The sequence below is a fragment of the Muntiacus reevesi genome, chromosome 10, assembly GCF_963930625.1.
Source record: "Muntiacus reevesi chromosome 10, mMunRee1.1, whole genome shotgun sequence".
In the NCBI taxonomy this organism is placed as follows: Eukaryota; Metazoa; Chordata; class Mammalia; order Artiodactyla; family Cervidae; genus Muntiacus; species Muntiacus reevesi.
Window position 1 is genome coordinate 43,015,597 of NC_089258.1, and position 72,089 is coordinate 43,087,685.

The 72,089-nt window shown below is 46.6% G+C and overlaps 1 long non-coding RNA gene and 1 pseudogene across 1 annotated transcript; one reads left to right on the forward strand and one right to left on the reverse strand.

Annotated features, from left to right (window-relative positions):
- Positions 1-19,286: 19,286 nt before the first annotated feature.
- LOC136176342 (histone-lysine N-methyltransferase PRDM9-like) lies at positions 19,287-42,256 on the reverse strand (annotated as a pseudogene).
- Positions 42,257-43,982: 1,726 nt separating this feature from the next.
- On the forward strand, positions 43,983-53,372 carry LOC136176843 (uncharacterized). Its single transcript, XR_010664638.1, has 3 exons — positions 43,983-44,011; positions 50,016-50,075; positions 53,204-53,372. It is a non-coding gene; the product is annotated as an uncharacterized lncRNA (long non-coding RNA).
- The last annotated feature ends 18,717 nt before the right edge of the window (positions 53,373-72,089 follow it).

Consider the following 72,089-nt stretch of genomic DNA (forward strand, 5'->3'; position numbering starts at 1 on the left):
GCCCCACAGACCCCGTGAATTCTGAGCCCGGCGGCCCTGGTTTTGAAGTTGTTGTTATGGAAAATGGCCACAAGAGGGCAGCACTTCTTCATGCCCATCTCTGGTTTCTAGGGCGAGCAGAGCCTTAGGGAAAATCCTGTTCATCCAAGTTTCTTGGGCTCAGGTTGGCCCTGCCCTGGAGCCCTTTTGGTCAATTACCGGGCCGATTGCATCTTTACTCTTTAAAATTAAGCAACTGTCCGGGTGGATGGCATCACGACTCAATGGACAGGAGTTTGAGTAAGCCCCTGGAGATGGTGAAGGAGAGAAGCCTGGCGTGCTGCAGTCCATGGGGTCGCAAAGAGCCGGACACGCTGAGCGACTGAACAACAACAAACTGTCCAGGTGTGTGAGAAGCTGATCTGTGTATTTGGGCTTCCCTGGTGGTTCAGCTGGTAAAGAATCCGCCTACAATGTGGAAGACCTGGGTTCAATCCCTGGGTTGGGAAGATCCCCTGGAGAAGGCAATGGCTGTGTATTTAGTCCCTGCTTTTCCAATGTTTAGTGACAGCATGTTACCTTGGTCACCTCTTTAAAAACCCCATCTCCAAATTCAGCCATATCCTGGTGTCCTGGGGGTTCAGAATGTGAATTTAGGGGGACATGACTGAGCCCGTAATGTCCTGCTTCGGAACGAGCTGACACGTTCCTCAGCCCCTCCTTCCCTCAAGTCCCTCGGGGGTGATGTGATGGCCAAGGGAGGGGCCGTGCCTGCCACAATTGTGTCCCAGCTGGGCAGCCTTCTCAGCTCTCCTTGACCAGGTAGCAGCAGTGCCAGCCCTCTTGAGGAGCGGTTCTGGGGTGCGGTGCTGTGACCCTTGTCCTGTTGGGGTGAGTGGTTCGGGGTGCTGTGTTTCTCAGTGCTTAGTGAGAAAGGGGTGCTCAGTGTCCAGGAAGCCAGGAGCCAGCAGCCCAGTGGGGATGCTGGGAATGCTCAGGGTCCTGGCGAATGCCTCTCCCACCAGACACCCCAGCCAAAGGGGGAAGCCTTGGGGGATCACGGGGGAGCCATGATCTCATTTTTGCTGCAGGAAGGCAACATGAGTTGAGGTGTGAGAAGCCCCCTGGGGTCAGGGAGCTTGGTTGGGGCCTGTTGGAGGGATTGGGCTTGGGCCAGGGCTGTGGGGGTAAAAGGGAATTAGTGTGGGGACTGGCCATAGTCTCTGCAGGAGGAGCTGACAGTCCCTGGAGCACAAGGAAGTGGGAGCCTGGGAGGGCCTGGGTGGGGCTCAGCAACTGGGGAGGGTGGGACCCCCTTCTGGGGGTGGGAGCAGCAGGATCTCAGCCCTCTGAGGGGCCTGATAGCCCCCAAGATGAGATGCGGGTGCAGTGGTTGGGCCAGTGCATCTGGCCTGGGAGAGGGGTCCAGGCTGGAAATGTCGCTGGAATCATCACAGGGAAAGGAAAGGCCAGGAGAGGCCAGGGGTTACAGCAGAACATGTGCAGTGACTGCGGTCCTGCTGGAACCAACTCAGAGCCCAAAGGGGTGGTTGTCAGAAGCTCGACTTCACTCTCTTATTCCTTTGTAAAACCACTGTGTCAGAATTAGGGACACCATCAGGAGACTTCAGAACCCCGTGGTGGTGTGGCTTCATCGAAGGGTCCCAGGTGGAAACAGAACCACTGCAGGCCCTGCCCGCATCCCTACTGGGGAGGAGCCCCATCAGGGCACCGGGGCTCACAGACTTCAGGAGCTCCTGCCCTTAGGACTGGTTTCCTTCTTCCCACCAGCTGCTGGTCCGAGGCCAGGCACCCCCATCCTGGTTCCAGCCTCCCAGACCTGGCTTCTGGGACAGCTTAGGGATAAGTAAGACCCTCACACTCCTGTGCCTGCCTGGGGGTAAGAATGTCTAAAAATCTGCACCTCGCAGACCATGGAGGGCTGAGTGTTTCCAGCAGGTATAGGGGAAAGATGGGGCGTGAGGTTCCTACGTGTGCAGGGCCTTCCCAGTGCAGAGATCTGTGCATTTCCCTGGCCAGCCAGCTCCCCACGTCATCCTCCCAGGAGGCCCAGATCAAGGGTTGCGAGGACAGAGGCTGTCCCCCTGCTTGTCTGTAACTTCTCACCCCCACGGCGAGGAGCCTGGCTCCCACCATCTGCTGTTTATCTGTGCGTTGCTCCTTTCCAGATGACACGTGCAGAAGTTTCAGCTTTCTTAGCTACTGCAGCCTGGAAAGAACCCCATACAATAAGCCCACTGGTTATGAAAGGTCCATTTTGCTTTTAGTCTACAGATTCTGTTAATTTCCAAAGTTGAGTCAGCACCTTTTGCCCCATCCCTTAACTGAGGCTTCTCTATTTCGTTTCTGTTATTCCGAGTCCAAGTTCACTCTGCTGGCTGCACAGTAGGCCAATGAATCCGAGAGATGAGGTGTTGAGGCAAAGAAGAGACTTTAATTGGGGAGCCATCAGACCAAGAAGATGGCAAGCTAGCATATGATAACTGCCTTATTGGGGTCTGGATGCCAGGTTCTTTTATAGATCAGAGAGAAAGAAGCAATGAGGAACTAAAGTCAAAATGCAGAATAGAGAGGGAGAGGCAGTGGGGAAGTAAAGTGAAGGGGCCTTCAGCCTTGCAAAGTATCTCCCAGGAAATGTCCAGCCTTGGAAGGGGTGTGGGCAGGGAAAAACTATCCCTCCATGAGCTGAACAAAGGCACTTTAGTTTACAGTCAAGCAGAGGGGTAGGGTCCTCCAGGCAAGCCACTGAGCATGATCATAATAATAAAAACAACAAAAAGCAAGTCACAAGTCACAGAAATAGCTTCCAACATGGAGTCGGAGTTGGCTTTCTCCCTGCAACACTACTGCAGCTAGATGCAACGTCACAGTGTGTATTCCTCTGCTACATCCAAAATAGCTAAATCTGAGTAGATTATGTTTACCCCTTGGGCCATACAAATCTGTGGGCTCAGACAAAAACATAGGGACAGGCTTTCCATCCTACAGTTGAAGAGGAAAAGTTAAAATTTTACATAACCTGCTCCTTCTGCCTCTGTAACTCAGCTTGCTTCTTGCAAAGTCTGGATCATGTAGGTCACGTAGTCTCAGAAAGTGGGGACCTACAATACTAGGAACCGGAGCTTATCTCATTCACCCTTGTACTGCTGTTTGCAATTGCCTAGCCCCTGCAAACCTGCTTAATCATGCCTGTCCAGGTCAGGCATCCCCCTCCCCATCTTGACTGTTGTTCCCACCCACAAGAAACCCCTTAGTTTAAGCCAGCCTATTAACAGCTAGTGTTGCCCACTATAGTCTGTCTATAAAAACTCTGTAACCCTTTTGTTCCAGGCTCAGAGCTTGGAATGTTAACTCCTTGGGGCCTGCCAGTGTAAAAAACCTGAGTTCTGCAACTCTCTAAGTGTGGTGCTTGGTTTTTTGAGTACTGGTTTCTGCAACAATATGTCAGATAAGATTTATTCTTTTCTTCCCATGGGTTGATGACTCATTCCTTTCTATTGCTGAGCACTATTCATTGCATGTGTATGGGAGGAAAAACAATTTTCCTCTAACCTAGGTGGTTAGTTGAGACTTTCACTGTAAAAAACAAACAAACAAAAGACAGATTACCAGGAGAAAAACAGAAGTTTAATAGCATGGATACTTCCTGTATATATGGAAGTTAACAAGAAAAGTGAGTCATTAAATGTCCAAAGCCATCACCTTAAATGCCATCTTCAGACACAAACAAAAGACCTGGGGGGGGGGGGGCGGGGGGAGAGGGAAGCCAGTTATGGCAGGCTATCATGCAAAACACAGCAAAGAAGGGTATGGTTGTTCACAGATTGAAGTCAGGGCTTGTCCATTGATAAGAGTTACTTGAGATTTAATCATCTGCCTATTTCTGGTGGGAAAAGGGACAGCCCTTAAATATGGAGATTTCTCTATTGTAAATGTCCTTCACAAAAGGACAGTTACTGTTTAGCTTTCCAAGATTCCTTTTTAAAAAAATATTAGACTGAAATAATCTTTATGGCAGAGAGTCGTATTTTGGAGTGGCATATTCTGCTTACCTTAACATAGATGTACCCCACTTTGCTTGTGTATTCATCTATTGAAGGATATCCTGACTTGTTCAGGTTTTCAGCTATTATCAATACTGCTGCTGTGCATAATTGTATCCTTGCTTGAATTTGGAAATAGATTTTCAAAAGCAGTTGACTAAATAACGAAAGCGTGATTGCTGGATCCCATAGTTTAGCTGTAGGAAAAACTGCCCAGCTGTCTTACAAGGCGGCTGTGCGTGCACACCACCAGCAGTGAGGGGTTCCTGTCATTTCCCACCCTCCAGCAGTTGGCGCTGCCCCACACCTGGAGGTCTGGAGTCCTAGGAGGCGTGGTGTGACATCGCATGCTTTCAATTTGCAATTCCCTAGTAGGGTTGAAGAGGAAAAGTTAGAATTTTGCATAACCTCCTTCTCCTTTTGCCTCTGGAACTCACCTTTCCCCTTGCAAAGTCTATCTAGATCATATAGGTCATTTAGTCTCAGAAAGTGGGGACTTGCAATGCTAGTAACCCTGCGTTCCAGGAAACAAACTCACTCAGAAGGATAGTGCAGGTAGTGCAGTGCAGTTTGTACAGCGGCCAATACGGCGTCTCCTCTAAGCCAAGGACCCTGAACAGTTTTCGTGAAAACCTTGTATACCCTAAGCATATGCGCTCAAACCCACCTCCCCAAGTTCTCTGAAACTAGTCTGGACAAAGGAAAAGAAGGATACAATCAAAGCTAACCCATGATTCATATGCCTTAAGCCTAGGTAGTTAACAGTGGACAATTATCAATAGGCCTGTGGTCACACCCTAATAAACATAATAGAATGTATGATTCTATTTGGTTACACAGATAATTAGGGTATTCTTTTAAGCAATGGAGAGTCTAGGTGTGAGCCCTGGGGCTCTTCCATGGGGTGTGTGTGTGTGTCTGGTTTTCTGTTGGTATGCCGTTTCCATAGATACTGGGCCTATAGCTCAAAGTCCACAGTACGGCCCAAGATGGAGTCCTGCTTTCAGGATGGAGCCTGTTCTGTCTGTTTCCTCCTTCATTCCCCCAACTTGTTGCTCTTAACTCATAGTATGAGCATTAATCACAGGGATATATTGCATCCTGGCTCTCCAACTGCCAATTTAGGAGAACGACACCAACCTTTGGGTTACAAAGTTCATAATACATTGTAAAATGCAGGGTCCACAAAGCAGAACTATCAAAGCAACTGTAACAATGGTAAATATAGTTTTCTGCCAATCACCCTTCACCCAAGATAGGACCGAAGTCCAGAAAGGAATGTTTTCATTTGACATTGCTTTTACCTGGTTTTCATGTCATCTAATGCAGCTGATACATTGCCAGATAAATCAGGAATATATATACAACATTCAACCTTGATTATAGCACAGGTCTCTCCTTGAGCAGCTGTGAGCATGTCCAAAGGGATTCTATTTTGAATTACTGCTTCCAGCCTGACGATTCCAAGGGGTCAAGCATTTCTCAGCAGACGGGACCCCTCCCGGGGGGGGGGGGGGGCAGAGTGCAAGCACACAAGGACCCAGTTTCTCCTAAAACCCTGGCAATCACTCGGGAATAATTTTCCCCAAGAGGGCGTGGACACATCTCCTAATGATCTCCACAGATTTCCTTCCTAAGCCCTAACACGCTCGTCGACCTGTGTACCAAGCAATCGCTGCCACCTGCCTATTCCAGGCTCCTGTGAGTCCGAGCCCCTTCCAGTCCCTCCCAGGGCGGTGATCAGGCCCCCTCTTCCACCCTGCCAGGGGGATTCCTCCTTACCCGAGTGCTCAGTTTCCCTGCTGCTGAACACTACCTGCTAACAGGAAAGGTCCAGGCATTGAGAAGCAGAATCCTTCCAGAAGGGCAAGGCACCTTCTCCCCTCTAGAAGATTCAAACTGCAAGGACTCGGAGTAGTCCCCAATGGGACTTGGCTCCTCAAAGTGAGTTTCCTGGCCAATGTACCAAATGTTGTAGCCACACGTTCTGGGAAACAAGCTCACTCAGAAGGACAATGCAGATAGTGGAGTGCAGTTTATTACACTGGCAGGCCCAAGGCAGAGTCTCCTCTTAGCCAAGGACCCCAACCAGTTTTTTGTGGAAACCTTATATACCCTAAGTGTACATGGTCAAACCCACCTCCCCAAATTCTCTGAAACTAGTGTGAACAAAGGAAAAGAAAGATACAGTCAAAGTTAACTCATGATTCATATGCCGTAAACCTGTGATTCGTATGCCTTAAGCCTAGGTAGTTAACAGTGAACAATTATCAATAGGCCTGTGGTCATACCCCAATAAGCATTATAGAATTTGTGATTCTATTCGGTTATACAGATAATTACGGTATTCTTTTAGGCAACGGAGAGTCTAGGTATGAGCCCTGGGGCTCTTCCTTTTGGGGAGGGTGTCTGGTTTTCCAGTTGGTATGTTGTTTCCATAGATACTGGGCATAGAGCTCAAAGGCCACAGCCCAAGATGGAGTCCTGCTTTCAAGATGAAGCCTGTTCTGTCTGTTTCCTCCTTCAATGCAAGAGATTCAGACTTGATCCCTGAGTTAGGAAGATGCCCCGGAGAAGGAAATGGCAACCCACTCCAGTATTCTTTCCTGGAAAATTCCATGGACAGCAGAGACTAGCAGGCTACAGTCCATGGAGTCGCAAAAAGTCGGACACGACGGAGCGACTGAGCACAGTGATGAGTGAGGGGGTGTCCTCCCAGGTGTGAGTCATGCATAGCTGGATACATCATGTTCTTATTCAGGCTCTCTTCCCATGTAAATCATTACGGAGTGTTGAGGAGGGTTCCTTGTGCTATTCAGTGGGTCCTTGTGGATTGTTTTATAAAGAGTAGTGTGTGTATGTTAATCTGAACCAGCTCATTTCTCCCTGCCTTCCACTTTTCCTCCTTGGGAACTGTAATCTTCTTTTGGGAACCATGTCAGTGAGGCCGTTTCTCTTTGGTAAAGAAGTTCATGTGTCTCCATTTTTAGATTCCACCTAGAAATGATACCGTATGATTCTTGTCTTGCTCTGTCTTCCTTACTTCACTTAGAATGATCACCTCTACTTTCCTCCCTGTGACTGGAAATGTCATTATTTGATCCTTTTTAATGGCTGAATAATACTGTATTATGTCTAGGTACCCCATCTTCTTTATCTGTTCATCTGTGTTCTGCTCTTAGATTGCTGCTGTGTCCTGTTTATGGTCCTTGTGCAGCTGTAATCTTCAGTTCAGTTCAGTCACTCAGTCGTGTCCGACTCTTTGCATCCCCATGAATCACAGCACGCCAGGCCTCCCTGTCCATCACCAACTCCCGAAGTTTACTCAAACTCATGTCCATCGAGTCGGTGATACCATCCAGCCATCTCATCCTCTGTTGTCCCCTTCTCCTCCTGCGCCCAATCCCTCTCAGCATCACGGTCTTTTCCAATGAGTCAACTCTTTGCATGAGGTGGCCAAAGTATTGGAGTTTCAGTCTCAGCATCAGTACTTCCAATGAACACCCAGGACTGATGTCCTTTAGGATGGACTGGTTGGATCTCCTTGCAGTCCAAGGGACTCTCAAGAGTCTTCTCCAACACCACAGTTCAAAAGCATCAATTTTTCGGCACTCAGCTTTCTTCACAGTTCAACACTCACATCCACACATGACCACTGGAAAAACCATAGCCTTGACTAGACGGATCTTTGTTGGCAAAGTTATGTCTCTGCTTTTTAATATGCTATCTAGGTTGGTCATAACTTTCCTTCCAAGGGGTAAGCGTCTTTTAACTTCATGGCTGAAATCACCATCTGCAGTGATTTTGGAGCCCCCCCAAAATAAAGTCTGACACTGCTTCCACTGTTTCCCCATCTATTTCCCATGAAGTGATGGGACCAGATGCCATCATCTTAGTTTTCTGAATGTTAAGCTTTAAGCCAACTTTTTCACTCTCCTCTTTCAATTTCATCAAGAGGCTTTTTAGTTCCTCTACACTTTCTGCTATAAGGGTGGTGTCATCTGCATATCTGAGGTTATTGATATTTCTCCCGGCAATCTTGATTCCAGCTTGTGTTTCTTCCAGCCCAGTGTTTCTCATGATGTACTCTGCATATAAGTTAAATGAGCAGGGTGACAATATACAGCCACAAAGAAGGATAAAGCAATGTCATTTCCAGTCACAGGAAAGAAAGTAGAGCTGATCAAATGAAGTAAAATAAGGAAGACAGTGAAAGACTAGTATCATATGATATCACTTTCAGATAGAATCTAATAATGGATACAAAATGAATGTCTTTACCCAACAGAGACAGACTCACAGACCTAGGAAGAACCTTATGATTACCAAAAGAGAAAGGTGAGAGGCCAGAGGAAATAACATGGCTCATATTAACACATGCATCTGCTATTTATATAATAATCCACAGACAGACTGTGTGGCACAAGGAAGCTACTCGATCCTCTGTAATAAGCTATGTGGGAAAAGGACAGGTAAAGGAGCGTACGTCTGTCTTTGTATAACTGAATCAAGTTGCTGGATATAGAAAAGAAAAGAAAAAAACAAAACAAAACACAACATTGTAATTCACCTACAAACTCCAATTCACATACTTGAAAACAAAAAAAAAAAAGAAAAAAAAATGTCTACTCCAGTCCCCTTCGGCACTGATGACCTGAGCTGATGTCAGATCTCTGGAGCCCAAGCAGCCTGGGGCCGAGGCTCGGAAGCCCTGTGTCCGAGGGAGCGGAGGAGAGTATCCCGGCCCAGGTGGCCAGCCATCCGCTCATGGACCGGAGCGCCTGCGACCTCTTCACCGGCCCGCGGCCTCCAGGTCCTGCAGAGGAAGCGAACCCACTGCGCCCGAGGACCGGGCAGCCTCCGGGCTGGGAGAGCTCTAGGAGTCCCCGGGGCTTCCACCTCCGCCTCCATTCTTAGGGTGCCCACACCTACGGTGACAGCACACTGCGCAGAGGATGGTTTCAAGAACTGAGATGTGTCCCAGGAATAAACTGTAACGAGGAAGAAGTCATGAGACACAAACAAGCTTTTGGTGATTCCTCCCGCACTTTCCGCTCTGACAATCCGGGAACAGCGTTTTCCCTAAGGCTCCAGTTGCCTGAGTGAACCAGAGCCAGACATGAAGAAATTCTGCCACCTTGTGGCGGCTTCCTGAACAACAACTTTAAAACCAGAGCTGATAGGCTCTTGGCTGTTCAGTTGCTTAGTCATGTCCGACTCTTTGTGACCCCATGGACTGCAGTACGCCAGGCTTCCTGGCCCTTCATTGTCTCCCAGAGTTTGCTCAACTTATGTCCATGGTGATGCCATGAAGCCATCTTTTCCTCCGTCACCCTCTTCTCCTCCCACTTTCAATCTGTCCCAGCACTGGGATATTTTCCAATGAGTCAATTCTTCATATCAAGTGGCCAAAGAGCTTCAGCAACAGTCCTTCTAATGAATATTCAGGACTGATTTCCTTTAGGATGAACTGGTTGGATCTCCTTGCAGTCCAAGGGATTCTCAAGAGTCTTCTTCAACACCACAGTTCAAAAGCATCAGTTCTTCAGCGCTCAGTCTTCTTTATGGTCTAACTCTCACATCCATACATGGCTACTGGAAAAACCATAGCGCTGACTATATGCACCTTTGTTGACAAAGTGATATCTCTATTTTCCAACACGCTGTCTAGGTTTGTCACAGCCTTCCTTCCTGGGAACAAGTGTCTTTTCATTTTGTGACTGCAGTCACCGTGTACCCTCCCCGATTACTACACCTTGCGTTAGCCTGGTGGGTTAGCCTGGCTACGGTCCATGGGGTCACAAAGAGTTGGACATGACTGAGCAACTAAGCACACAGCACAAGTTAGACACGTGCAACGGAGTTTCCTTTTGACTCGATTGTATGGTTCTGAAAGCTCTCTGATAAACCAGAATACAGGTATGGTACTTAACAGTACAAGAGTACCTGGTATAAAGACGGAAAACTAATCTAGTTGGAAAATACTTTGATTTGGCTAAATTCCTGTTGATAGTGACCAGTTATGTCACAGAAGGTGACACACTGCTCGGGTTTGCCCAAGACTGTCCCAAATATTTGGGATTTTGGCCATCCAGAAGGGCACAATCATTCTCAGAGCACAGTGTAATTAGTTGAAATGTCTTTTATGTCTATATAATCAATTTGATTTAGGTCATACCTGAATGGTCTAGTGGTTTTCCCTACTTTCTTCAATTTAAGTCTGAGTTTGGCAATAAGGAGTTCATGATCTAAGCCACAGTCAGCTCCCGGTCTTGTTTTTGCTGACCGTATAGAGCTTCTCCATCTTTGGCTGCAGATAATATAATCAATCTGATTTCAGTGTTGACCATCTGGTGATGTCCATGTGTAGAGTCTTCTCTTGTGTTGTTGGAAGAGGGTGTTTGCTATGACCAGTGCATTCTCTTGGCAAAACTCTATTAGCCTTTGCCCTGCTTCATTCTGTACTCCAAGGCCAAATTTGCCTGTTACTCCAGGTGTTTCTTGATTTCCTACTTTTGTATTCCAGTCTCCTGTAATGAAAAGGACATCTTTTTTGGGTGCTAGTTCTAAAAGGTCTTATAGGTCTTCATAGAACCGTTCAACTTCAGCTTCTTCAATGTTACTGGTTGGGGCATAGGCTTGGATTTCTGTGTTATTGAATGGTTTGCCTTGGAAATGAACAGAGATCATTCTATTTTTGAGATTGCATCCAAGCACTGCATTTCGGACTCTTTTGTTGACCATGATGGCTACTCCATTTCTTTTAAGGGATTCCTGCCCACAGTAGTAGATATAATGGTCATCTGAATTAAATTCACCCATTCCAGTCCATTTTAGTTCACTGATTCCTAGAATGTCGACGTTCACTCTTGTCATCTCCTGTTTGACCACTTCCAATTTGCCTTGATTCATGGACCTAACATTCCAGGTTCCTATGCAATATTGCTCTTTACAGCATGGGACCTTGCTTGTATCACCAGTCACATCCACAACTGGGTATTGTCTTTGCTTTGGCTCCATCCGTTCATTCTTTCTGGAGTTATTTCTCTACTGATCTCCAGTAGCATATTGGGTGCCTACCAACCTGGGGAGTTCCTCTTTCAGTATCCTATCATTTTGCCTTTTCATACTGTTCTTGGGGTTCTCAAGGCAAGAATAATGAAGTGGTTTGCCATTCCCTTCTCCAGTGGACCACATTCTGTCAGACCTCTTCACCATGACCCACCCGTCTTGGGTGGCTCCATACAGCATGGCTTAGTTTCACTGAGTTAGACAAGGCTGTGGTCTGTGTGATCAGATTGGTTAGTTTTCTGTGATTATGGTTTCAGTGTGTCTGCCCTCTGATGCCCTTCGCAACACCTACCATCTTACTTAGGTTTCTCCAGAGGTTCGTGACATTGTACAGGAGACAGGGATCAAGACCATCCCCATGGAAAAGAAATGCAAAAAAGCAAAATGGCTGCCTCAGGAGGCCTCACAAATAGCTGTGAAAAGAAGAGAAGCAAAAGGCAAAGGAGAAAAGGAAAGATACACCCATTTGAATGCAGAGTTCCAAAGAATAGCAAGGAGAGATAAGAAAACCTTTTTCCATGATCAATGCAAAGAAGTAGAAGAAAACAACAGAATGGGAAAGACTAGAGATCTCTTCAAGAAAATTGGAGATACCAAGGGAACATTTCATGCAAAGATGGGCTCGATAAAGGACAGAAATGGTATGGACCTAAAAGAAGCAGAAGATATTAAGAAGAGGTGTTAAGAATACATAGACGAACTGTACAAAAAAGATCTTCATGACCCAGATAATCACGATGGTGTGATCACTCACCTAGAGCCAGACATCCTGGAATCTGAAGTCAAGTGGGCCTTAAAAAGCACCACTACAAACAAAGCTAATGGAGGTGATGGAATTCCAGTTGAGCTATTTCAAATCCTGAAAGATGAAGCTGTGAAAGTGCTGCACTCAATACGCCAGTAAATTTGGAAAACTCAGCAGTGGCCACAGGACTGGAAAAAGTCAGTTTTCATTCCAATCACAAAGAAAGGGAATGCCAAAGAATGCTCAAATGATCGCACAATTGCACTCATCTCACAAGCTAGTAAAGTAATGCTCAAAATTCTCCAAGCCAGGCTTCAGCAATACATGAACCATGAACTTCCAGATGTTCAAGCTGGTTTTAGAAAAGGCAGAAGAACCAGAGATCAAATTGCCAACATCTGCTGGATCATGGAAAAAGCAATAGAGTTCCAGAAGAAACATCTATTTCTGCTGTGATGATAGTCTTTTCAAATTTTGGTTTTCTCCCTATCTATAACCAGGTGTGGGATCACTGGATCCTATAGTACTTCTATGTTTGGTTTTTAAAAAGAAACTTCATACTCTTTGCCTATTGGATGGACCAATTTATATTCCCACCAAGAGTGCAGGGGAGTTCCCTTCTCTCCGCATCCTCTGCAACATGTATTGTTGGAGGTTCTCTGAGATGGCCATTCTGACCTGGGTGAGGTGATAGCTCACTGGACTTTTGATTGGCCTTCCTCTAACCATTAGTGGTGCTGAGCACCTTTTCAAGTGCTTAATGGCCATCTGTATGCCTTCTTCATGAAATGTCCATTGAGATCTTTGGCCCATTTCTTATTGGGTATTTTTGTTTTTTGATATTGATCTGCTTGAGCTGTCTGTATGTTTTGGAGATGAATTCTTTGTGGGGATCTTTGAAATATTTTTCCTCTTCTGAGTGTTGTCTTTTTCTTTTATTTAGGGTTTCCTTAGTTGTGAAAATTCTGCTAAGGTTAATTACATCCCTTTGGCCTATTTTTATTTATTTTTATTTATCCACACTCTTAAGATGTGGATCCAAAAAGAGCTTGCTGCTGTGATTTACAGCAAAGCATTTTCTGCCTATGTTTTCCTCAAGGGTTTAGAGTGTCCTCACATTGAGATCTGTAAATTATTTAGTTTATATGTGTGTATGGTGTTAGGGAGTGAGAAGTGGACTGTTTCCTGCTGTGTCAGTAAGCAAGGACGTCAGAGTCACCAGCAATTGCAGCCCTCCAGCGAGCCCTCAGGGGACTCAGGAAGGAGAGGCGTGTCTGCTCTCTAGCAGCCCTCAGACTGCAGACGCTCTGAGGAGAGCCCTGAGGGAAGGAAGCCCAGGACGTGAAAACAGGACGCTGGCCCCAGACAGCTGAGGTGCCCATGAAAGGAGTGATTTTAGGGAGCCCTCAGGGGACTCAGGAAGGAGAAGTGTATCTGCTCTCTAGCAGCCCTCAGACTGCAGACGCTCCGAGGCGAGCCCTAAGGGAAGGAAGCCCAGGACGTGAAAACAGGACGCTGGCCCCAGACAGCTGAGGTGCCCCTGAAAGGAGTGATTTCAGGGAGCGCGGACTCCGGCATCTTCCCATACACAGAAAAGCACTAAATCCCTTGACTCAGGATATCTGGCTTTCTTTAGCAATAGTCTTTCGATGTTCAGACCACCTGCCCTTCGTTACAGAGTTCTGTTAACCTGGCTCCTCCCTTCACCTCCTGGGAGCAGTTTCCTCAGGGTTACCTGAGATGGTGTCTCCTGGGCTTGAAATCCTAAAAGTTCCCAATGAATAAAACATAACTCAAGTTTTAGGTTGTGACTATTTCTTAAGTTGACAGGAATACTGTAATTTTGTTCCCATTTTCATTGCTTAAGGAACCTCCACACTGTCTCCATGGGTTTCCCAGGCGGCGCTAGTGGTAAAAAGCCCGCCTGCCACCACAGGAAACGTAAAGAGGCATGGGTTCAGTCTCCGGTTGGGGAAGATCCCCTGGAGGGGGGCGTGGCAGCCCATTCCGGTATTCCTGCCTGGAGAAGCCCATGGACAGAGGAGCCTGGCGGGCTGCAGTCCACAGGGCCGGAAAGAGTTAGACACGCCTGAAGTGACAGCGCGCGCGGGTTCCGTAGAGGCTGCTTCCGGTTTACATTCCAGCATCGATGGAGGCGGGTTCTCAGTCTCCATGCCCGCTCCAGCCTTGGTTCTTTGCGTGTTTGACTAAGGCCATTCTGACCAGTGTGAGGTGATACCTCGTTGTAGTTTGGATTTGGATTTCTCTAATATTTAGCAAGATTGACATCATTTCCTGTGATTTTTTTTAAAGGGTATGAATGAAACCTCTTGCAATTGACCCTTGAACGTTTTGATAAACGTTTTGATAAATGCTCCTAGAACATTCCTTGAAAGCGGGTGTTGTTTAGTCACAACCCCATGGGCCTTCTGAATATTAAGTGCCCATCTGCACAGCTTTCGACGTTGTCGTTATGGAAAACGGCCACAAGAAGGCAGCATTTTTCACGCACCCTCTCTCCCCTTTTTGCTTTCTGTGCAATTTCATTTTGATCTCACATTGTAACAGAGCTGATGTCCAGTGTTGTGTTTGTATAAGGTGTACAGGCACTTAATTCAGCCACGCATAAACGCATATCTATTCTTTTCCAGGTTTTCCTTCCCATATACAGCAGATCCTAAAAAGTAGTGAGAAGCAAGAGTCAGAGAAGAGAATTAAAATGCAGCAAGAGGTGGTGGAGGTGTTGGAAACAATTGGAAAACCCAAGAAATGTAATCCTGTAGAAGCAGGGCTCTACAAATTTAAAACATGGAAACTGGATTCTGGAATTCTTTACAGTGGGCACATTTTTCCTAAGAAACTGTCAGAGAAGCCACCCACTGTGCCTATTGGCTTCGATTTTGAATGGAGAAAAGAATCAAACAGTGAGAAGCGAAGAGAGTACTGCAGGACAAACACTTTAAATTTATGCAAAGTCTTGCCCTTACCATATCTTGTTAGGTGTTGTGGGTGTTGCTGGTAAGAAAGAAATTCCACTCACTGTCCCCAGGACTCCTGCCTTTGTTTGGAAGAAAAGAACCCAAACTCACCCAAGAGGATGAGGGTGAAGAGCAGACAGGAGTCATAAGAGCCCAACAATCGCCCCAAGACGGGTACCTTTGAAACCCAAAATCCCAGTGAGAACTGTGGAAATGCGCCCTTTCTGTTTTGTTACAAAAAAGTCACTTACAGAAGGAGAAGAAAATAAAACAGCTGCAGAAAGGGGAGGTGCCCAACTTCTAGGCCCTTCCTTTGCCTCATTTTACCACCATTAACCTGCAGGAGAAGAACATGAAGAACAAGGCTCAGGTTGAGCCTTCTGCATGGTGCCTGGCAGAAGAAGCGCCTGACGGCACAGACTTGGGTTCTCTCCACACCCCAGTGACAAAGGAGCATCCTCCCGGTGTGATGGGCTGAGCGGCTCTGGTTCCCGGCCAGTGTCTGCAGCCAAGTTTGGTGGCAGAGTCGACTGGAGAACCCAAGTGGTACCCACCAGTCAAGGGCTGCTCACTCATGGTAGTTTGTGTGGCTTCCATCCTCCTCCGGAGAAGGCAATGGCACCCCACTCCAGTACTCTTGCCTGGAAAATCCCATGGAAGGAGGAGCCTGGTGGGCTGCAGTCCATGGGGTCGCTAAGAGTGGGACATGGCTGAGCGACTTCACTTTCACTTTTCACTTTCATGCATTGGAGAAGGAAATGGCAACTCACTCCAGTGTTCTTGTCTGGAGAATCCCAGGGACAGGGGAGCCTGGTGGGCTGCTGTCTATGGGATCGCACAGAGTTGGACACGACTGAAGCGACTTAGCAGCAGCAGCAGCAGCAGCAGCAGCAGCATCCTCCTCCTCCTCCTCTGTTTTATATATGTCAGAATACATAGTTGACTTGGTTTGTAATTTATTCACTTGAAGTGTAATTTTTACTGTTTTTATTCGTCACTTTTTATATTTAAAAATAAAGATACTTGATTTAGTTTATAGTTTATGTCTGATACTTTCCTCTTCTCTGTGCAAAATGAATTTGGGGTTAAGGAGCCCTTTGCTGTGATGGGGGAGCCTCGTTAACTGCCCGACGAGGCAGAGACTTGACTGATGCGCCCCTCACCGAGGCTGTCTGCTGCTTCAGGCTGGGCAGCTGTTCAGGCACCTTCTACCCTTGTTGGTGCTGAGATGAGGGAACCCTGAGCAGGACATGTTTTAAGTCCCCCTGTGACCTGGGCTGGAATCAGTATGTTTGTCTTACTAAAAATTAACAAAGGCAGCTCCATACTCCTCTCCACAGTGATTCTCAGCAGTCACATCTCATCAGCACCGTGCATGCTCTCTTTCCTCTGCGTCTTCTCCACCATTTTCCTTTGTAGACTGAGGGTGGCCTTTCAAACAGCTGCAGTGCTCCCGCACTGTGGTTTTATCTGCACGTCTCTAACAATTCCTGGTGTGCAGCATGTTTTTATGGGCTTTGATTTTAACCAGTGTGTGCGGAATTGACTGGAAATTTTCATCTTCACAGTCTACCAAGTTTTTGTTTTCAGTTAGTTACCCATGGAAACTTATAAAGTGCCAGTATCATTTAGAGCCCAGCAGTCCTTGTGACTATGAAGTGTTTTTAAGTGTGGCAGTGAAATAAGAAATAGTTTTTTCTCTTTTGCCTTTTGAGTCCTTCTCTACTTTAGCTGTTCTGATCTACAGCCAGCATTGATAGTTAAGTCTCCTTCTTTTCAGAAGACTAACCTGTTATGTAAGCTAATCCTGCACCTGTGTGTGTGTGTGCGTGTATTAGTCACTCAGTCGTATCTGACTCTTTGTGATCCCATGGACTGTAGCTCACCAGCCTCTTCTGTCCATGAAATTTTCCAAGCAAGAATATTGGAGTGGGTTTCCATGTTCTTCTCCAGGGGTATCCCACACCCATCACCCTCTAACTCTGCATAAGCCATATTTCACATCTATTATCTTTTAATTTTATGCTAGTCACATCCTGATGCTTAACTTTATGGTACTCTCTCTGCAAACCTCCCCTTAAAATTTGTTTTCTCTTTTTGCATTACGGAAAGAAAGCTTCAATGCAATCTACAAAAGACAATGGCCTCAACTCCAGCAACTGCCTGCTGGACCCAAGTTACTGGGCTCCCTGATGCCAGCCTATTGGCTATTTTGAAGCAATGCAAAAAGAAAAATATAGGATCCTTATATGTTTGCTCTTTATCTCCAACCTCTGACTATCAGCCCCAACTGTGTGATCCCCTCGATTCCCTATCAGGGGAGACAGAGTTCTTGAGGCACAAGTCTACTGTGTTCTCTCCTCTTCCAGCTTGGGGATTAAAGCCATCTATTTCCTTAAAAAACATTTCCACAAAGGTATAAGTTTCCTATGTTCTTGTTCCTTTTTGCATTGTTTCAAAACAGTCAATAGGTTAATCTTCTGAAAAGAAGGAAACAGTTATCAAGGCAGACTGTAGATCAGGAACAGCAAATGTAGAGAAGGAATCAAAAGGCCAAAGAGAAAAACTTCTTTCTTATTTCACTGCAGCATAAGCAATAACTTTCAAGTTTCTGTAGTGGGAAATGGCCACAAGGAGGCAGGATTTCTTCATGCCCTAGTCCTGTTACTACAGTAACCAGAGCCTTAGGGTGACTCCTAGTCCATGGTTTCTTCTGGCACATGCTGGCAGCCTGTGGCTCATTAATCCTTGTTTTTCTTTTTTAAAGTTAGTGTTTACTTATTTTGGAGGATAGCTGACTTACAGTGCTGTGTTTGTTGGTGGAGAGATTCTTCATCAGTTATCCCCATACACATTCTGATTAATCTTTGTTTTTTTCACATACACGTTATTATAGAGTGTGTAGTACACCACCCTTTCTAAAGTAGGTCCGTGCCGATTCTATATTCTATATGTATTTGTGAGGATAAATGAATCCAACCTCCTAATTTATCACTTCCACCCACCACTCTCCTTCTGTAACCATGTTTGTTTCCTGACTGTGTGTGTATTTCACTTTTATAAAATAGCTCATTGGTATCAGTTTCTCCTTCTGAAGTACTTCACTTACTATGATTGTTCTAGTTCTAGATTACCCCTGCAAATGGCATTAATTTTTCATGGTTGAATCATATTCCATTCTATACATACATGATTTCTTTATTCATTCATCTGTCCATGTACATTTTGGTCACTTCCATGTCTCAGCTGTTGTAAATGCTGCTGCAGTGCATGCTTGTGTGCGGTGTTGTTCAGTCACTACTTCTATCTTGCAAAACCCAGACAGTCCCATGAGACACTCAGTCCCCTTTCCCCTCCCTCAGCCCCTGGCACCCACCATCTTACTTTCTGTGTCTATGGAGCTGATTGCTCTCGGTGCCTTGTATGAGTGGACTCAAATATCATTTGTTCTTCCGTGTCTGCCTTATGTCGTTGAGCATAATGTCTTCAGGGTCCATCCACGCTGTAGCCTGTGTCAGAACTGCCTTCCTTTCAGGCTGGACAACATTCATTGTGTTGCTGGACCACGTTCTGCTTGTCCATTCTTCTGTTGAGGGACAAACGGAATATCTTCATTCATCTCTCACCTCTTGTAGTATTTGTGGAATAACTTCAGAAAGTCCCATGATCTAAAAGTCATTCACCATTAACTACTTTATAAACTTTTTTATTTTGGAAACCATCAAAGCTCAGAAGAAGGGAAGAATGCATGTGAGATTCACTTGTGTTTAGAAACGAGCACTTTAGGGTAATCATTTTATTCCCTGTGTGTGCTATGCGTGTGTGCGCGCCTGTTGGCGGACACGTGCTGTGTGTGTGCATGGTGTAGGTGCACAGCGCTTATGTGTGCGGCGTGGGAGTGTGTGTGTGTGCTATGTGTGTGTGTGTGTGTGCTATATGTGTGTGTGCTATGTGTGTGTGTGTGTGATATGTGTGTGTGCTGTGTGTATGTGTGTGTGTGTGTGCTATATGTGTGTGTGCTATGTGTGTGTGTGTGTGATATGTGTGTGTGCTGTGTGTATGTGTGTGTGTGTGTGTGCTGTGTGTATGTGTGTGTGCTATATGTGTTTGTGTGTGTGTGTGTGCTATGTGTGTGTGTGTGCTGTGTGTATGTGTGTGTGTGTGCTATATGTGTTTGTGTGTGTGTGTGCTATGTGTGTGTGTGTGTGCTGTGTGTATGTGTGTGTGTGTGCTATGTGTGTGTGTGTGTGTGTGTGCGCTATGTGTGTGTGTGCGCGCCTGTTGGCAGACACGTGCTGTTTGTGTGCATGGTGTAGGTGCACAGCGCTTATGTGTGCGGCGTGGGAGTGTGTGTGTGTGCTATATGTGTGTGTGTTGTGTGTATGTGTGTGTGTGTGCTATATGTGTGTGTGCTGTGTGTGTGTGTGTGTGTGTGTGTGTGGTAATGGGTCATGGGGTGGGCTTGGGGCCCGAGGTGGGCAGGCGGGCGCAGGTGGGAGCTCCCCGCAGGCGCTCTGCTCGGATGGCGTCTGTGCCCCGCCTCTGCCCGCGTTCTCCGCTTGGATGCAGCACGGTGCCCTGTGGGCATCAACCCCGGCACGAAGTCACTTGACCAGGAGCCTAGGAGGTGTCAGGCCCACCCTCTACCCCCGCCCCTGCAGGGAAGCAGTGCCTGAGCGCACTCCCTCCCTAACTGACCAGCAGGATGGACGGACCGGCTCTCCCCGTGCACGCTGCAGGACTGTCCTGCCTGGGCGACCCGGGCAGCGCCTCCTGCTGGGAGCCCGGAACGCTGCCGTCGGGCCACTCCCGGTCTGTCCTCACAGGACGCTGGGCTGCGCTCCACCAGGTTCCTGGCTCTCCCCGGGCCCTGACCACCACGTGGCCGCAGAACCTGCTCACAGTTTTGTTTTGCCTGCCGAAATGTATAGTGACAAAGCTTTTGTTCCGTTTCCTGATGTGGGTGAAGTGTGGAGCCAGTGATGATTTCTGCTTCAAGAAAGGTACGTCCCAGTTCTCACAGGTGGGCGAGCCCCTGTCCAACGATGAGAGACCCGGCGGTGTGACCTGTGCCTCCTGGGAGCGCAGCCCTAGGCGACTTTGAACCTGGCCAAGTTCTGTCTACACGGTGGATTCAGACCTCTGCAAGTCCTGTCTACACTGATTATGTTTAGGTGAGACTTCTACAGTGAGGACATTCACGCCTGGCGGGGTTCTCTGTGCAGTAGGACGTGGAGACCTGCCTAGAGACCTGGCCTGGCCTCTGTCCTGGAAAACTCCGTGCCTGTGTCTGCATGTCAGTGCTCAGAGGTCTGGGGTCTGGAGCTGAGGTGGGTTTCCCTGGGTAACCGTGGGGTTCCATGGCCCTCCCGGGGGTCGGTGCTGAGGCAGGGCTCTCAGTCTTTCCCTCTGACACGTTCACCTCCCTGGGGCTCATCGAGACACAGATAGGCTACGTGGTTGTTGTCGTTCAGTCTCCAAGTCGTGTCCAACTGTTGTGACCACATGAACTGCAGCACGCCAAGCTTCCCTGTCCTCCACTATCTCCTGGTGTTTGCTCAAACTCACAGCCATTGAGTCGGCGATGCAATCCAACCATCTCATCCTCTATCGTCCCCTTCTCCTCCTGCCTTCAATCTTTCCCAGCATCAGGGTCTTTTCCAATGAGTCAGCTTTTCCCATTAGGTGGTCAAAGTATTGGAGCTTCAGCTTCAGCGTCAGTCCGTCCAATGAATATTCACAGTTGATTTCCTTTCGGATTGATTGGTTTGATCTCCTTGCAGTCCAAGGGACTCTCAAGAGTCTTTGCCAACATCACAGTTCGAAAGCATCAGTTCTTCAGTGCTCAGCCTTCTTTATGGTCCAGCCGTTACATCCGTACATGCCTACAGGACAAACCACAGCTTTGCCCATATGGACCTGTCTTGTTTACGTATTAGGGGCCTGCCGACCACAGCCATGGTGCCCTGACCAAGGGAATGTGTGACCCCAGGTAGGGGGTCTGAGAATTGAGTCTCACCCCATCTGCGTGGGCCAGAATCATGTGCAGAGGGAGACCAGCTAAGAAAAAGAGGGAGACCAGCTAAGAAAAAGGGAAGAATACATGTGAGCTTCACTTGACTTGTGTGTAGGAATCAGTGCTTTACAGTATCATTTTATACAAGCCTGTGCCTATTCCCTCTTTACCCCTAAGTGGTTCCCTATCTCTGGGGTTCCTGGAGATTCCTCAGGTGAGCTACCTGGTAATTATTCCATTCACCAGCACAAGCATGGGGAGAAGGGAGCAGGCTTATCTGGGCAATTGATTGCAGGGCACATGGACCAGCAAAAAGCCAATAAGCAGCAGGTGAGGTTGCAACTGTGATCTCCTTCCAGTAGACGTCCATACTCAGTAGAGACCAGACCTGCCTCTCCTCTTCCAGCCCAGCATCTGGTGTGTTTTCATGGAATCTCAGTGGGACAACAAAAGACCGAGACTGCCAGCATGAAGGTAATGTGTTCAACATTATTATGACATCTGTAAAAACAGTTAATGTCATACAGATCCAAAGGGAATGTGGGAGAGCAGGAGGGGGAACCTGGGTCCCCAGTGAGACCCTCTCAGCGAAGCTGGGCCTGGGTCAGGCTTGGAGGGTGTGACTGAGAGTTTGCTGGATAGGATGCCACATTTAGAGGGCCTCCTGCAGTGCAGGTTTCAGGGCTACATAGCAGCTAAGTGCAGAGCATGGTGGCTGAGCTGATGGCTGTGGATCCTGCAGGCTGAACTCTGAACCCTGAATGTTGGAAGCTTGTCTGGAGTCACAGGACGTGCTTGCTCTCTCTGCTGAGACGATCACAGTGGGGACCCAGGTTCCCCTCCTACTCTCTAGCAGCCATCAGACTGTAGCCACTCCCCACAGGGGTCCCTGAGGAAACTCGGGAAGGAAAAGACAGGATACTGGCCCCAGATGATTAGGTGTGTATCAAAAGGAATAATTTCAATGAGATGACTCTCGAATCTTCCCATACATAAAAAGTGCTAAATTCCTTACCTTTAGATGCTGCCTGCATTTTTGAAATCCTAAAACATTCTTGCTGAAAAAACTTAACTCTCAACGCCTAGGTTATAAATATTTTTATGTGTACACATATGAAGTAGACACTTTCCAAAGAGCAACAAAAGAAGACAAATCTCAACATTTGGAACACTGGCACCAATGGTGGGCACTCCTCAAAAGATGCAACTGATAGAGCAATTAGAACAATCATCACCCCCTTTCCCCATAAAATTGTGGAATGGACACTGAGAGTGAGGAATTGTTACAGGGAAGAACAAAATCTGACTCCATGTTTAAAAAAATTTTTTTTTCAAGTTAAATCTTTTATTTTAACCTTTGCTTCCTGTTGGTTTGTTTGCTATAGGATTATTGTCCATACATAATGGCCTGCCCCAGGAAATCCCGCCCCTCTGCCTTTGTCCAGAACCTGTCCACCTGTGGATGGCTACAGGAAGGGAGAAATTAACACATCTCCTCTCGAGACTAGCCATTCCAGGAGATATTTGCCAGATTAATGGCCTTTTTACTTTACTTCCTCACCTCCCAGCTCTGTGTTGTATAAAAGACACTGGCATCCAGACCCTGACAAGATGGTTTCTTCGAGATGTTAGTCTGCTATCTTCTCCGTCTGCCAGCTTTCCAAGTAAAGTCGTATTCCTTGCTTCAGCACCTCGCCTCTGATTTATTGGCCTGTCGTGAGGCATGCAGAGCGAACTTGGACTTGGTAACAATCCTACATGCCTTGCAGTCAAAAAATCAAAACATAAAATGGAAGCAATATTGTAATAAATTCAATAAAGATTCTGAAAATGGACAATATAAAAAGATCTGAAACCAACAACCAAAAGGAACTCAGTGGTTGTCTGAAATATTTAAAAAGGAGTTAGTACCCCTCTTGCCCATACCCCTGAAGCCACACTGGACAGTTAGGCCCTGTCCATTCAGGACACCCTCTCCAGACCCCAGGTGGAAATGCTCTGCCCCCAGTGCCCACCTGGGTCTCAGGAGTAGAAGAGACACAGCCTAGGGGGTCTCTTCTCTGGTCCAGGGGAGCGTCACACCAGCCACCCTGTCTCGCTGCTCATAATAAATGAGGAGGGTTGTTGGCACCTGGGTGAGTGATGTTGTGGGCACCTGGACTGCCTCGTCCTTGTGATTTGATGTGAAGACAACACAGAAGGAGAACCAGCCAAGAGGGATCCAGGCAGCAGTAAACCCCTCTTCACAGGGACCCTGTGAGACCCAAGACTCTGCCCACTCTGCTCCGACTTTTGGGAACTGGCCTTTGTCATTCTCTGGGCAGGAGGTGGGAAGGACAACCCGGTCTCTCTCCCACCTCCTGAGACCCAGGTGGGCACTGGGGGCAGCAGCACCTCCACCTGGGATCTGGAGAGGGTGTCCTGAATGCACAGGGCCTAACCGTTCAGTGAGGCCGGCCCTCATCCACAGTGCACTGACCTGCTGCAGGATCTTGGGTTCCCTGGCATTCAGCTCACCCATCACTAACCCCAGCTGGGTGTCTTGGGAGCCCCTCACCGCAGGCACCTAGGAGGTGAAAACTGCATGCCCAGCGAGAAGGAGGAGAAGCTGGTGGGGCAGGGGTCCAGTATGCAGTATCCAAGGCCCCTCTGCTCCCCCTGGAACACCCAGCCCCGCCTCCCGTGGACTTTCTCCTCTTTAGGATGTGTCTTTGTGGCTGATGTTGCCAAACACCTTCCTCTGGACAAGAAGGCTCCATCACTGTGGAAGGGGTGGAGGTGAGGAGGCGCTGTAGCCCTAAACCCAGGGAGCTTGAGAACTAACTTCCCTGAGCCCTGAACGTACTGCCTGTTACATCTGTACCAACAGAGGCTGAGATCCAGAGAGATCCTCTGTGGAAACACTTCATGTTCGACAAGAGAACCAAACTAGGCCTAGATCTGGGCAGATTTTCTGTGGAAACACATTTCATGTCCAACAAGAAGACCAGCTGAGGCCTAGATCTGGGCAGATTTTCTGTGGAAACACATTTCATGTCCAACAAGAAGACCAGCTGAGGCCAAGATCTGGGCAGATTCTCTGTGGACACACTTTTCCGTCCAACAGGAGAGGATTTGTTAACTCACAGCTGAACCCCGAGAAGTGGGACATGCTGTAATTGTGCAGACTGCAGGGAAGGCATTTGAGAGGCTTCTTCCCGGGAGGATCCCCTGAGGCCCCTGAAGTTACTGGACCCAGAGGCGGAGCACTCACGTTTCTCTCCTCACTGCAGGCCAGATGGTGCCCCCAGCCACACAGCCCTGCTCCTCCACTTCCCTGAATTCAACAGAAACCCCCCGGTCAGGAGGCCAAAGCACAATATTCTTGGTGAGCAGAGGAGAGGCCGGTGGGAAGTGGGGTGGAGGCTGAAAGCTTTTGTAGAAGAAGATGCACATGTGTTCCTGTGTGTGGTGGCCAGATGCTGCAGCAATTGGTGTTCCCTACACATTTATGGGTGGGTTTTAGTTTCTGTATTTTCTAAATTTTTTTTTTAAACAGCTGAATATTATGAGAAAATTTTTGCAATCAACCATGAGAACTTGCAATTAAGATCTTTTTTTTTTCTTTCACTAGATTGTTGCAGTTTCTGTTGATGACAGATGAACAGCTTCCTACCTTTAAGTATTCATTTAATCAGCTGTACTGGGTCTTAGCTGTGGCATGCAGGGTCTTCAGTTGCAGCATATGGGATCTAGTGCCCTGACCAGGGATTGAATGTGGTCTCCTGTGTTGGGAGCTCAGAGTCTTAGCCTCTGGACCAGCAGGGAATGCTGCAACCTCCTACTTTAAAAAAGATTATTTATTTATTTTTGGCTGTGCTGGGTCTTTGCTGCTGTGTGGACTTTTCTCTGGTTGTAGGGCGTGGAGGCTGCTCTCTCATCTCTGTGCTGAACTTCTCCCTGTGGTGGCTGCTCTGGTTGGGAAGCACGGGCTCTAGGCTCCTGGGCTACAGTAGTTGTGCATGGACTTAGTTGCTCCATGGCACGTGGGATCTTCCCAGATCAGGGATTGAACCCGTGTCTCCTGCATTGGCAGGTGGATTCTTAACCACTGCACTACCAAGGAAGTCATTCCCCTCCCTGCTTCCTGCCAACATCCCCCTTTATAAAAAGACTAAAAATAATCTGTTTAGGAAGTTTTCAGGAGTCTGAGCTCTGAGGTCAGCGTCTGTGGTGTCATTCTCCCAAAAGCTTCAGAAACCAGTTGGGCTTATGAGTCTGGCAACCAGGGTGGGTCTGGCGGCTGAAGACAGGCTGGCCTCTGGAGCTCTGCCCTCACCTACTCACCCAGGGTCCCTGAGCCCTAGCAGCCAAGCAGAGCCGCGTGCAGGCAGGGCTGGTACAGCCATGGGGCCACCGTGGTCAGGGTGGAGCATGCGGCAGAGGCAGCTGGCTGTCCATCTCCATGACTGCTGGTGTCCTGTGTGCCCATGCAGGGCAGTCACGGTGTCAGGTGAGGCCTGGCCGCTGTCGTGGGGACAGGATGGGACTTCAGACAGCTCGCATTCCCACTCCCCAACCCCAGCTCCGCTTCAGATTGTGGCTTGTGGCTGCTGGCAGCTCCCAGGGCTGGAAGGCTGTGTAAAGCACCAACCCCCTTGCTCAAGGTCAGCTGAGACCCCCAGCTCTGGGGTCACACACCATCTATGCCACCATCCAGGTCGTCCAACTTCTGTGAGGGAGGGCCTGTTCAGGGCTGTGGGTGATGGGGAGTTTGGGGGTATTGTGGGCTGGCCCAAGAGTCAGATTTTTGAGGGAAGGGGAGGGGAGGTAGAAGCTTTGACCTGCTCAGGGTTCCAGGGGATTCCAGGCTCAGCTCTGGTGGGAGGTGCAGGTGAGAATCCCCTGCAAGTTTCTGGGTCCCCACCGTTTTTCAGTTGAAGCCCCTCTGCCTGCACCACCCCTAACTCTCCCTCCCGTGGCCCTTGCCACAAGCCACAGAAGATGGGGAGTTTATGTGGCTTCCCTTCCTGTAGGGAAACCAAGCTACAGACAAACATGTTCCTTTAAGAAAGCATGACAGAAACAGGAAAGTAATAGTAGGTGGTTATTACTGACACGGCTCATGTAGAGACGCTTCACAAGCCTGGCACATGGAGGGAACTGAGAGCCGTTGCCCCGAGTCCTGGAGTCCGCACCCTCCGCCCCCCGCCCCGTGGCCCACTTTCCCCTTGTTGTCTTCTGGTGACCGGGTGGGTTTCAGCCTCCTGAACCCCTTCTGGAAGGATCAGGCCAGGGCAGAGGTCATTCACAGAGGGGAGGGTGTGGTCGACCTTAAGAACCCCATTGCCTCCACTCTGTGTTGGAGCTCAGTTCTGGGTCTGAGCAAGCGTGGCTTCCTGGGGCGATCACCACCTTCACTCACCCAGGGTGGGGGGCTTTGTGTCCACCTTGTCCCCTCGTGCAGCCTGGTTCACCCCAGGATCCATGCTGTGTGTGCATCTGCTCTGCTCACAGCTCACCCCGTGGCCCATCAGACTTCACTCATGAAAGGGAAGTGTAAGGATGAACTATTCCATGGTTGAGAATTTCAAGGTCGTGACAGCGTTGACCAGAGCACACGGGCACAGGTGTGAGGCCCATGCATAGGGAAGCCGCAGTGTGGGCTTCGAGGACCCTCCATGTCGGGGTGGGATGGGGGCCGGACAGGGATTTCCTGCAAACGCGGCTCCAGGCTGTTCTCGGCAGGGGTGACGACTGTGGGCACTGCCTGTCTGTGGACAGGTCATGGGGCTGCCCAGCTCAGCATGAATGGCAGGGGTGCGAAGGGAGGTCACCCTCCCTTCGCACCCCTGACTTCACACCCCCTCATCAGGGCAGCCCAGTGCCTAAACGGCCCCTTCCTCGTCTAGCTCTGAAGACCTGGAAGGTGTGGGGGCTGAAGGACATGCAAAAAACAAATTCTGTAAAGCAATTATCCTTCTATTAAAAAATTAAAAAAGATTAAAGAAAAAAACACAAAGGACAGCAATGGTGGGGCTTGCGTTCTCAGCCAGCCTCTGCCAGGTCCCGCCTGTGCTTACGCATCAGACCAAAATGTTGGTGCTCCCACCCTGTATCACAGACGAGAATAGAGACACAGAGAGGTTGAGCATCTTACCCCAGCTCACACAGTTATTGAGGGCAGGGCTGAGAACTGGACCCCTGTGGTCAAATCTGGAGCCCAGATGCTGTGATGACCCTGAGGGAGCGGCAGAGACCAGACGGTCCATGCTGAGCCAGGCACGCGCGCACACCAACACACGTGCACGTGGCCTTCACCTTTGGGGCTACAGAAGTCGGAGGAAACCAGAGGGCCACCAGGAGAGGCCAAAGGACAGTCGAAGTCTATAAGGAGGAGAAGCCACACTTCCCAGGAGGCCAGGGAATCCCTTTCCCCAGTGAGTCTGTCTCAAACCCTAGATTCCTTTCTCTGGACCCAGGAACTGACTGTCCAGTGACCTAACTGAGTTGGCTCCAGAAATTATGCCTTCCGAAGGGTTCATCTACCACTGGACCCCACTGCTGTCAGTAATAAGGGTGGAATGGGTACATAGTCTGAGCTTCAGATTTGTTTGGAGACAAAATTTATTAGAAGAGGAGTACAAAACCCATGAAGGCAATTGGCACGAACATCTCCAGAACACTTAAGAAATCCTCTGCTGTATATCTACCTCCTCTCCTGTCACGAAAGTGGAAGGTCTATTTAGCAAGTAATTCTGTGCTTATCACACTCTATCTTTAAAATATTTATTATATATTTATTTATTCGGTTGTGCTGTGTCTTAGTTGCAGCATGTGGGAGCTAGTTCCCCAATCAGGTATTGAACGTGGGTCTCTGCATTGGAGTCTTGACCCCTGGACCACCTGGGTCTCTCCTCATACTCTTGGGGACAGTAACGGGTCACAGACCTCCTCTGAGGCCCCCTTAGAGCTGAGGTATGGGGTGGCTGCAGTAATCCTCCTGTGGCTAAGGTGTGGTTTGTTAGTCATGACTCACTCACACTCCCTGCAAACATAGGGCTTCTCCTCTGTGTGTGTCCTCTGGTGTGAGATGAGATGGGACTTCTGACTGAAGCTTCGCCCACACTCCCTGCAAACGTAGGTCTTCTCCCCTGTGTGTGTCCTCTGGTGTCTGATGAGGACGACTTCTGACTGAAGCTTCGCCAACACTCCCCGCAAACATAGGGCTTCTCCCCTGTGTGTGTCCTCTGGTGTCTGATGAAATTTGACTTCTGATTGAAGCTTCGCCCACAGTCCCCACAAGCATACGGCTTCTCCCCTGTGTGTGTCCTCTGGTGTCTGATGAGGGCTGACTTCTGAAGGAAGCTTCGCCCACACTCCCCACAAACTAGGGCTTCTCCCCTGTGTGTGTCCTCTCGTGTGTGATGAGGACTGTCTTATCGCTGTAGCTTCGCCCACACTCCCCACAAACATAGGGCTTCTCCCCTGTGTGTGTCCTCTCGTGTATGATGAGGACTGTCTTATCGCTGTAGCTTCGCCCACACTCCCTGCAAACATAGGGCTTCTCCCCTGTGTGTGTCCTTTGGTGTCTGATGAAATCTGACTTCTGAATGAAGCTTCGCCCACACTCCCCACAAACATACGGCTTCTCCCCTGTGTGTGTCCTCTGGTGTCTGATGAGGGCTGATTTCTGACAGAAGCTTCGCCCACACTCCCCGCAAACATAGGGCTTCTCCCCTGTGTGTGTCCTCTTGTGTGAGATGAGATGGGTCTTCTGACTGAAGCTTCGCCCACACTCCCCGCAAACATAGGGCTTCTCCCCTGTGTGTGTCCTCTCATGTGTGATGAGGACTGACTTATCGCTGAAGCTTCGCCCACACTCCCCGCAAACATAGGGCTTCTCCCCTGTGTGTGTCCTTTGGTGTGTGATGAGATGAGCCTTCTGACTGAAGCTTCGCCCACACTCCCCACAAACATAGGGCTTCTCCCCTGTGTGTGTCCTCTGGTGTCTGATGAGGACTGACTTCTGACTGAAGCTTCGCCCACACTCCCCGCAAACATAGGGTTTCTCCCCTGTGTGTGTCCTCTGGTGTCTGATGAGGACTGACCCGTGATGGAAGCTTTGCCCACACTCCCCGCAAACATAGGGCTTCTCCCCTGTGTGTGTCCTCTCATGTGTGGTGAGACTTGACCTGTCCTTGGAGCCTTTCCAACACTCTCCATACGTGACTCTCATAATCCCTGAGACCCCCGCCCCCGTGAGCAATGTCCCTGTGTCCTCTGGATTCAGTTTCTGGCTTGTGCTGGGCTCTTCTGTCATTCTCTCATGCACCCCAGAACCCCCCATTTGTCCTCCGGGTGAGTAGGAAGAGGCCCTTGAAATCCTCTTCAGCCTTATGCTTTTCAGCAATTGTTGGGGCCTGTCCTTGGCCTCCTGACCCTCAGGTTTGTCGCTCGGGCTGTGTGGATCTGAATATCGCTGATTTTGACTGCCTGGGCAGGGATCCTCTGGTTGGAGGAGGTCTCTTTCAGATGGTCTCAGGAGGGTCTGAGAGGGGTGACTGCGTTGGATGTGTTGGCTGAGGAATTTCTGACTGGAGAAGGCCAGAGAGCAGGAGGCACATGGGTGGATCTTGGGCTTCGGTTCTGCTGAAAGAGAAAGCTTTTGGTCAGGTAGCTGGTTTGCCATGGTCAGGCCCTCCCCACTAATCATTTAAGTGTTGACAGTGCACGATCTGTCTCCCATCGAGTGTGTCTTTATCATCCACTCTTCCACTCCACTCGTATTCTCTACATCTACAGAAATCCAGGAAGCGGGTGTCAAGGGCCTTTTCTACATATCACCCAGATAGGGACCTTCCAGCAGCATCAGAGGCAGCGTCTCTCCTGATAGAGATGGATCTGCAGGGACTTTCCCTGCGGGTAAGTGTCTGAAAAGTCACGTCACAGTGGCCACAGGTATTTACCCTACTGAGAGATAAGAGTTGATGACTTAGGTGGAATCTCCTAAATGGCTCCCTGTGAGGGGAAAGGGTCTATTAAGTTAGGGGGCCTGGGCTGGAGCTCTCTGCATATGGGAGGCAGCACAGGGGGTAGTTACAGAAATGTGAGTAAATCAGACTTTGTGACTTCTTGTTCAAAGAGCAGCCTTTGTGCCGATCTCTGCAGAAAGTGGGTTTGAGACTAGATGAGACCGAGCAGCCCAGGTCCCACTGACTACAGGTCTGGCTCCTGCTGCCCCAACTGGTTCACAAATTGCTCCTCTCTCGGTTTCCCATAAATCATAAAATAAAGGCATATCCTTTCTCAAGCCTCACCAGTACTCATACCTCATTTATTTCATTCAGGCTTAGTCCATTTAACATGCACTAGGAAGCCCTGTTTAAAAATACATGTCCAGCCAGACATTTCACACCCTCACTCCCAAGCATCTTCAGCCAGCCCACTCTCCCCTCATGTCTGGCAATGAACTGACCTCTGAGGGGACTCCCCGCTGCTGTCTCTTCCCAAAAATGAACCAAAGCATCGTCACAGAACAGAGAATATGCTGCTTGCAGCTGAAAGCCTCGCGGTTGTCCTGTGTCACCCAGGAGGACCCCTGGGGCCTGCACGTGGACACAGGCCCTGAGGCTTCCGTGTCCCGTCCAGCCTCCTTCCTCTCCCTCTGTGCTTCCTCCCGCGACCCCTGGCATGGCCTCTCTTCCCGGCCCTGGGGCTGCGGCACTGGCTGCTCCCCTGCCTGGAGTCCTTCCCTGCACGTGTTATCTCTGCAGAGACCCCGCCGCACCGTCCTGCACCACACCCCACCCTCTGCTCACACTGACCCCAGGCACGTTACCTGCGCTGGTTCTCCTCAGAGCACCAGCCCCTGTCTGGTATGAAGCCCCTGCTGCCCCAGGGCAGTGGTTCTGTCTGTTTCGGTGCGTGGAGCCCCGTCTGGCACAGAGTATGAACTCACATGACAACAGACTGGAACAGTAACTGAATGCGCATCACTGTACACGTGTCGCTTAGAAATGGGAGGAAATGAGGAAGAAACAGGTAAAGGGCAGAGAGCTGGGAGGTGCTAGAAAACTTGCTTTTTGCTTCTAAGCCTTTCAGCAGAAGGTGATGTTACATACTTTTTTGCATGAAATATTAAAAATTAGAACTAACATTTTTAATATAAAAATTTTTCCTAACAATCATATGAAAAGAATCAAATTCTGAGGCATTTAAATTGCAACTCAACTGACTTTGGACTGGATTGTCCTCTGCTTCGAAATCGGACCTCGGAGGCTCCCAGGATGGGGTGGGGTGCTGGAAGAGGGGAGACACTCACCTCTCCCGGTCGCGAGCTCACTCTTCCCCCTGCTGTTCCGCTTGATGCCAAGGTCCTGACCATACTCGTCCCCGTACCAGACCAGCAGCTCACAGCCTGGCCTGATCACCTGGCAGGTTCGGTAGAAGATCTGCCCGTGATACTGGAAGGCCACCAGGTTCTGCTCCTCGTCGTCCCGGGCACAGTTCACATACCTGGGGTCGAGGCCGGGAAAGGGAAAGAAACCTCAGGTGATGAGTGCCCTCCACTCTCCGACCATGCCCAGCTCCTTGCCTTCTGCCTCTGAGGCCGCCCCTCATGTGGACCTTCTGTTCACACCTTCAACCAGGCAATGTGAATTCCCATGCTTTTCTCTCCTTACCTAATTAGCCATTTTCCAGAGCCCAGTTCCAGACTTGTCTCCACCTTGACTGTCCGTGAGGCTGGTGACCTCCAGCTCCTCTAACTCTGAATTAAGTTCTCTTTCATCCGCAGGACTTGGTGCTCCTTGGCTAGCACGCAGCCCTCAGCACTCAGCCCAGCCTGCCTTCTCTCCAGAGGCTTTCTCCCATCTATCTCCTCACGTGTATCCAGGGTCCTATTCGCTTGCCCACCCCCTCCCATGGAAACTTGGAGAGAGCGCTGATATAGTTTGAGACATGGAACAGTAATTGTTCACTGTCTGCCTGCCCTGATGAAAGGAGAGGCCCTCAGAGAATGGCCCTGCTCAGGGCCATGCTGCTCCCCATTCCTTCTGAGGCCTCAGGACCCACTTCTCACTGGAACCAAGCCTGCGGAGGTTGTTGCCCACATAGAGTCAAGGTCTCCTGTGTTAGGTCATCCTGGCATGTGCAGTTACTCAAAGATAGAAAAAATAAGGTCACTGTTCCTAAAATCAATTGGCTAATGTCTGTTTGCAGTATGTTCTCCAAAAGGACATGGGTTGTGTGATCTGCTTCGGTAACGAAGTTCACTGTTTAAACTGAAACATAAAGTGCATGGTAAGTGTCCATTAAGTGAGTTAAAGTGTCCCTGGTGAATCTAGACTCCTCAAGTTGTTTTCAAGTCCACCAGTTTTGTTCAGCATATACACTTGTATCTTGACGGCACATGCCATATTTTTATTTCCTTCTTTCTAGTGTCTTTTGAAATGAAAGAGCATGATATGGAGGGAAAAGAGGAAAGAAGATGTGAGAGCTGTTGAGGGAGCCAGGTTGAGAAGGAAAGGGGCGTGGGATTGAGGGAGTATCGACGTCTACACACTGCAGACTCACTGCACTCACCTCATCCAGTTGGCCCAAGACGTGTCCTTTCCATCCACATACTGGTAGCAGTTCCTCCCTTTGGTGATCTGAGTGTCAGAAAAAGAGATACAAACTTTCCTCTTTCTTTTCTTTCTTTTTTTTTTTTTGTAGGAAGGAATAAGGAATAGAAGAGCTATTTCCCTCTGTAGTCATTGGTGATTTTCAGCCTGCATGGATTCAACTGCCAGTCGGACCACACGGTAAGTTCCTTACTCATCATTCCAAGTCTGAGTCTCTTGGTTCATTGAAGGCAAGGGCTCCACAAGGGAGGAGTCACTTCTGTGTGTCTGTACACTGTGTCCCCACCTGTCCTCTGACCTTTAGATAGAAGTCTTGTGTGTCTGTACACTGTGTTCCCACCTCTCCTCTGATCTTTAGATAGAGGTCCTGTGAGTGTGTACCAAGGTGTTCCCACCTCTCCTCTGACCTTTAGATGGAAGTCCTGTGAGTGTGTACCAAGGTTTTCCCACCTCTCCTCTGATCTTTAGATAGAGGTCCTGAGTGTCTGTACACGGTGTTCCCACCTCTCCTCTGACCTTTAGATAGAAGTCCTGAGTGTCTGTACATGGTGTTCCCACCTCTCCTCTGACCTTTAGATAGAAGTCCTGAGTGTCTGTGCACTGTGTTCCCACCTCTCCTCTGACCTTTAGATAGAAGTCTTGTGTGTCTGCACACTGTGGTCCCACCTCTCCTCTGACCTTTAGATAGAGGCCCTGAGTGTCTGTACACGGTATTCCCACCTCTCCTCTGACCTTTAGATAGAGGACCTGAGTGTCTGTACACTGTGGTCCCACCTCTCCTCTGACCTTTAGATAGAGGTCCTGAGTGTCTGTACACTGTGGTCCCACCTCTCCTCTGACCCTTAGATGGAAGTTCTGTGTTCACGCCCAGTGCACACAGTACACACGGCTGACTGTGTCATTGCTGACCATGTTATCACCATCAGCGTCCTCGCATGTAGACATGAAGTACCCCCCACCACACACAAGCGGTTAGAGGCCAGAGGACAGTGAAACGCGTGCTTCTCACCAGCCAGGCATATCCACTGTTGGCAGCCTCCTCATCGTCTGTGATCTGGCCCTCATAGGGGCCAAAGTGCAGGCCCAGCAGCAGATCGGATGTCTCGTTCCACACTCCAAGCCCAGCGTCAGGGATGCCCGACAGTCTGATGCTTAACCCAGGGGGCAGAGTGAGGGCTGAGCGGTTGGCATGCCCCTTTTCCACTGCACAGTCCTTTACAAAGGTTGGGGGCCCATGGGCAGCACAGCTGTCGATGAAGAAGTTCTGACACTCCTCACAATCTGGAGGTGAGAACAGGGATGAGAAGAGGTATAGTGATGTTGCTGGTCGTAACGACCTTCAGAAAGAACTGGGGCATTCATTGCATTTGGCCTCGATCCTGCACCCTAAGTCATAGAGGAAGGGGATGACCGGGGGACCAAATGGTGAGGTGAGGTTAGTGGACCAAGGCCTTGTAGCCCCTTCTCCGTAAGTGGGCCAGCGGGGTCACTCACAGAGGTAGTCGTTATCCTGGGGCTTGCTGACCTCTTGGTATACGTGGCCCTTTCTTTCTCGTAGACTGTACCTCTTCACTCCAGTCTCCTTTCTTCTGAGTTCTACGATGGAGAACAGAAGCTAAGCAAGGCTGGTGGGGTCTGGGGAGTTAGTCCCTGTTTTATTGGAGAGTGTGAGATCTCCTCCCTGTCCATCTATACACTTTGTTAAATCTTTCTTACATGTATTTTGCAAACTTTTACTTTTGTAATTTTATTTTTAATGTTCCATTATTTATTTCTTGGCCACACTGCATGGCTTGTGGGATCTTAGTTCCCGGAACAGGAATGGAACCCCCACCTCCTGCAGTGGAAGCGTGGAGTCTTAACCACTTCACCCCCAGGAAGTCCTGTCTCTATAGTTTGTTACTTCTCCCTTTAACTACAGGTTCAGGAGACTGAGGCTCCACTGACCAGAGATACCCAGTTCAGTGATAGCTTCCTGCACTTCCCGTTAGTAGGTTTAACTTCCAAATGTTCCTACTTAGGAAATAGTTCACCGACGCATCTACTCAGAAAATATATGTTAAAGGCACATGACACGTAAGGCATTGAGCAGAGGTCACTAACAAAGCACGGTTCCCATTATCACAGCTGGATTTATTGAACTACTTGTAGGTGTCAGACTTTTGCATTTAATGTAAGGCTTTCAAGCACTGTATGAGTCATGTATCCTTATCCTCACTTTACAGATAGCAATCAGGACCTCAGAAAATGTATAAGATTTTCCCAAGGCCCCAGTGCTAACTTCATGTCTCAGATCAGTCCAGCTTAAACCCCGCCTACCCAAAGTCCATGCCACACACCTAGGCCATACTTATTAGTTTTTCTACAGGGATTAGAGGAACTAATTAGAGGAACTCCCCAAATTTCTCTTACCGACTTTTTGTCTGGGGAGCTGTCCAGGGGTCCTTGCTTTTCTGTGATGGGGCACTGGATTCTGAGCCTGCTTGGAGCCACTTGTCTTCAGCGGTTTTGCTGCTCCCGGCAATTCCTTCAAACCAGATTCATTACTTAATGGTGCCCTGGACATTCTCTTCCATGTGAGTAAAAGACAGCATGCATTTCTTTAGTTCCTTAGGACTTTATGAAGTGTTTTCACATGCATGACTTTAGTTAATACTTTGACAATTCTTGGAAATACCTGGTGGAGTTGGGGTCTGAACACTGGAGTGTAAAATAAGAACCTACGTGGGTAATGAATCAAAACTAGAATTCATATCTTAAGGTTCTTTCCCTGCAATTTTCTGCATAAAAGTGAGAGCAAGGCAGGGATAATAGCTGGAGTTCAGGGAAAGAAGAGGGTAAGGGCTCATAGAGAAATCCAGGGGGTTTTCTATTAAATAGTGGCCCTTTGATGGATGAGGAAGTATTGAAAATTACAGAGGGGACAAAACACATGTGGAAAATAAGGTGGCAAAGCAGTGAGATTGAGAAGAGAAAAGACAGAACACATTTAGACAATAAAAAATCGGCAGAAACACATTTAGACAATAAAGAAAATGAGCTGAAAGTTGCAGGTTGCCATGTCCTCCTAGAGACAATGTGTGGACTTAAAGTGGCCGCTTTCATCAATTCTGCTAGAACAAGGCTGCATGACTAGCTGGTTCTCCTCAGTTCCTGATCCATAAACTGGTATACATGCTAATTCTTAATGTTACAGTGGACATGAAATTTAATAACCTTCAACAAATTTTGTGTGAGCTCTTTAATACAGTAAGAACGTACGCGTACATCCCTGGTATCAATTTATTCCCTAAACTGTCACTATATTTCAGGTGTGGCTCACACATCCTATCTTCAGCATTCTTTGACCTTCCTACTCCTAGATGAATGTTTAAATGTGGAGTCACTCATTCACAAAACATTCAGGGGGCCCTCAGGGGCTTTGAGCTGGGTCTGGACTTCTGAAAATTAATGGGTACAGGCTAGGCTCTCAAAGCTCACAACACAGGGGTAGGCTAAACACATGATTCCAAACAGGAGAGTTGCCTAATCAGAGCTCAGGAGAAGGACTTGTTACTCCCTCCTGCAAGAATGAGCATTTGAAATGATGCCCAGATGATGAGTTTCTACTCAAAAGTGGGTAATCTATGTAGAGTCCTTCAGTTATTTTCTTATTTGTTGCTTTTCAGTCATAAACCTGAGGCTTGTCAGGGTTGCGAGTTGCTTCCTCTTATTAGAGTGGGAGGCTCTGAGGTAGGGATCCTGTCGCCTTCTTCATCCCGGACTGTCCACTTTACACAATGTCCAGCATGTCCTTAAGCTTCTTCATCTTGGGCCATCCGCTCTAAAAACTGCCCAGCATGTCCTTAAACTTCTTCCTCTTTGACCATCCACTCTACAAACTGCCCAACCTGTCCTTAAGCTTCCCTTAGTCAGATGTCTTAGCATATCCCTCCCTAGCATAGCACAAAAGAACTGAGGTTGAAAACATCTCTTAGATGAATGATATAAAGATGTATGAATAAACTTCATAGAACTATGGAAGCTTTAATCATTTTGTAAGGAGTCTAGAAAAAGTGCTTTCGATTAGATTGCACTACTAGTGATACTGTGATCTCGGGCATATAATCAATCATTTTTTTTTTTTTAACCTCAGTTTTGTGATCTCTAATGGTGATAGCTATATACCTACTTATAGGTACTGTAGGATTGTTTTAAGGTTTAATTAAGTTTATTCACATAAAATGCTTAAAGTCTGAAATATTGTGAAAATAATGTAACAATAGAACAGGATACTATGGTTGTTGTTCTTACTAACTGTAGAGATGGTGATGATATCAGACATTGTGCTAAAGATTCAGGACAGGAAGGCAGCAGTCTCCAGGATCTCTGTGTTTTCTCCTATTCTCACCTGTGACTGGATCCATGAGAAGGATATTTTGGCAACAGGATTTGGGAAATACTCACCTTCTGGTGTTTACTATGCTCCACTCTGAAGGCCATTGAAGAAGGTTTACCTAAAAAATGATGAGAATCAGTGTTTAGATAGAGGTCATGAGTGTCTGTACGCTGTGTTCCCACCTCCCCTCTGACCTTTAGATAGAGGTCCTGAGTGTCTGTACACTGTGGTCCCACAGGTAAATATTTCCAAACTCTGGGCATTCTAATTAAGGACACATAATTCTGAGCCAGAGAGTGACAAGGACAAGGATTATCAAAGGAGGAATGGAAAATGATTTCTGTATCATCAACTCCTATGCTTCCACTGGGAGCATTACATAATTTTCTTAGAATTAAAAAGAAATATGAAACTTCATCTGTGCCTCATTTGCTGTCCGTAAAGTATCTAACAAATTTACTAGCCTTTCATGACAAAAGTACTCAACAAAGTAGAAACAGAAGGAAGTGACTTCAATATAATAAAGGTCATATATGAAAAGTCTACCTCTAACATCATAGTCATCAGTGAAAAGTTGAAAACTTCTCTAAGATCCATAAAAAGGCAAGGGTGCCCATTCTCAACACTTCTGTTCACTATAATGTTAGGAGTCCTATCCAGGGCATTAGGTTAGAAAAGGAAACAAAAGGATTCCATTTGGAAAGAAAGAAGTAAAATTATGTCTGTTCACAGAGGACATGACTTTATGTCCAGAAAAATCTTTAAAATTCCACACACACACACACAAAACCTGCACAGAAAGTTGCACGGTACAAAATCAACATTCAAATACCTTTCCATGCATGAACAATGACCATTCCAAAAAGGAAAATAAGAAAACAATCCTAATTATTTTTATTTTTTTAAAGCTATAGTCAAGATCTAAATTTAAATTAAAAAAATTATTTTTATTTATTTATTTGTGCCAGGTCTTTGTTGCGGCATGTGGGATCTAGTTCCCTGACCAGGGACTGAACCCAATTTCTCTGTATTGGGAGTGTGGAGTCTTAGCCTCTGGACCCCCAGAGAAGTCCCAATAATCTTATTTATAATAGCATCAAAAAGAATGAACTCATTGGGAGTAAACTTAAGGAGATGAAAGACATATACATTGAAAACTACAAAGTATTGCTGAAAGGAATCTGACATAAGTAAATAGAAAGGCGTCTCACGTTTATGGATTTGGAGGTTGAATATTATCAACCTGTTCATACCACCCAAAGCGATTTAAAGATTCAATGCAATTCCTATTAAAATCCCAATGGAATTTTTTTCTGATACAGAAAATCCATCCTACAGTTAATACCAAATCTCAGAGGACCCCAAATAGGCAAAACCATCTTAGAAAAAACAGCAAAGCTGGAGGCCTCTGGTTTCAGAACATATTACAAAGGTACAGGAACCAAAAGAGTGTGGCTTTGGCATGAAGTGTGTTCTTAGTCGCTGAGCCTTCTTGACTCTTTGTGACCTTGTGGACTGTAGCCCACCAGGCCTCTCTGTCCAGGGGATTTCACAGGCAAGAATACTGGACGGGGTTGCCATTTCCTTCTCCAGGGCATCTTCTTAACTCATGGATTGAACCTGCATCTTCTGTGTCTCCTGCATTGAAGGCAGATTCTTCACCTGCTGAGCAACTGAGGAAGCCCGTTGGCATATAGACAGACATGCCAATCAATGGAACAGAATAGACAGCCAGAAATAAACAGAAATACACTCCTGGATACATGGTCTAATGATGCTCATCAAGAGTGTCAAGACAATGGGGAAAGTTTAATCCCTATAATGAATGATGCTGGGGAAACAAAATATCCGTATGCAAAATAACAAAGATATTACATCATGAAGAAAAATCAACTCAGAGTGGATTAAAGACCTAAATGCAAGACTAGATAAGACTCTTAGAGGAAAACAAGGGTGAAGCTTCATGACACTGAATCAGCAATGATTTCTTAGATATGGTACCAAGTGCATAAGTATTAGAAACAAAGTAAAAATAGACAAATGAGATTACATTAATCTTAAAACCTCTGTGCAGCAAACGACACAGTGAACAGAGTTGAAAAGGCCACCTACATGACGGTAGAAATTATTTGTAAAATATGTATATGATAAGGGGTTGTTAAGCATACACCAATATGAAGCCTACCTGTAAGTCAGGAAGAGAACCTGATTGACCATGATGGCACCCTGATATCAAACTTCCATGCTCCAGCATTGTAAGAAAACAAATTTCTGTGAATTAAGGAATGCAGTCTGTTTTGTTATGGCAGTCTGAGCTGACTAACACAGTGGAAGAAGGAATTCAATAGACATTTCTCCAAAGAAGATACACAAATGGCCAACAAACATATGGAAAGATGCTCAATATTACTAATCAATAGGGAAATACAAATTGAAACCTTCTTTGATGGGCAATATGTATAAGAAGATAGTAGCAAGTTTGGTAAGGATATGGAGAAATTGGAACCCTTATATACTATTGTTGGAAATGTAAAATGTTGCAAGCTTTATAGAAAACAGTATGGAGTTTCCTCAGCTGTATGATCTAGCAATCCAACTCAAGAGTGTGTTTCCATAAAAAACTGAAAGCAAGATCTGAATAAACAGTGTGCACATCTATGGTCATTGCAGCATTATTCCCAGTTGGTGAGATGTGGAAGCAATCTAAATGCTCATTGCTGGATAAACAGATAAAAATTATATATAAGATATATCTGTTGTATACACTTGCACACAATGGGATGTTTTTAAGCCTTAAAAGAGAATTCTGTCCTATGCTACATCAGGGATGGGTCTTGATGACATGCTAAGTGAAATGAACCAATCCAAAAAAGACAAATATTACCTGATTCCACTTCTATGAGGTATCTAAATTAATCAAATCCATGGAAACAGAAAATATAATCGTGGTTGCCAAGGGCTATGAGGAGGAAGGATTGGAGAATTGTTACTCAGTGGGTTAGAGCTTCAGTCATGCAAGATGGAAAAGTTCTGCAGATCTGTTGTAGAGCAATGTGTATATATATCCCCGGTGGCTCAGTGGTAAAGAATTGCCTGCAGTGCAGGAGATGCAACAGACGCAATTTCAATCCCTGGGTTAGGAAGATCACCTGGAGCAAGAAATGGCAACCCACTACAGTATTCTTGCCTGGAGACTCCCATGGACAGAGGAGCCTGGCGGGCTACAGTCCATGGGTACACAAAGAGTTGGACACGATGGAGTGATGAACACTATGGCCACTAACACTAATGTGTACATAGTTAGCAAGAGTGTACCATACACTCAGAAATTGTTAAGAAGGTAAATTAAGATGTGCAGAGGTATGGTGAACCGTGACATATATATTCCCTATGAAGAATCTCTCTTCATGTAAAAACCTTTGCAGACAATCAAGTGTTTGTTTTCATGCCCCTTTCACTAATTTTAATAACCTAAGGGAACAGAGGGACCTCCCTGGTAGCACAGTGGATGAGAATCTGCCTGCCGATGCAGAGGACACAGGTTCGATTGCTGGTGCAGGAAGATTCCACTTTCTGTGGGGCAACTAAACCTGTGTGTCACAAACTACTGAGCCTGCATGTGTTCTGCAACGAGAAGACACTCACCGCAACCAGAGAAAGCCTGCGCACAGCCACAAAGACACAGTGCAGCCAAAACTAAATAAATAATTTTAAAAAATTTGGGAGAACAAATTCATAGATGGAAAATCATAGAGCTATCTAAATTGTTTTCTCCAATCTAGGAATATTAACTCGTCTAAACTGTCTGAGCAGTTAGAAGAGGAAGTGAGCTGCTCACTTCTATTTTATAATGAGTGTACTTCATTTTATTTACCTGATGCTGTTTCTGGTCAGTGAAATGTGGGAAAGATCAGGGAGAAAAAATAGCTCTCTCAAACCCTTTCCCAGAATTAAGACAAAGAATTAGTTTCACCTTAGGGTAACAAGATCATGTGTTGTTTTATATACATACATAAATAATGTATCTTGACATAATATGTTAATCATTTCCTCTTCAAAGAGATTTAATCCAATAACCAATTATGAGATTAGTATTAAATCTCTTTGGTGAATTTATTTCTGAAGTTTCTTTAACTGCCTTTCACTAAGAATGTTTAGCAAAAATAATTCTTTTTAAAAAGAATTATAAATTTTAAAAATAAAACTTTTGAGAATTACACTGGAAAACCTATACATTCATCTTCATTCAGGCTAATGTCAATATTCAGCCACAACCACTTTGGAACGCTGAAAATTATGATTTCTTTGCTAATGGCTGAGATGTAGCTGAGACCTAAGCCTAGACTGGTTTCAGAAAGACACCTCTAAATCCTCCTGGCCCCTCACCTTGCTGCCTTGGTGCCCATTCTTCATCAGAATCCTCAGTGTCATCTACTTGGGGTTTGATGACCTGCCTGCGGTGATGCATGAAATCCGGTCGAGTGACTCTGAAACCTGGAAAGAAGCAAAATATTTGTCCTAAGAAGGAGGAACAAAACACGGAAGCAATGGGAAGTGTCACAAAGTCAGGGAATCAGTGGAATGGGCTGGGGGAATCTAGAACAAGGCAAGAATGTTTAGGCAAGAGGTGAGCTCTGCACTGCAGGGTCAACCTCCCTTTGGTACAAAACTGTAAACATTTCCTTCAGGTTAGTCTCCACACTAAAGGGAACTGTGAGCAGATGAAGCCACCTAAGAGCGGGCCAAGTGAACACTGAGGGTGAAGACCTGTTTCATGTTTCCCAGGCTCACAGGCACCCAGCACTTCCTGTTACCTATAGCAATCAGCACTTCTTAGTTTCTTTTCATATTCCTATAACGGCTTTTTTCCCAGTCTCCCATCTCTTCCCATTCTTCCTTGGAGAAATATACGGAGATGTCTTTGAAAGCATCTTTGGCCTAAGGAAAATAACAAATTTCATCAGTGATTTACTAGTCTAAGTCAAACATTAGAGCTGGGCCTTCTCCTCCATCGTCTGTGCAGGGAGTAGCCTGAAGCTACTGGATGGTCTCTGTGAGACAGAGATGAAGACTTTCCTTCCCGACTGTGTCCTCCTTAACTGAACAAACACTGAGCATTTTCCTAACTCTCCCCGGACACAAAGCAGTTGACAGATCTAGTGTCCTGTTTTGTCCCACTCCACCCCACCATCTCAGACAGGACCAGGCGTTCCCATCCTGTGTACGGCCACAGGGAAGTTCACTCAGCTGCCCAGGCAAGCAGTCTGTGGTGCTTCAGGGACCAGCACCATGTCCTTCCCATAGAGCTGGCTTAGAGCTCAGCTTTGCCGCCTCCACCTCTCACCGTGGGCTTCCGCTCTGTTCTCCCAGCATCTCCCTCAGTGCTCTCCTCTGGAGACGTGTTCGGCCTCATGGCCATTGGAGTGCTCAAGGCCAAGGTGCCTGTGGAAGAAGAAGGTGCTGAGATAGCCCAGACCAGTGTCCAGTGTCTGGTCTGTTTGCCTTGGGTGGAGTGTCCCAGGCAGGAAGGTGAGGGGAAAGTCGGGGTTAGGGTATCAGTGGGATGGACGGATCCTGACTAGATATGACAGATCAGCCTATTGTGAACTAGATTTGGTTTCTTTGGATCCCCTACAATTCAGCCCCTCCAAGGAAAGGCACTGGGAGGGACGTGTCTGTGGGTGACAGAGGGATTCCTGAGGAGACCTGGAAGCCCCTAATTGCTGGACTGGGGTCAGGCTGAAATCAGGGCTCTGTTCCAGTGCAGCAGAGGAATTATTTCTTCAGGAAGGGTTTTGAGGATCTCCGCCTGGGGACTCAGAAATATCTGGGCATAACGTGGGTTGGGTTCTATATCTAAGGGACAGGTCAATAGGCTTGAGGAGATATGGGTCCCACGGGCTGAAGTAACTGGGGTCCTCAGGCAGAGGGGACTGGGGATATTTTGGCTGATGTAGAATGTGCAGGGTGAGAGAACTTGGGATCTTTCAGGCTGAGAAAATCAGGGGTTTCTTACTAAGGTGCTTTAGGTCTCCGACAGGCAGGACAATTGGGGTCTTGAGGGCGAAGAGCTTTAACTCCCAGGCTGAGGTATTCAGGGTCTCCGAGGTTAAGGAAATTTGGTGTCTCTGCGGATGCTATTTTTAGGGTGCCTCAGGCTGAGGAGAACTGGGGTTACTCTAGGTATTTGAGGGTCGCAGCACTAGGGGATTCAGTGTTTCTGCGGGTGAAGGGACTTGTAGTCCCTGAAGCTGACGAGACGCAAGCTTCCTTCAGATTAGGACTCAGGTTCCTCAAAGCTGAGGGAATTTGGGGCCTCTCACCCTGGAATTTGAAGTGGTCAGGCTAAGGGTTTATAAGTGTTGTGCAGGGTGCGTTCCTGTCAGTCTCCCCACTGTCCTGCGACGCTGCCCAACCCGGCCTGGGGTGCGCTAGTAGCTCAGCGACGTCCAGTCCTCCTGCGCTGAGGCAAAGTGAAGGATCAGCAGCCCGCCTATACCCTGTCAGGCACGAGCGACCAATCGGCCTTGCGACCAAGGCAGTCTGGCCAATAGGCACTGGGACAGTGCGGAGCGCAATGGAGGCCCCGCCCCATCGCTCGGGGATTGGCTGCTCTGAGGGCGTGTCTGTCAAGTTGCTCCAGTGCGCAGGCGCATCTTGGCTGTTTTCTTTGTTTTCAGGCATGGCCTCTTAGGCCTGGATCCTCAAGTGAGCGGGTTGTCCTCAGGCTGGATGTTTCCTTCCAGTGCCCTCAACTAGAATCTCGGCTCCACCAGACTGTATTCGTGTCCCCGGACTTTCTCCTAGGCCGATCTGTGCCCTACCTTGCCAAATCCAGTTTTGGCAAGAACTCTATGTGATGAGTACTGCATTATTCAGGGGAAAATTGTGCAATTAACTAAATTCTGATGAGACACAGGATAAACAACGTATGGTCAAAGATTTAAATGCAAGGCATGGAATAAGTATGTTAGAAAAAACTGGGAGGATTTTAAACCTCAAAGTAGAAGTGGCACTGATGAGTCACTTGTATATTTATTGTAGGTATTAAAGGCCTTCAGAAATGAGGTATAAATAAAACCTCAAAGCCTTGCACGTGTTCTCTGTAAAAGGAGGCAGCGAACTGGATGGAGCCACAGAGCTGAGTTTGCTTGACACCTACTGGCTTCACAAGGTAAAATTAGGGACACTGTTTCTGGCCCTTAGCTAGATTTGCTTGCAGAAAAATAACGTGATTTCCATGTATTGGAAGCAAGACAACTGACAGTAAAATTAGTATCAAGTGGTGGTTGGGAGTCTGGACGGAGAAATGTTACCAGGAAAGTGAGTTTACCTCTTGGTGGGTGTTGAGCCAGAAGATACAACCTAGCCAAAGCTCATGGGAAGGAAAAGTGTATTTACTTCCAGAACCATGGAGAACACTGCGTAGCTTTCCAGAGCAGTATCTCTCTAAACTGCAAAGTTGCGGAAGCTTTAATCTATGGGTACAGGCGTGTTCAGGCTTTCACGGTGGCTCAGACGGTAAACAGTCTGCCCATAGCAGAAGACCCAGGTTCAATCCCTAAGTGGGGAACATCCTCAGAGGAGGGCGTGGCAGTCCACTCTCATATTCTTGCCTGGAGGATCCCATGGACAGAGGAGCCTGGTGGTCCATGGGGTTGCAAAGAGTCAGACAGAAGTAAGTGACTAACACGTTAACTTTACAGGCATGTTCATTAAGGGTCTTGGGCTGTGGGAGACTCCAAGCTTCAACTGTATAGTGTGATAGCTCATGACATTAATTTTTAATTCCCTAATGGTGTATGATGTTGAGGGTGTTTCTGTTTTGTACTATCTGTATAACTTTTTTTGGCTGGGTGTCTGTTCAGATCTTTACTTATTGTTTATAGGGTTGTTCAAGAGGTCTTTGTATATTTTGTGTCCAAATCTTGTATCAGATATGAATTTTCAAATATTTTTCTTCCAGTTTGTGGCTTGTATTTTGATTTTCTGAATGAGTTCTTTCAGAATAGACATCTTTATTTCTATAAAGTCCACAATATTTTTCTTTTGTGGACTGACAGCTTGTGTGTTAAAACTCAAAGCTCATGATATACAGGTCAAACCCAGGGGCATGTAGATTTTCTACGTTTATGTCCACAATTTTGATAGTTTCAAAATTTAAATATCTGTTAATAAATTTGAGTGAATTTGGTGACTACATTTCATTCTATACAGTTTCAAGTTAATTATTCCTTAACTATTTTGGAGAAGTTTTGGGTATTGGCAATATTTCAGTTTGAATTTCCATAGTTTAATGAACCTAGCAGAACTGCCCTGAGGGGCGGAGTCTTCATTTGGCTATGCCTGCGCGAGTGAGGGAGGCTTGATCTGCAGTTCTCATTGGCTGGCAGGGAGCGAGAGCCCGCCTCCCTGACCCACCCCCACCCCAAGCGGAAATCCCACTCTGACTGAGCACCTGGCTGCGTGTGGCTATTGACAGGAGTCTGGTCTCCTCAGGACCCACTGGGATTTCAGATTCGGGACGTTGTGGGAATCAGTTTAGGAAGACAGGGAGTCTGGTCTCCTCAGGACCTGCTCGGGTTTTGGCTTTGGGACATTGTGGGGTTCACTTCAGGCTGACAGGAGATGGGTCTCCTCAGGACCCACTGGTGTTTTGGCTTTGGGACATTGTGGGGTGAGTTCAGCCTGAGTGGGTGTCTGGTCTCCTCAGGACCTGCTGGTGCTTCAGCTCTGGGACTTTATGGGGTTCAGTTGAGGGATATGGGAATCTGGCCATTGAGGACCCACTGGGGCTTCGGCTTTGGGACATTGTGGTGTTCAGTTCAAGCTGACAGGAGTCTGGTCTCCTCAGGACACACTGGCGTTTCAGCTTTGATACATTTTGGGGTTCAATCCAGGGTGATGGGAGTCTGGCCCCTTAGGACCCATTATGACTTTGGCTTTGGGACACTGTGGGGTTAGTTCAGACTGATGGGAGTCTGGTCTCCTCAGAACTTGCTGGTGATTCAGCTCTGGAACTTCGTGGGGTTCACTTCAGGCTGACAGGAGTCTGGTCTTTTCAGGACCCACTGGGATTTCAGCTTTGGGACATTGTGGGGTTCAGTTCAGGGAGTTGGGAGTCTGGACACTGAGGACCCACTGGGGCTTCAGCTTTGGGATGTTGTGGGGTTCAGCTTAAACTGATGGGAGTCTGGTCTTCTTGGGACCCACTGAGTTTTCAGCTTTGATACATTTTGGGGTTCAATCCAGGGTGATGGGAGTCTGGCCCCTCAGGACCCATTAGGGCTTTGGCTTTGGGACATTGTGGGGTTCAGTTCAGTTTGACATGAGCCAGTTTCCTCAGGACCTGCAGGGAGGTGGTGCCGCTGAAGGAAAAGGTGAGGAAAATTGGGAAGAAACTTTCTGTGTGTGGCTGTTGCTGAGTGTCTGTCTTCAGAGGACCCAGGACAGTTAGGGCTTGATGTGGAAAGTTGTGGGTTTTTAGTCAGTTTTTGTCTGTGGTACAGAATGGTGTCCAGTGTTGTTCCTTGGTGTGGTGGTGTCCATTTTTCCCAGCATGGCTTATTGAGGGGACTGTCCTTTCCTGGATGTATGCTCTTAGCTCCTTTCTTGTAAATTGATTACTGTGAACCTGTATATTTATTTCTGGGCTCTCTGGTATCTGTGCCTGTTTCTGATACAGTTCCACATGTCTTGTGGTGCCTTTAGGTGTGTAATGCAGATTGAAGTCAGGGATGGAGATGCTGCCAGCCTGTTCTTTTTTCTCAGGGTCACTTTGGCTCTTCTGGGTCCTTTGTGGTTCCACACGGATGTTAACATTATTTTTGTTTCTGTGAAATATGTCAATGAGATGTTGGTAGTGATTGCATGAATGTGTACGTTACTTTGGTTAGAATGGAGATTTTAACGGTATTGTCACCCATGAGCATGGGATGTCTTTTCATATCTGTTCAGTTTAATTGAGCACTGTGTCTTGCAGTTTTTAGCTTGCAGCTCTTTCAAGTCTTTGGTTAAATTTCTAGTTTTGAGGGGATGCAATTGGACAGGGGATTATTTTCTTAATTTCTCTTTCTGGTAGTTCATTATTAGTGTAGAGAATCACACATGATCTTGCAGTTCTACTGATTAATTTTTTGGCCATGCAACTCAGCATGTTGGATCTTAGTTCCCTGACCGAGGGTCAAATCCAGACCCCCCCTGCAGTGGATGTGCAGAATCTTCACCACTGGACTGCCAGGGAAGTCCCTGAATTCATTCTATAGTTCTGACAGTTGCTTGGGTGTAGTGTTACATGGAAAACTGGAATTCAGACATCTCACAGTTTCAGTTCCATCAGGGCCATCCTCATCACCCAAGGCATGGTGGCGACTCTTCCTACGGTGACTATACCATGTGGTATACCATGTGGATACCATATGGACTCCTACAAGGCGATTAGCGTCACTACTTTAGTTGAATTTGGTCTGGTTAAGTCTTGGACTCTTTTGTAATGTTTGATGCCATCTCTGATTTTCTGGCATGTGACTTACATGGTTGTACTGAAACCTAGTAAAATTTCAAAAACTCCAAGTTTCAATAGAGGTACAAAGTTTCCTATATTCACACCAAAAAATGCAATGTTTTACCCAAAACAGGGTCGTTTTCCCAGGGAACCAGCCTATAACTCCCAAATGGGGGATTGTTATGGTGTCCACATTACAATCTTATCCATAGGACCACTTCAACTTGCATCAGCTGCCGAAACTTTGTCAAATGTCTTTCTCCATTCTAATGCAGTTTTCTTTTTCTGGGAACACCACTGGGGCTTTCTCTCATGTCAAAAACTTTCGTGGCTTTAAAGTGACAAGATGACTATGATCTGCATGGCTTTTTCTGTGTGGCTTCTTTTACTGAGGATGTTTTCAGTGCTTTTCCATGTTATAACCTGTATCATTTTTTAATTGTGATTACAAACATATAGTATTTATCATTTGAGTCATTTTAAGTATATACTTCTATAGCATTAACTGCACTCGGGTTGTAAAAATATCCTCACCATTTGTCTCCAGAATCTTTTCTTTTACCCGAAGTGACACTGTAACCATTAAACACTCACCACCCTCAATCCCTGGCTACCTTATTCTACTTGGAATTTGTCTTATTTGGATATCTCGCACTGGTGGAATCATAGAGAACTTTTCCTTTTGTGTCAGCCTTGTTTCACTTCACATAATGACTTGAAGGTTCATTCACATTAAAGCATGTGTGACAGCTATCTTGTTTTTGAAGGTTGAATCATATTCCACTGTGTTTATGCTACACTGCGCTTATCCATTTATCTGTTGAACGCTTGTGTTGCTTCCATCTTTTGGCTACTGTGAATAATGCTTCTATGAATATGGGATACAAATATACATTCCAGTTCTTGGTTTTAAATATTTTGGGTGCATTCCCTGGAAATTGATGGGTTCTATGTTAACTCTGTGTTTGTTTTTGAGTAGCCCCCTACTGTTTTCTGCAGCTGTGGCTCTATTTTAATATATGGTATATATTACTGGATGCCTTTATATGGCAGGGTAATGCATCTTATGGATGAATCTACCTTATTTTGCTTATTCATTCACCTGTTGGTGGACATTTTCATTGTTTTTACCTTGGGCTGTTGAGAACAGTGCTGCTATGAATACTGGTGTACAACTTAATATTTGAACATCTGTTTTAAATTCTTTGTATATATGTCTAGGAGTGGAGCTTCCAAAACATATGATAATTACATTTCTATATTTTTGAGAAAATGCTGAAGTTTTACATACATTGATTGCGCTGTTTTACATCTCCACAAGTAAAATTGGAGTTCCAATTTCTGTACATTTTTGCCAACATTTGTTATTTGTCTTTATTGTTGATTTTCCCCATGTCCATCCTGTGTGCCTTATTAAGGAGGAAGTCATAATGCAGGATCCACACTTGAGGAGAGGGGAGTTAGCTTCACATACTTAATGGACAGCTGAGTGTCTGTATCAATTGTTTAGAGTCTTCCTGCATAGAGATTTTTATTCAGCACTACTCATAAAACCTATGTAACTTTTTAAAAAACAAATTTGGACACATGAAAATTATTTTAAACTTTTAGTTATAATCCAGCACTATCTTATTAGGCTGTTTAGTTTATTCTTGCTTTGGCTATTGAGAGCTTTTCCTATGCTCTCCTGTTTTTATTTTACATAATTCAGCTTTCATGGAGTTTTTTGGTACTTTCTTCTCATATTTTAAGATTATCTTGCTTTACATATTTACTGTCTCAGTCCTAGTATCAGCCACATATTTAAAGAACACTTATTCCTTTTTACTAGAGAATGGCAATAAAAACTTGCATATGGGAACTTACTATTCTTAGCAGACAATGCATGAAAATACATATGCATGTATCCCAGACTATGCATACACACAATTATGAAGATTTTCACAGGGAGCTATGTGTTTCTGTATTAGGCTAAAGATAGTTTACAGTTATGTCTCCAACCTGATCTGTTTTGACACAGGTATTGTAACCTTCTCCCTTTGTCTGCCTGTAACTTCCTTCTCCAGTGGTAACAAACCTGGCTTCCACTACTTGTCATTTATCAAATTCAGTGCTTGTTTCATTCGATGACTGATACAGTAGTTTCAGTCCTGTTAGCTGCAACCTCCCATAGGAAAGAACTTACAGAGTCCATTGTTTATGCATGGTACATTTTGCTTTTGGCCTGCAGATTCCATTCATTTCCACAGTGAACTTAGGTCAGCTCATTTTGTCCTACCCACTAAGAGTGGGTTTTTTTCTTTTTCTTCTTTTTTAAAAATCTCTTGGCTGTGGCATATGGCATGTGGGATTTTATATCCTTGACCAGGAATTGAACCCACCTTTCCTGCATTGGCAATGTGAGTCTTAACCACTGGACCACCAGGGTAAGTCCTGAAGTTTTACATACATTTCTCAATCAGTTAGATCTTTGTTAAATTCTGCATTCCAGTCTTTGACTGGAATAAATAAATGAATGTGAATAGGTAATAATTTACTTGTTGGGTTCTAAAAACAAAAATCTATGTGCTTAGACAAATGCACAGTGGCAGGTATTCATCACTACAATACCATGTGAAATATCTCAGCCACATATTCCATAAACTGTTTATCATGTCTGTTTTGCCTTTTCTAGAATGTCATATAAGTTTGTACAGTGTGTAGCACTTGAGGCCGGATTCCTTCACTTAGTAATGTAAGTGTTAGATTCATGCTTTTTAAATAAATGGGTTGGTGGTTCATTCCTTTGTATGTCTAAATACTACTGTGTTGCATTATATGAAAGAAAAGATAATTTTCCCTCTACCCTTTGATGTTCTTTATTGAGATCCTCATAATGAAAGGGAGATGAACTGGAGAAAAACAATCAGAGGTTTAATATATGCCATGCATCCGTGTATACTTGAAAGATACCTGGGAAAACTGAATCACTTCCTGAAATGGTGCAAGTTCAGTTCAGTTCAATCACTCAGTCGAGACCAACTGTTTACAACCCCATGGACTGCAGCACATCAGGCTTCCCTGTCCATCACCAACTCCCAGAGCTGGTCAAACTAATGTCCACTGAGTCAGTGATGCCATCCAACCATCTCATCCTCTATCATCCCCTTCTCCTGCCGTCAATCTTTCCCAGCATCAGGGTTTTATAAAATGAGTCAGTTCTTCACATCAGGTGGCCAATGTGTTGGAGTGTCAGCTTCAGCATCTGTCCTTCCAATGAATACTCAGGACTGATTTCCTTTAGGATGGACTGGTTGGATCTCCTTGCAGTTCAAGGGACTCTCAAGAGTCATCTCCAACACTACAGTTCAAAAGAATCAATTCTTCAGCACTCAGCTTTCTTTATAGTCCAACTCTCACATCCATACATGACTACTGGAAAAACCATAGCTTTGACTATATGGACCTTTGTCAACAAAGTAATGTCTCTGCTTTTTAATATGCTGTGTAGTTTGGTTATAGCTTTTCTTCCAAGGAGCAAGTGTCTTTGAATTTCATGGCTGCAGTCACCATGTGCAGTGATTTTGGAGCCCCCCCAAAATAAAGTCTCTCACTGTTTCCATTGTTTCCCCATCTATTTGATATGAAGTGATGGGACCAGATGACATGATCTTAGTTTTTTGAATGTTGACTTTTAAGCCTTTTTCACTCTCCTCTTTCACTTTCATCGAGAGGCTCTTCAGTTCCTCTTCACCTTCTGCCATTAGGGTTATGTCATCTGTGTATCTGAGGTTATTGATATTTCTCCCAGCAATCTTGATTCCAGCTTGTCTTTCATCCAACCCAGTATTTCACATGATGTACTCTGCATATAAGTTAAATAAACAGAGTAGCAATATACTGTCTTGATGTACTCCTTTTCCAATTTGGAACCAGTCCCTTGTTCCTTGTCTGATTCTAACTGTTGCTTCTTGACCTGCATACAAATTTCTCAGGAGGCAGGTCAGATGGTCTGGTATTCCCATCTCTTTAAGAATTTTCCAGTTTGTTGTGATCTACACAGTCAAAGGCTTTGGCATAATCAATAAAGCAGAAGTAGATGTTTTTCTGGAATTCTGTTATTTTTTTCTATGATCCAGCAGATGTTGGCAATTAGATCTCTGGTTCCTCTTCCTTTTCTAAATCCAGCTGAACACCTGTACGTTCATGGTTCATGTACTGTTTAAGCCTGGCTTAGAGAATTTTGAGCATTACTTTGCTAGTGTGTGAGATGAGTGCAGTTGTGTGGTAGTTTGAACATTCTTTGGCATTGCCCTTCTTTGGGATTGGAATGAAAACTGACCTTTTCTAGTCCCGTGGCCACTGCTGAGTTTTGCAAATTTGCTGGCATATCGAGTGCAGCACTTTCACAGCATCATCTTTTAGGATTTGAAAAAGCTCAATTGGAATTGCATCACCTCCAGTAGGTTTGTTTGTAGTTATGCTTCCTAAGGCCCCCTTGACTTTGCAATCCAGGATGTCTGGTTCTAGGTGAGTGATCACACCATCACGGTTATCTGGGTCATGAAGATCTTTTTTGTATAGTTCTTCTGTGTATTCTTGCCATCTCTTCTTAATATCTTCTGCTTCTGTTAGGTCTATACCATTTCTGTCCTTTATTGAGCCCATCTTTGCATGAAATGTTCCCTTGCTATCTCTTATTTTCTTGAAGAGGTCTCTTGTCTTTTCCATTCTATTGTTTTCCTCTATTTGCATTGATCACTGAGGAAGGCTTTCATATCTTTCCTTGCTATTCTTTGGAACTCTGCATTCAAATGGGTATATCTTTCCTTTCTCCTTTGCCTTTAGCTTCTCTGCTTTCCTCAGCTATTTGTAAGACCTCCTCAGACAAACATTTTGCCTTTTTCCATTTCTTCTTCTTTGGGGTGGTCTTGGTCACTGCCTCCTGTACAATGTCATGAACCTCTATTCATAGTTCTTCAGGGACTCTATCTATCAGATCTAATCCCTTAAATCTATTTGTCACTTCCACTGGACAATCATAAGGGATTTGATGTAGGTCATACCTGAATGGTCTAGTGATTTTCCCTACTTTCTTCAATTTACATCTGAATTTAGAAGTAAGGAGTTCATGATCTGGGCTCCAGTCAGCTCCCATTCTTGTTTTTGCTGACTGTATAGAGCTTCTCCATCTTTGGCTGCAAAGAATATAATCAGTCTGATTTCAGTGTTGATCATCTGGAGATGTCCATATGTAGAGTCTTCTCTTGTGTTTTTGGAAGAGGGTGTTTGCTATGACCAGTGCATTCTCTTGGCAAAACTCTGTTAGCCTCTGCCCTGCTTCATTTTTACTCCAAGGCCAACTTTGCCTGTTACTCCTGGTATCTCTTGACTTTTGCATTCCAAGACCGGTCCAAGAAATTGTCCAAGACTTTACATTAAACACTATCATCAACTAAGAATGAACGAAGGAGGTTAGGGAGTGGAAAAAGACATTTAAGGGGATTTATTAGGTGACTCACAGTAAATAAGAGTATGGTGGTTTTTCAGATTAGCATCCATCTTAGACAAGCTTTTCTTGACTTTTATCATCATCCAATTCCTGTCCCAGAGAGGGACATACCCTTACAGATGGAGATATCCTTAATAAATGTAAATCTGCTTCATAAAATGCCATTTCTACTTGGTTTTCCAAGATTCTCCTGGTGCCACTGTTTTCTAAAATTAATCCAGAGTAATCCTTTTGTCAAACGGTGTGCTGTGCTGTGCTCCCCTTGACGTGTCTGTGCCCTAGTTTACTGATGGATGCATCTATGGAAGGACATCCTGATATCTTTAAGTTTTTAAATATTACATTACTTGATGCTAGTTTTTATTTCACAGTTTTGCAAAGCAGTGGTCTAAATACAAGCGATGCACTTCTTGGATCCTGAGGTGAGACTGTTTAGATTTGGAGAAAAGTGCCAAGCTGTCTTCCAAATTTGACTGTACATGCATTCCACCAGCATCTTGAGTGTACTCTTGTATGCTTATTTACTATCTATCTTCTTTGGCCAGGTGCGTATTTCAATCTTTACCAAATTTTAAAGAGGTTGTTTGGTATAATTCAAGTCAGATCCTTTTTCAGATATGTGTTTTGGAAATGGCACTAGTGGTAAAGAACCCACTTGCAAATACAGGAGACATAGGAGATGCGGGTTTGATCCCTTTGCTGGGAGGATCTCCTGGAGGAGGGTGTGGCAACCGACTCCAGTATTCTTGCCTGGAGAATCCCATGGACAGAGGAGCCTGGCAGGTTATAGTCCATAGGTTCCCAAGAGTCAGACATGACTGAAGTAACTGAGCATACATACAGTATGTGCTTTGTCTTTTGGTGTTCTGAATAAGGTCTTCCATAGAGTAGAAAATTTTAATTTTATAAAGTCCACATTATTTTTTCTTTGTTGATAGACTTTTATTAAAAGTTATTTTATTTTTATTTTTGGCTGCACTGGGTCTTTGTTGTGCATGGGGTTTTTATAGTTGTGGTTGTGGGGCTTCTCTTGGAAGTGGCCTCTCTTGCTGTGGAGCATGGGCTTCTAGGCTCTTGGGCTCAGTAGAAAATATTTTAAAAATATTTTTCCTGATGCATGAGTATAGGATATTTTTTTTCTGTTTTCAATATCTTTATCAATGCCCTATAGTTTTCTGATTATAGGTCTTTTATGTCTTTGGTTAAATTTATTCCTAGATAGTTTTTTTTCCTTGAATTTCAAATGGGATTATTTTCTTATTCTTTTTGATGGTTTGTTATCCATGTATAGAAAAAAATTGATTTGTGTGTTTTGGTTTTTTTTGCTGAATTTATCTTTTAATGTATTTTTTGAAATAATGTAAAAGATTGTGAAGCTAAAATCTCACTGTTTCTCCTGCAATCCTGATTATCTATAGGACCCACTACTTAGTGGCTACAAACACCCTCTTCCCACGATGCCTCTTAATACTAACAACGTATGGACTCCTACAAGGGAAATAAGTGTCACAACTTTGGTTGAACTTGGTCTGGTAAGTCTTGGTCTCTATAACAAAGTCTGATGCCTGTCTTACCTGATTTATTGAATGGTACTATCATGGTTGTTTTGAAAAGTAACTCATTTTCCACTAATTCAAAATGTACAGAAAATTTTTATAATGGTAAAAAGTACTCATATTTGCCAATTCACACAGTTCAGTGTGTTTTACCCAAAACAGTGACACCCTCCTGAGGATCCAACACCTAGTCCCCCATGAGGAAATCATGACTTCTGTGTCATAGTTTAATACACAGGCCCACATGCACTTTCACCTGCTGCCCCAACTGTGTGAAGATACCTTTTTCCATCCTGATCCAGTTTTCTTTTCCTGGAGCCATTCCTGAGTTTCCCCTCATTTGGACGGCCTTGATGGATTTAAAGCAGACAAGATGAATATGGGATCTGGGTGACCTTTTATGGTATGGCTTTTCTCACTAAGGGTGTTTTTACTATTCATTTATGTTGTAACAATTACGACCACTACACTTTTTTCTCATTGTCATTAAAAATACAAAACGTGGCATTAACCTTTTAATTCATTTTAATTATGCAGTTTTGTGATATTAATTACTTTCACATGGTTGCACAAGAAAGTTAAATAATGTGTGTACCTCATGAAGTGAAGTTGCTCAATCGTGTCCGACTCTTTGCAACCCCACGGACTGTATATATATACACACACACACACACACCACAGCCACACACACTCATCTTTATCCATTCATCAGTTGTTGGACAGGTAGGTTGTTTCACATCTTTGCTGTTGTGAATAGTGATGCTGTGAACATAGTGGTGAATGTATCTTTTTGAATTATAGTCTTGTCTGGATATATGCCCAGGAGTGGGACTGCTAATTCATATGGCAGCTTTTTAGTTTTTTGAGGATCCTCCATACTGTTTTCCACAGTGGCTGCATCAATTCCCACCAACAGTGTATGAGATTTCGCTTTCTCCACCCCCTCACCAGCGTTTGTTATTTGTAGACATTTTATCGATGCCATTCTGATGACTATCAGGTGATACCTCAGTGTGGTTTTGACTTGCATTGCTTTAATAATTAGCAGTGTGAAGGGTCTTTTTATGTGCCTGTTGATCATCTGTATGTCTTCTTTGGAAAACTGTCTATTTAGACCTGCCCATTATTTATTTATTTGTTTTAGATGCATGTGCTGTTTGTGTATTTTGGAAATTAGACATTTTTGGTGGCATCATTTGCAAATATTTTCCCAAACAATTAATACAGGTGCTGGGACAACCAGATCCCACATGCAAAAGAACAAAGTTGGACCCCTACTTCCCTCACTATTCAAAACCAACTCAAAATGGATCAAAGGCCTAGATGTAAGAACCAAAATTATACACCCTATAGAAGAAAACATGAGAGAAAATCTTCATGACTTTGTATTTGGCCATGATTTCTTAGATCTGCTACCAAAACCACAAACAAAAAAAGACAAAAGAGATGAATTAGACTTCTTCAAAACAAAAGGTGTTGTGCACAAAAGGAATAAGGAAAAAGATCTGCCATCCAAAATGGCACAAGATGTTTGCAGATCATGTACCTGAGAAAGGCCTGTAGCCTACAAGCCGAGACCCCCCTGGCCCAGTGGGGTGCCCGTGGGGCCCCACCCACCCCAGATGATAAGGGGGTTTAGGCCCACAACACCCTTGGGCTGGACACTGGTCATCCTCAGCACCCTCAAGGAGTGAGTGCTGGATGGTTTTGAGCACAGTTCCTTCTCATAACTGCCCTCAAAGACTGGAGGCTTCAACATGTCTCCAAAACAACACGGAATCTTTGCAAGTCTTTGACAACCAAGGGATCATCCTTCACTTTCTGGAAAAGTACATCTTACTTCATAGCAGCAACCTTCTCCAATGTGGCTCCCGTGGCTCCCTTGGTGTTCTCCTACCTTCTTTATTTCTCTGAAAGTGGCCAGGGCAATTTGGGTGGCTCCAGTCCCCACAGCAGGTGACAAGGCCAGTGGGGCCAGGTCCTGGTGACCCTTCCTTTCACTGGATACTAATTCAGACTCTCAGGTTGATTTTGAATGTCGATGCCCCTGCTTCTCCATCAAGAATTCTCATCTCCTCACCTTCTCTTTTCCTCTTGCTTTTCAGTCTCAGATTTACCTGACATCACCACTCACAGTTCCTGAAGAGCCCAGAGATTTCTCCTGAAGGAAAGTTTCTGAAAGATTCAGAGGGATAAATAAAGAATGCAGATGATTCCTATCTTGTGCTGATGCCTAGAGGGTGATGAGAGTGTTTTCTCATGAGAACTGTAAAATCCTCTAAGTAATAAATCATTGGGGGGCATCCTGTGTCTTCCTGCTCATTCTAATAATGTTGTTCCTGAATTTTAATTCAGTAAAAATTTATCTTATAAATATGCCAAGGGGAAGATCCATTTAAAAATGTTACTGAAGTAACTCCAAGGGTTTTACAATAAACAGCGACACAGAACCTGAGGTCAGACACTGGCTGAGAGATTCCCACCCCGAGTCACTGTCCCTTGGAGGGTGGGATGGCCGTGACCGTCCTCCGGCAGGTTGGCCTCCTCAGGCACACCCTATGTGGGACCACCGCGTCACAGAATCTCAGAATTGCCAATGGCTGGCAGCTGGCGAGAGATGAGGAAAACAGAAAGCTGCCCAGCAGCCTGGGACAACTCCTGGGCAAGGACTTAGTGAGGGTCAGCGTCAGGCCGTTAGAGCCAGCATCAGGGCCTCAGAGACAGTGTCAGGACCTCAGAGATAACCTGATGGCCTTAGCAAGAGCCAGTTAAGGCCGTTCATTAGGGGCACTTAGGGGACTTTATTAGGGACATATTCAGGACCTTGGTTATGGACAGAATCAGAGGGATATTTAGTGACAGCATCGACTATAAGGGACAGCATCAAGGCCTAAGCTAAGGACAGTGTCAAGGCTTCAGGTAAGGCTGCTCCTTAGGGATATCTCAGGGCTTTCAATAGGACCAGCATCAGGGTGTAGTTAGAACCAGTGTCAGGGCATTAGTTAGTGACAAAATCAGGGTGTTACTTAGGGAAAAAGTCAGGTCATTTTTATTGACAGTGTCAGGGCCTGTGTGAGGAGAAGGTTCTTGACCTTATGAAGGAACAGGATCAGAGAAATAGGACCATTGTCAGGTCATGAGTTAGGGCCACAATTAGGGTGTTATATAGGGAAACAATTAGGTTATTAATGACAGTGTCTGGGCCTTAGGTAGAGTCATCATCAAGGCCTTAGTTAGGAAGAGCTTCAGTTCAGTTCAGTATCAGTTGTGTCTAACACCTTGTGACCTCATGGACTGCAGGACGCCAGGCCTCCCTGTCCATCACCAACTCCCAGAACTTGCTCAAACTCATGTCCATAGAGTCAGTGATGCCATCCAACCATCTCATCCTCTATCATCCCCTTCTCCTCCTGCCTTCAATCATTCCCAGCATCAGGGCCTTTTCAAATGAGTCAGTTCTTTGCAACAGGTGGCCAAAATATTGGAACTTCAGCTTTAGCATCTGTCCTTCCAATGACTATTCAGGACTGATTCCCTTTAGGATGGACTGGTTGGATCTCCTTGCAGTCCAAGGGACTCTCAAGAGTCTTCTCCAACACCACAGTTCAAAAGCATCAATTTTTCAGTGCTCAGTTTTCTTTATAGTCCAACTCTCACAACTATACTTGACTACTGGAGAAAACCATAGCATTGACTAGATGGACCTGGGTCAGCAAAGTAATGTCTCTGCTTCTTAATATGCTGTGTCGTTTGGTTATAGCTTTTCTTCCAAGGAGCAAGTGTCTTTGAATTTCATCGCTGCAGTCACCATGTGCAGTGATTTTGGAGCCCAAGAAAATAAAGTCTCTCACTGTTTCAATTGTTTCCCCATCTATTTGCCATAAAGTGATGGTACCGGATGCCATGATCTTATTTTTCTGAATGTTGAGTTTTAAGCCAACTTCTTCACTCTCCTCTTTCACATTCATCAAGAGGCTGTTTAGTAATTCTTTGATTTCCGCCATAAGGCTGGTGTCATTTTGTATCTGAGGTTATTGTTATTTCTCCCAGCAATCTTGATTCCAGCTTGTGCTTCATCCAGCCCAGTGTTTCTCATGATGCACTCTGCATATAAGTTAAATAAGCCGGGTGATTGTATATAGCCTTGACATACTCCTTCCCTGATTTGGAACCAGTCTGTTGTTCCATGTCCAGTTCTAACTGTTGATTCTTTGTCAGGGAATGTTTGACGGGAGGATTCCTACATGTTGTCTCTCATGAGTCTTTTGTCCCTCTCCAAGTGGAACAGCATGCTGCTTCCAGGGACTGAGGTCATTGTGTGAGGCAGGCTTGGGTCTCCTTTAGTAAACATTCTCTTTATGACAAAACTGCTTAGTCTTGCTCCCCTTTCTTGAGATATGGATTGTCTCCTGACCTTGTGACTAACATTACCCCTTGCTCCCTTTTTAACAGCTGCTGTACCTTTGGTTTTCTGATCTCTGTCATTCCCGAAAGAGGTTTCTTGTACCACAGCCTATATATAGTCATAGAAAAATCATTAAAGCACCTTTGCTCCATCAGAGCTTAGGTCCCTGTTTCTTTTTTGTTTCTCTCTCTCTCTCTTTCTCTCTCTTTTTCTGGCTGATTCTCTGGAGAACGGAGACCCGTCATGCTCACTTTCCTGCCCGGGCTTCTAAGACCCTCTCGAGAGGGTACCTGGTGCCTTTGTGAGCGATGCAAGTCCTGTGTCAAGGGCTTTATTGGTCCTCTGCATAAACCAGGGAATCTCAGCCTCTTTCTCTCTTACTTTCTTATCGTCAACTCCATACCACCAGGTTCCGGTCCATTAAAGGACCACAACAATTCTTGACCTGCATATAGATTTCTCAGGAGGCAGGTCAGGTTGTCTGGTATTCCCATCTGTTTAAGAATTTTCCACAGTTTGTTGTGATCCACACAGTCAAAGGCTTTGGTGTAGTCAATAAAGCAGAAGTAGATATTTTTTCTGGAACTCTGTTGCTTTTTTGATGACCCATCAGATGTTGTCAATTTGATCTCTGCTTCCTCTACCTTTTCCAAATTCAGCTTAAACATTTGAACATTCATGGTTCACATACTGTTGAAGTCTGGCTTAGAGAATTTTGAGCATTACTTTGCTAGCATGTGAAATGAGTGCAATTGCAATGGGATTCCAGTTGAGCTATTTCAAATCCTAAAAGATGATGCTGTGAAAGTGCTGCACTCACTATGCCAGCAAATTTGGAAAACTCAGCAGTGGCCACAGGACTGGAAAAGATCAGTTATCATTCCAATCCCAAAGAAGGGCAATGCTAAGGTATGCTCAAACTCCCACAAAGAGTCGGACACGACTGAGCGACTGAACTGAACTGAACTTGAACAGTCTTTGGTATTTTCTAACACCCTGGGCACCCATCTGGAGCCTGGGCCTAGGGGCCCCAACTGGCATTTTTTGCCTGGGAAGACCTAACGTGGGGCGGCCCAGTAACTGCTGGCAAAGGCCTCCCATGGCGGTTTGCTTCCTTCTGCCAGAGCTAGCTTTGCTCCCCGCTCCGGCATTGGTCACTCCAGGGGCCGGCCCGCCACGCCTTGCCAAGGGCCCATGGGAGGTGCCAGGTGCCGTTGGCCAGGTGACCCCGGCATGGCACCTGGCCCCCTCAGATGCACCCCCACAGCCTCCTCACCCATGAGCAGGACCGCACTGACCTAGGAATGTGTTTGCAAGGCTTGCAGAGTGCAGGCAGACACCTGGCCCTAACTCAGGAATTGAGGCCCTGGGGGCAGGTCCTGAGATCTGGCATCTGAGGAGCCACACACTGGCTGCACAAGAGGCCTGAAAACCCACTCTCTGGGCCTGCCTTTCCTGCCACCAAGGACGATGGCATCCCCAGTTGCCTGCAGGCTGAGAGTCATCCCTGGCTGGGAAGCACTGGTTGGGAGGTCATTTTGCTGTGGAAATGGCCCCTGGGTCCCAGGGCCCAGGGAGGGCTCCCACACTCCCAGGGAACATACAGGCAACTTCCACATGGGTTTTCCGTCAGGTTTGCTCTGCCAGAGAGACCTCTTGAGTCTTGCCCTGTCTGCACTTTGCTTGGCTACTGCGGGAAGTATACCCTGGGCGCGCCCCTTGAGCCCGGGCCTAGGGGCCCCAACAGGCATTTTTCACCGGGGAGCCCTAATGCGGGGCAGCCCAGCAACTGCTTGCAAAGGCCTCCCATGACTGTTTGATCCCTTCTGTCAGAGCTAGCTTTGCTCCCTGCTCTTGCATTGGGCATGCCTGAGGCCGTCCCGCCACCCCTCAGCGGGGGATAATGGGAGGCACTAGGTGCCCTTGGGTAGATGAACCCAGCATGGAACCTGGCCCTCTCAGACGCACTCCCGCAGCCTTCTTCCCCATGGGCAGGACTGCACTGACCTAGGAATGTGTTTGCAAGTCTCGCAGAGTGCTGGCAGACACCCAGCCAAGACTCAAGAATTGAGGCCCTGGGAGTAAGCCCGTACATCTGGCATCTGAGAAGCCACACGCTGGCTGCACAGTAGAGGCCTGAAAACACACTCTCTGGGGCTTCCTTTCCTGCCTCCAAGGACGATAGTGACCCAGCCGCCCACGGGCTGAGAGTCACCCCCGGCTGGGAAGCGCTTTCAGGAAGGTCACTTTGCAGTGGTGATAGCCCTTGTGTTGGCCAGGGAGGGCTTCCACACTCCCAGGGAACGTCCAGGCAACTTCCACAAGGCTTTTCCGTCATGTTTGCTCTGCAGGAGTGAGCTTGCAAGCCTAGGCCTGTCTGCACCGTGCTCGGCTCTTGCGGGCAGAACACCCTGGGCGCCCACCTGGAACCTGGGCCTAGGGGTACTACTGGCATTTGTCGCCCGGGGAGCCCTAACGGGGGGCGGCCCAGCAACTGCTTGCAAAGCCCTCCTGTGGCTGTTTGCTTCCTTCTGCCAGAGCAAGTTTTGCTCCCTGCTCTGCCATCGGGCATGCCAGGGGCCAGCCCGCCACCCCTAGCCGGGGGTCCATAGGAGGTGCCAGGTACCCTTGGCCAGGTGACCCTGGCATGGCACCCAGCCCCCTCAGATGCATTCCCACAGCCTCCTTCCCCATTGGCAGGATCTCTCTGACCTAGGAATGTGTTTGCAAGTCTCGCAGAGTGCAGGCAGACACCCGACCCTGACTTGGGAATTGAGGCCCTGGGAGCTGGCCCAGAGGTCTGGTGTCTGAGGAGCCACACACTGGCTGTGCTACAGAGGACTGGAAACCCACTTTCTGGGGCTGCCCTCCTGCCTCCAAGGAAGATAGTGTCCCCAGCTGCCTGCGGGCTGATTGTCAACCCTGGCTGGGAAGTACTGGCTGGGAGGTCATTTTGCAGTGAAAATGGCCCCTGGGGCCCCATGCCCAGGGAGGGCTCCCACACTCCCAGGGAACATAAAGGCAACCTCCACACGGCTGTACTCTCACGTTTTATCTGCAGGAGAGAGCTCACGTGCCTAGGCCTGTCTACACCTTGCTCAGCTCCTGCGGGCAGAACACCCTGGTCGACCACCAGGAGCCCAGGCCTAGGGGGCCCAACTGGCATTTTTCACCAGGGAAGCCCTAACGCGGGGCGGCCCTGCAACCACTTGCAAAGGCCTCCCGTTGCTGTTTGCTTCCTTTCGCTAGAGCTAGCTTTGCTCTCCGCTCCAGCATTGGGCACACCAGGGGCTGGCCTTCCACCCCTCGTTGGGGGCCTATGGGAGGTGCCAGGTGACACTGGCATGGCAACCAGTCTCCTCAGACGTACTCCCACAGCCTCATTCCCCATGGGCAGGACCATGCTGACCTAATAATGTGTTTGCAAGCCTCGCAGAGTGCAGGCAGACACCCGGCCCTGACTCTGGAATTGAGACCCTGGGAGCAGGCCCGGAGGTCTGGCGTCTGAGGAGCCACACACTGACTGCTTGACAGAGGGCTGAAAACCAACTCTCTGGGGCTGCCTTTCCTGCCTCCCAGGAAGATAGCGTCCCCAGCCGCCTACGGGCTGAGAGTCACCCCCGGCTAGGAAGCCCTGGCTGGGAGGTCATTTTGCAGTGGCAATGGCCCCTGGGGCCCCGTGCCCAGGGAGGGCTCCCACACTCCCAGGGAACGTCCAGCCAACCTCCACACGGCTGTTCCGCCACGTTTGCTCTGCAGGGGCGAGCTCGCGAGCTTAGGCCTGTCTGCACTGTGTTTGGCTCCTGCGGGCAGAACACCCGGGGTGCCCCCCTGGAGCCCGGACCTGGGGCCCAAACTGGCTTTTTTTGCCCGAGGAGCTCTAATGCAGGGTGGCCCAGCAACTGCTTGCAAAGGCCTCCGGTGGCTGTTTGCTTCCTCCTGCCAGAGCTAGCTTTGCTACCTGCTTCAGTTTTTCGCAAGCTAGGTGCCGGCCTGCCACTCTTCGCCAGGGGCCCATTGGAGGTGCCAGGTGCCCTAGACCATGTGACCCCAGCATGGCACCCGGCCCCCTCAGACACACTCCCGCAGCCTCCTTCCTCGTGGGCAGTACTGCACTGAGCTAGAAATGTGTTTGCAAGGCTTGGAACGTGCAGGGTGCCCTGACTTGGGAATTGAGGCCCTCGGAACAGGCTTGGAGGTTCAAACTCTGAGGAGCCAAACCCCTGCTATGAGGAGAGCCCTTAAAACACATTCTAGTCAGGATGGCTGCTATCCAAAAGTCTACAAGCAATAAATGCTGGAGAGGGTGTGGAGAAAAGGGAACCCTCTTACACTGTTGGTGGGAATGCAAACTAGTACAGCCACTATGGAAAACAGTGTGGAGATTTCTTAAAAAACTGGAAATAGAACTGCCATATGACCCAGCAATACCACTTCTAGGCATACACACTGAGGAATCCAGATCTGAAAGAGACACGTGCACCCCAATGTTCATTGCAGCACTGTTTGTAATAGCCAGGACATGGAAGCAACCCAGATGCCCATCAGCAGATGAATGGATAGGGAAGCTGTGGTACATATACACCATGGAATATTACTCAGCTGTTAAAAAGAATTCATTTGAATCAGTTCTAATGAGATGGATGAAACTGGAGCCCATTATACAGAGTGAAGTAAGCCAGAAAGATAAAGAACATTACAGTATACTAACACATATATACGGAATTTAGATAGATGGTGGTGATAACCCTATATGCAAAACAGAAAAAGAGACACAGAAGTACAGAACAGACTTTTGAACTCTGGGGGAGAACGTGAGGGTGGGATATTTTGAAAGAACAGCATGTATATTATCTATGGTGAAACGGACCACCAGCCCAGGTGGGATACATGAGTCAGGTGCTCGGGCCTGGTGCACTGGGAGGACCCTGAGGAGTCGGGTGGGGAGGGAGGTGGGAGGGGGGATCGGGATGGGGAATACGTGTAACTATATGGCTGATTCATGTCAATGTATGACAAAACCCACTGAAATGTTGTAAAGTGATTGGCCTCCAACTAATAAAATAATATTAAAAAAAAAAAAAAAAAAACACATTCTATCACCTGCCTTTCCTTCCTCCAAGATAGATAGCTTTCCCAGTCTCTTACATGCTGAGAATCACAGAAGGCTGGAACATGCTTGCTTTAATGTCATTATTCAGTGGTAATAGCCCCTGGGGCCCTGCGCCTAGGTCGGGCTCCCACACTCACAGGGAAATCAAAGTGACATCCAAATGAGTCAGCTCTTTGCATCAAGTGGCCAAAGTATTAGAGTTTCAGGTTCATATTAGTCCTTCCAATGTATATTGAGGCCTTATTTCCTTTAGGATGGAGTGGTTGGGTCTCCTTGTAGTCTAAGCAACCTTCGAGTGTGTTCTCCAACACCACAGTTCAAAAACATCAGATCTTTGGAGGTTAACTTTCTTTATAGTCCAATTTTCACATCCATACATGACACAATGGATAAACCATAGCCTTGACTAGATGGATCCTCATTGGCACAATAACGTCTCTGCTTTTTAATATGTTGTCTAGTTTGGTTATCACTTTCTTTCCAAGTCGTAAGCGTCTTTTCAGACGCTTGCCAACCCACTCCAGTACTCTTGTCTGGAAAAATCCCATGGATGGAGGAGCCTGGTAGGCTGCAGTCCATGGGGTCGCTAAGAGTTGGACATGACTGAGCAACTTCACTTTCACTTTTCACTTTCATGCATTGGAGAAGGAAATGGCAACCCACTCGAGTGTTCTTGCCGGGAGAATCCCAGGGATGTGGGAGCCTGGTGGGCTGCTGTCTATGGGGTCGCACAGAGTTGGACACGATTGAAGTGACTTAGCAGCAGCAGTAGCCAGCTTCTTTTAATCTCATGGCTGCAGTCACCATCTGCGGTGATTTCCGAGCCCCCAAAATAAAGTCTGCCACTGTTTCTACTGTTTTCCCATCTATTTGCCATGAAGTGATGAGGCAAGATGCAATGATGTTAGTTTTCTGAATGCTAAGCTTTAAGGTAGCTTTTACACTCTCCGCTTTCACTTTCATCAAGAGGCTCTATAGTTCTTCTTCATTTTCTGCCATAAGGGTGGTGTCATCTGCATGTCTGACGTTATTGATATTTCTCCTGGCAGTTTTGATTCCAGCTTGTGCTTCATCCAGCCCAGCGTTTCTCACGATGTATTCTGCATATAAGTTAAATAAACAGGGTAACAATATACAGCCTTGTGATATTCCTTTTCCTATTTGGAACCAGTCTGCTGTTCCACGTCCAGCGACCCCATGGACTGCAGCACGCCAGGTTTCCCTGTCCATCACCAACTCCCGGGGCTTGCTCAAATTCATGTCCATCGAGTCAGTGGTGCCATCCAACCATCTTATCCTCTGTTGTCCCCTTTTCCTATGCCTTCAATCGAGACTATTATAGACAGATATTTAAAAGTATAATTATTTTTGATAGTTTATCTAAAAACTCATATCACATTTACATTTTTTAGGAGTTTTTTTTTGTTTTAAGAGCAACTTTCGTTGTTGACAAGCTTGTGACAGATATAACAATATAGCAATACTTAACTTATAATAAACCTAGGGTTAGGGTTAGGGTTAGGGTTAGGGGTTAGGGTTAGGGTTAGGGTTAGGGGTTAGGGTTTAGGGTTAGGGTTAGGGTTAGGGTTAGGGTTAGGGTTAGCGGTTAGGGGTTAGGGGTTAGGGGTTAGGGTTAGGGGTTAGGGGTTAGGGGTTAAGGGTTAGGGTTAGGGTTAGCATTAGGGTTAGGGTTAGGGTTAGGGTTTTTGGTCACCTGAATTTCTCTCCTTCTGCTCAACTGAGTGATGACAGTGTATTGAACAGCTAGGTCATTTCCAAATAAATTGAGCTTAGTGTTTCACAGGACACCCGGACATGTATGGAGACACCAGCACGGATGCATGGACACCAAGTTTGGTAACTAGACAACCAATGGGAAAGTACTGTCTGACTCAGAGAGAAAGGAACCCAAACAGATGGAATGAAATGAACAGAAACACAAACATTGCAACTCACACCCTAATTCAATTACAAAAAAAAAAAACAAAACAAACACCAAAACCAAAAAACAAAAAACCACTATAACCATTTTAGAAAAACAATAGACCTCTCCATGACCTTTGGTCAGGTGATGAGTTCAAACACACAACAAAAAAAAGCCAACTTTTCCAAGTCCTGAATATGTTAGTTCACACATTGACTTTTACACTGAAATGTGTAACAAATAAACTTAAAATCATTGACTCACTACATAAGCATGGAAGTATTTTAAACATAAAATATGTTCTATAGTATTCAGGAAGCACTTGGCACATCTATAAGTGTATCAGACCCCAAACTGGAACTTAGTGGAAGAGTCAGGATAGTCTAAAAATGAATCCCTAACTAAAAGGAATACACAGGATTACGTAGATAAAAAAGGTTAAAGAAGAGAAGCTAGAAATCAGTCAATAAATGTTTTAGGAGTTAGCTTAGAGTGACTAGCATCTGCGTGACTCTTTAAATTTTTCATGTTTGCAGCTTCCAAATATTCCATGGTGAGAATAATACTTTCGCCTCCAAACCAGAGTGACTTGGGGGGTAGAAGTAGATAATTTTCTTTGCCTAGTGTCTGAATATTTACAGTCAGAGGTAGAAAAGGAGTAGTCTGTCCCTTGTCTAGATGAGGTCAATCCCCAGGTGTGGGATGTCTCCAGCCCTGGTTTAGCCATAAATGTTCCACCAGCAAAGATTTCTCTGAGACCAAATGCTCCCTAGCCCTGGAAAAGACAATATTCCTTAAAACCAGAAGCTCTTGAGGGTCTTAGACCATTAGTTAACAAGTACCGAGATACTGGAATTCGAATCAGCTGTGAGTCCCCCTGCAACACCCCAATCTTGCCCGTTCAAAAACCAGATGGATCTTCCCGATTCGTCCAGGATCTAAGAGCTGTTAATGAAGCTGTGGCTCCCATCCACCCCATAGTCCCAAACCCATATACCCTCTTATCCCAAGTCCCAGGAAATGCCAAGTACTTCTCAGTCTTGGACCTTAAAGATGCTTTCTTTTGCATTCCTCTCCATCCTGAATCCCAAATCTCTTTGCTTTTGAGTGGCGGGACTTGGAAACTAGAGAGACCATACAACTCTCGACTGGACTTGACTACCCCAAGGGTTTAGGGACAGCCCTCATATCTTTGGGACTTCCTCGGGGAGAGAACTAAGGGAATTAACTTTAACAAACAGTAGTCTAATACAGTATGTGGATGACTTGCTCATAGCTAGGCCAGATTTTACCAGCTCTCAAATGGACACTATTTAAAACTCTAAATTTCCTATATGAAAAGGGTTATCGAGTATCCCCCAAGAAGGCTCAGATTAGCTTAACCCAAGTAAAATACGTTGGATTTATAATTACGGAGAGAAAAAGAATGCTTGACCCTGAGGGGAGATCCCTCATCTTAAATAGCCCGTACCCCCAAACAAAACAACAGCTTAGGGGATTTTTAGGAAGGACCGGGTTTTGCAGGATCTGGATTCCTAATTATGGCAATCTGGCCAGACCCCTATATGAAAAGTTAAGGGGGAAAGAGGAAGAGCCACTCGACTGGCATGAGACCTGCAAGGTGGCCTTTAATGCCCTAAAAGAGTCCATCACTACAGCCCCAGCTTTAGGCCTCCCAAACCTGGAGAAGCCTTTTAGACTCTATGTTTCTGAAAGGATAGGAACTGCTCTTGGGGTGTTAGGGCAGATGATGGGGCCCGTATTACAACCTGTGGCTTATCTCTCAAAATAACTAGATGAGGTGGCCAGAGGGTGGCCCACTTGCCTCCGGGCAGTAGCAGCCACCGCTCTTATGGTTAAGGAGGCATCTAAGCTGACCCTGGGTCAGCCCACCACAGTGTATAAGCTTCACCAGGTGCAACCAGTCTTGGAAATGAAAGGGGACAGGTGGATGACAGGGGTAAGGATCACCCAATACCAAGCCCTCCTTCTTGACACTCCAGAAATAAAGTTGAGGGTCTGCCAGAGTTTAAATCCAGCAACCTTACTGCCAGATCCCCCTACCTCCCCTCTGGATCACCAATGCATACAAATCACAGACGAGTTATACTCTTCTCGCCGGGACCTATCAGAGACACCTTTATCTGACCCAGAGGAAAACTGGTACCCAGATGGCAGCAGTTTTGTAGAAAAAGGAGAGGAAAGCAGGATATGCTGTAGCGAGCCTGGAAGAAACTAAGGAAAGTGGGTCTCTTCCCCCAGACACCTCAGCCCAGAAAGCTGAACTTTTTGACCTGACAAGAGCTTTGGAGTTAGGAGAAGGAAAGAGGATTAATGTGTATATGGACTCTAAGTATGCTTTCCTCATTCTGCATGCCCATGCAGCAATTTGGAAAGAAAGAGGGATGCTCAGTGCCAGAAGCTCTGCTATTAAACACAAAGAGCTCATTCTCAGGCTCCTGGAGGCAGTCAAACTTCCTGAAAAATTAGCTGTCATCCACTGCAAGAGTCACCAAAAGGGGCAAGAAAAAGAGGCTCAAGGAAATAGGAAAGCTGATCAAGAGGCAGGACGAGCTGCCGGGGAAGCTACCTCTGCCACTGCTATCTGCCCCCTTTTCCCCAAGGAAACCCTGACTCCAGATTATACCCCAGGGGGACATTCCCGATATGCTGAGCGGGGCTGGGAGATTGGGTCACATGGGTGGTTTCAGCCTGATCAGGCCCAAATAATACTCCCTGATTCTCAGGTTTAAAAAATTACTAACTCCTTACATAAGAGCACCCATTTTGGAAGAGATAATCTAGAAATCTTGCTTAAGTCTATTCTCTACCATCCCCAGTTAGCTAAGGTTGTTAAACAGGTCACACAAAATTGTGACACCTGTCTAAAAAATAACCCCAAAACCAGACCTCCTCTAATTACACCTGTCCAACATCGGGGATCATACCCAGGAGAGGACTGGCAAGTAGAATTTACAGCCATGCCCAAGACCCAAGGGTTTTCTTATTTGCTAGTCTTTATTGACACATTCACAGGATGGATCGAAGCGTTCCCTACTGAGACAGAGAGAGCTACAGAAGTCTGTAAAGCTACGCTGAAGCAGATAGTGCCTAGGTTTGGGCTGCCTCGGTCACTTCAGAGTGACAACGGGCCCTCACTTACAGCCACGATACCCCAGAACCTAGCCGCATGCTTAGGCATAAAATACCGGCTCCGCTCATCCTGGAGGCCTCAAGCTTCAGGAAAGGTAGAAAGAGCCAACCAGACTCTTAAAAGGGCTCTGGCTAAGCTATGTCAAGAAACACATAATAAGTGGACACATATGCTGCCCATAGCCCTCATGAGGCTACGGACATCCCCCAAACGGCCACTATTGTCAAGTCCTAATGAAATGATGTATGGACGTCCATTCTTAACTTCTGATTTGTTTTTTGACAAGGATGTCAATACACTCTTAAAACATATAATTGACCTGGGAAGGTTTCAACAAGAACTCCAACGGTATGGAGAACAGGTCCTCCCTAAACCACAGGAAGACTTGAAAAATCCCCAGGTAAAGCCAGGGGATCAAGTATCAGTAAAGACCTGGCAAGAAAAAGGGAGTCCAAACCAGCTGTCCGAGAAATGGACAGGGCCACATCAGGTTGTTCTAGTGACTTCAACTGCTGTAAAAGTGAAGGGTCTATCTGCCTGGGTCCACAATTCTAGAATAAAACCCTATGGCCTACAGGAGGGGGAGACAGAAACTGAGACTCCAAAGCCAGAGGACAGCTATTCCTGTGAACCTGTTGAAGATCTCAGGCTCTTGTTCAAGCAGAACCCCATCAATCCTGCCTCAGATAAGTAAAATGCATCATATGATGTTCTTCCTCTTTCTAATCATATCTCCCTGTATGGCTATTGATCTCTCCCTAAACGAGGCATGTTCACTTGCAAACCACACTGCTTCTCAACTCAACCTAACCAGCCCGGGCTGCATCTGCATTAATGACAAAGGTTGGGGGTATGTCCAACCCATCCCAGGGTATCAGTATCAATGGCCCACCCTTCCAGCCTAGCTATGGGCTGTTACTCAGCACCCCCATGTGGTCGTAATATGGCCTTTTGGGAAAAGGGGGAAAAAAACTTCATGTCTTGGTACCAGCAACAACTGTCTCTATTTACCCCCTGGATGACATCTGCAATCCCACCTGAGCCCTTATTTTCTCTCGTGACTAACATCCCCCAAGTGACCTTTCCTATCTCTCTAAAAAGCCACTCCCTAACAGGGGTGTCAGTGAGAAATCTAGATGACTCACAATGTGGGGTGACCGTCAGTGTTGAAACTGATGGGAAAAACCGGGACAGGCCCTGCAGCTGGGAGACCAGCCGACGCCACTCCCGGCCAGCACCCGCCTAGCCCGGCCCGGGGCGTTTCCCGGACCCCGAGCGGGCTTGCGAGCCTGCGGGAGCTCGTGGCGGGGGGCGGGTGGCTTGAGCGGGGAGGACGTCTCGGTGCCCCCTCACCCCCTGCCCCCTACCATCCCGTTCGCTGCTCAGGGTCACTTGGCTCCGGACGAGCGGGGCTTCGGCCCGGGGCCGCGGTCCCAGGACCGTCCTGCGGGCTTAGGGGCAGCCCAGCCGGGGTCCTAGGCGCACATCCTGCCGGCTGCGCAAACCCCCTGGAGCGCCTCAGCCCCGCCCTTTCGCCCTACCGAGGCCCGCCCTGCCCCCACGCCAAGGGCCCAGCACAGGACCTTCCTGAGAGAGGAGATGAGCGACAGCCAGGCACACGGACAGGCACTCGCACGCACCCACGCCAGGTGAGACAGAGGCAGAAGGAGACGAGGGTTCAGAGAGAGACTGGAAGACAGCGTGTGGGCAGGGGGGGCCTAGTGCAGGATGCCGGGCAGCTGCAGAGGCCACCCGGCCCTGAGCAGCCAACGCGATGGTGGCGGCGGGAGGCCGCCGAGCAGGGGCGGGCCTAGAGAGGCCCAGGGTGGGAGGGCACCTGAGATCCCAGCAGTCTGCGCCCCGCCCCCCTCCCCCCAACCCCCTGCACGCACGCCACTCTGGGGCGCTCAGACAAAAGCTTCTCCGGAGTTTGGTCACCTGAATTTCTATCCTTGTGCTCAACTGAGGGATGACAGTGTATTGAACAGCTAGGTCATTTCCAAATAAATTAAGCTTAGTGTTTCACAGGACACCCGAACATGAATGCAGAGACCAGCACGGATGCATGGACACCAACCTAGGTAACTGGACAACCAATGAGAAATTACTGTCTGACTCAGGAGAGAGAAAGAAACCCGAACAGATGGAATGAAATGAACAGAAACACAAACTTTGCAACTCACACCCTAATTCAATTACCAGAAAAAAAAACAACACTATAACCATTTTAGAAAAACAATAGACCTCTCCATGACCTTTGGTCGGGTGAGGAGTTCTAACACACGACAAAAACAGCCACCTTTTCCAAATCGCGAATATGTTAGTTCACACATTGATTTTACATTGAAATGTGTAACAAATAAACTTAAAATCATTGACTCACTACATAAGCATGTAAGTATTTTAAACATAAAATATGTTCTATAGTATTCAGGAAGCATTTAGCACATGTCTCATGTGCTAAATGTGTATGAGACCCAAAACTGGAACTTAGTTGAAGAGTCAGGATAGTCTAAAACTGAATCCCTAACTTAAAGGAATACACAGGATGACTGTAGAAAAAAAAGGTTAAAGAAGAGAAACTAGAAATCAGTCAATAAATGTTTTAGGGGTTAGCTTAGAGTGACTCGCCTCTGCGTGACTTTTAAAATTTTTCATGTTTGCATCTTCCAAATTATCCATGGTGAGAATAATACTTTCATATCAGTCTCGAAATCAGTCTCACACTAAAGACAGTAAGACTGGAATAAGAAATAAGAAATGCTTGGGGGGAAAAAATGCTAGAACTAAAGGTGGTACAGATGAAATTATTTGCAGGGCAGCCAAGGAGTCACAGATGTAGAGAACAGACTTATGGACATGGGCAGGGGTGAGGGATGAGAGGGTGAGATGAATGCAGAGTAATATGAAAATATATTACCATACGTAAAAACAGATGCCAATGAAATTTGCTGTATGACTCAGGGGACTCAAACAGGGGCTCTGCAACAAGCTAGGGGTGAAATGGGGAGGGAAATGGGAGAGAGGTTCAGGAGGGAGGAAACATATGTATACCTGTGGCTCATTCATGTTGATGTTTGGCAACAAAATTCTGTAAAGCAACTA